This window comes from Hyalella azteca, unplaced genomic scaffold, assembly GCF_000764305.2.
Source record: "Hyalella azteca isolate HAZT.00-mixed unplaced genomic scaffold, Hazt_2.0.2 contig14037, whole genome shotgun sequence".
NCBI lineage: Eukaryota > Metazoa > Arthropoda > Malacostraca > Amphipoda > Hyalellidae > Hyalella > Hyalella azteca.
This window is the reverse complement of record NW_025943937.1, coordinates 129,647-201,735: the sequence shown is the minus strand read 5'-3', so window position 1 is coordinate 201,735 and position 72,089 is coordinate 129,647. Positions and strand designations below refer to the sequence as shown.

The window sequence follows — 72,089 nt, the reverse complement described above, 5'->3', positions numbered from 1 at the left end:
AAGGCCCCACAGATAACGAGCATTAATAAGCGGTCGACTTATCGAGCTCCAAATCAGAGCTTGGAGGAGACCGACCGTCAAGCTTCGAAGTTCCTAGTAAGATCTGCGCTGAAGATACATTTCAGGTCCAATGAATTGTTTCTAGGACAACCATCAGGTTTCATCTTTCCAGCAAAGCAAGCGCTTTGCATTAACGACAGTTACCCAGCGATAAGAGCCAACGCAAATCATTTGATCTGCATGAATAAGACGAAACGTTTCACTTAAGTTACAGGTTAGCATTGCATCTTGTCATGGAAACAGAATAATTTTACGAATTGCATGAATAAAATGACTTTACTGAGTATTAAAGAATTGTGTTGTGGACACATAATGAATGAGGTTTGCGCTTAGCTTTTAAGGTAATTGTGGTGATTGCGAAACAAGTGTCTCGTATGCTAACTGATCAAGTCTTTGATTTCAGTTCCAAAACACGAGTTCTCGTAGGAGTAAAAGATGTCGTATCAGTGCATCTCACGCTACGAATTCTTTGTTGAGTCCAAATCATGTATCAGTAATCAATTCAGAACTTAGTATTTGTCGAAGATGTCCTCAAAAATATAATCATGTCTAATACGGATGATTTTTTTTAAACGTTAGTAAAATTCCGTTTAAAAGCTAAAAAACTTTCAATTGATCAAAATAAAAAATAAATCCATTCTATTAATTGTCAGACATTCAAATAACATACATTACGAATACATGACATTAATTTTAGGCACCCAAATTAGCATGCTTGTTGAAAACATGACAATGGTAGATACTCAGAATGCATCATATCACAATTGCGGTGAAAAATATAACGGTCTCCGGACACTATAAAATTGAAATTTACCGAAGACTGTTCCTATATACAATGCAACTAATACAGATTGAGGCTCATTATGTGGAAAACACAAAAAATTGCATTTAGCAAAAAGAATATACCGTCGCTCGCAGGAGCACGAGAATTTATTTGCTTAAGTGCACAGAATTCGAAAAGACGAAACATAACATCTGTTCAGAATTTCCTCTGATATCATTAACCATCGTTTATTGAAACATAACGAAGATTTTAAATTGCATTGAAATGATTTTCTTCTATAATCTTAATGTATTCATTTTCAATGTAATGATTACTCGGGTTGAAAAATAATGAACTAATTAAAGGGATTTATCTTAAGGGTAGAATTTCGTTCCAGTGTTCAGCACTGAATTTCCAACAGCCCAATTCGGAGCAATACAGAGCTAATTAATGGAACTAAATGGTCTCATTTTACCGCGTTTACATTAAATGTAGCTTCACGTTAAATCGATATGATCACGACCATATTTTGTACAACAAAGAATAAGACTTATTACCGAATTATTTATAAAGCGATACACGGAAATTTTGTTATACGCGAGCAAATTCATTTTCCTTGTAAAAGGACTATAAAATAGATAACGACGAATTTTTCGTTCAAGGGCACAAATTTTAAGTATTGGTAAAACTGCATCGATGAAGTCACTCAAAAAATCTTCTTGGAATGTACTGTACTTGAAATTAATAATTACCTCTAAACAATAATTAAGCAATATATTGAGCACTTCAATTTAGTTTATATCAAAATATACAAGACATACATTAATTAGCGTCTTAATTGTTAGTAGCAGCATGCACGCAGAGTATTGAATAATAAAATATGATATAATAATAAAATTACGTTTGATAAGGAGATGGAATTGAAAAAGTGTTTTAATAGGAATAACTTTTGCATCACTTGGAAATGCTCATAGAAACAACTTTTCTTTATGGCGGTTTATGCTAATCTATAGCAAATGATATATAATATAGCACAGTGATGTCGGCACTGAAGAATAAGCCTGATATGGCCCTGATTTTTTTCCGACAGGTTTCCCCCGACTTTTCGTCTTTAGTCATTACCAGCAGACTAAACAAGCTCAATCCAAAATGAAAATTATTGTTGGAGCATCGATAATTATTATCGGTGGCTATAGGTGGAAAATATAGCTTTAGCATCGATGGCGTGACCGGCCTATGTTCCATTTTTAAACTGCCCATGGCCACAAAACACGAAAAACTCTTATTCCACTAATAACTACCCATCGGCACCGGTTGTGCATCGATGAGCCACTGATGGCCACCTTTAAAATGAAGTCGGTAATATTTTATCTATACATTCTAAATCCGATGCGTTTGCATTTACTGATATTGCTTTATACGATCATACATTCTGACATCTATACGTACCAAATATAGACTCATCCACCAGGGCATTACTAGTAACAATGTCAGAAATGTAGCAGGAACAAATTTACACACTACCAGACACGTAAGCACCTTAATTGTGAGGAATCGACTTGAATTACAGTCCCTGCCAGCAAGATTCGACCTCCCTCGTGCGAAGTCAAGCCTCTAGCTGTGTACCGCTGAGCCATCAGAGAGGACATGGCACTCCTTTCAATTTATGAGACTTAATTGAAGTATTGCAAGAATTAATTGCACCAAATGACAGATGTTAATGCTACCACCGTGATGATGAGATGGTTCCATTAGCCATTTTATTCAGACATGTTGCTGTATTCGAGTAAACGGCCACTGAAAGAAACTTCGTATAAAAATAACGAACGATGGTTCAGCTCAGAGTGAAGGCGCCTGGAAAATCCTTGATGAGCATCGAAGTTTCATCATGGGAACATTAAAACAATTTCGACAGAAGTTCGATTCGAAATTTTTCGAAGAGGTTCGAAGAGTTTCGAAAAGAGGTTCGAAGAATTGTTCATCAGACAATTTACATCAAGAGCAGACCGATACATACCCAGTGGCTTAACTTTGGCTTGAAAAATATGTGAACACCTTGCTTCTGTCTGTTAGTTTTACTAGTGCCTACCGAATTCAAGCTAAATTTTCGCTATATATACTTGAATCAAAAACTTACAAGCAACGCAAACAGACCGAAGTCATGGTTTTGGATAATTTGGATAATTTCCAGTAGCAAATTGCTTCGTGAACTACGCAGTTTGTGCAAAAGATTATCGGTGGCTTCCAAGAGATTTGCCTGCAATTCACCATCGATGATCCAGACCCTATAAATCATTGATGATTCATCGATGACCGCTACCTATACTCACCACCCTCTCGATTTTATGGTATTTTAATGTCGATTTTTTGGCAGATGTAGCCATCCACCGTTGCGGCCCCTTTAATCTGCCATCGCCACCTACAATCATCGATACGGATCACCCTTAATTTTTATTTGTGATCCATCCTCTTTTCCTGAAGACAATTACCTGCACCTTAGTATTCTATTTATATATATGAACTCATTGTTTGTTGAACATCTGAGCTCTTAATAAAGTTGAACATCTGAACCCTTTATTAAGTAAACATCTAAAATCTATGTTATTTAAACACCAGCGCCTTTTGTATCGCGACACGAATGAAGGATGGTGTTTCTTTTGTTGAACCTTGGCTTAAAAGAATGACTAATGAAGCTGGAGGTGACAAATGCTATGTGCAGACTTTGTTAACGGTTTGGTAAATGATTGCAATATTCCTTGATTGATCGTAAACGAGAAAATATAATTCATTTCTTGTCCATCGCCGAAAAACTCGACTTCTAACGCAGGAAATTCATTTGTGTTTCCTTTTGATGAAAATAATATAGAATTTATTTTAGCTTAAGACGCAAAGAAATGGATGAATTATATTGCCTAATTCTAGGTCAGATTTATGCGAAAATTTTCTGGAAGATTTTATCCGTTTTCACTTTAATGCTTATCGAGAATCATTTATAACATTGGTTTATCGCAGAACGCCAAGTTTTAGAAGGGAGGATGGTCTGAGTGCGTTGTGCAATAATTTCCTTCGGCCTTAATGCAGGATAAACTTATTTTGTTATCAATTCCGATTTAGCGATTGAATTTATTAACGAATATTAATTATTAGGAATTAGCGATTAACAGGAATTTCTGTAAACATTTACAATGATGCTATATTGACCTATATCCACACACAGTAGGATTCACATGGGCATCACTTATCTACAACGATGTTATGAATATTATCATACATTAACCACCAAGGATGTGTAGAAGAGTTTTCAAATATTAGTATTAATTGCATCACATATCTACAATGACTTTATATGAAAATTCACAAGATTAACCACCAAGGAAATGCATTGAGTAGATTTTCTTAGTGTTAATATTAAGGGTATCACACACATATCTACATATGGTATATGAATATTCACCTATATTAATAATATTTACCAATGATGCTACATGAATATTCACCTATATTAACCACCAAGGAAGTGTAGTAGATTTTCTAAGTGTTAATATTATGGGAATCGCATGCCTACAAAGATGGTATATGAATATTCCCCAATATTAAGCACCAAGGTAGTATGGTAGATTTTCTAAGTATTAAGATTAAGGGCATCACATATCTACAATGATGGTATACGAATATTCACCAATATTAACCACCAAGAAAGTGTAGTAGATTTTTTAAGTCATGGCAGGGGATACATTCAATCATTTTAGCAGCAGCGGCGCATGTGAAGCTGCTCTATAATTGGAGCGCAGCAAATCACGCCGAGTGATGAGCAGTCCGAGCTTCCGTTCCGTCGTGTGCCAGCATCGATCCCAGCTCACGCTACGACCGACGACTCGGCAAGGCATTTACATTGATTTTGGTGCCTGGGAATGTGCGTGGACTGTTAAAAGATACGACCTTGTCTTTATAGTCTTATTTTTTTAGCTGAGGTAATAAAATCACTGGTTGATTAAGAAGGAGCCCGAATTTAGCAGTATTTCAATCACAGGAAAGTGAAAATTCATAACTCGCCGAAACAAATTTTGCAAACAAAAATTTAGTGTTTAGAATCGTTAATGGGTGCTGGACATCCTCAGTAAAAAAATGCTGTGGAATGCGTTGTCACACGCTCGGATGACAAGGGTCCGTGAGTGATGATCACTCCGTGATGTACTGCACGCATGATGTGATGTGATGACGACGATGCACTGTAATGTCTTCAAGTAGATAATCAGAAGTAGGCTAACTTACAATGTATTCAATTGCTACATGAAAATATATATGAATGGCAATCGCATAAAATGGAGAATTTTATTTGCCGTCATTGTTCTTCGAAGTTATTTTATAATGGCAAATTTCCATCATTTTTATCGTGGCAGACCTTTTGCTTAAAAAATGAATAAATCTGCAAATCTCTTGCCAAAAATTGTCATCTTACATATGCCTATTTTGGATCTTTGTTCAACGCTGATCAAGCAGAAAAAATAATTTCAGCGTAACCTTTTCGCATTGTGATCAATACATTTATCTCTCTTAACTTATTACAAAAATGTGAATAATTTCATAGATTTATTATATCTGCAAATTTAGTGATGCGTTTGGTACTTATAAACTCTCATTATACTGCAGGTATCAAAAACTTTATAAATTTTCGTTATGGAACTATCTGGAACTATTTGCTAAAAAATCTTTAAAAACTTCAATTTTCGGCTCTCGATTTTCCCGTTAAGAAAAAGGCGGTACAGCCTGCAGTGACGAACTAAACTGGACGCCTGAAAAGAAAATTTCTCTTCGAAGCGTCCAGTGTCTTTGTTGTTCTCGGCGAGATCGAGAGGTCCCATTTGTACACAAAATTCCTTTCCTAGCTTTACTGGGCTTTAAGTATTCAATTTTCTAACCCTTAAAGAACATGGATAATTTTTAGATCCAAAAGTTCTATTCCCAGTCAAATTTAGATTAAATATTATGATGGTTGAACCCCGTTCATTATATAAAATATAATTGATGATATGGATCAATAAAACTGTATTTTGATTGGAATTAATATTTAGCAACCAAGTATTAATACCAATAGACCTAATTAATTAAAATATGATTGTGTGTGTCGAAAATACAAACATTATCACTAGGAATCAAAGCTCAATTACGAATTATGGACCGTCATTCAGTGGCCAACAAATCAGCCATTCAGCGTTGCAGCGCCCATAGTGCGGCTAAAATTTAGCGTATGCTACCATCTTTGTCCAGCCTGCAGCCTAGGCTCCCCCACATAACGGAACTCAGCAACGGTCAATTAAAGCTGTGTTAATTGCCTTTACGAGCGACGCGAATTAGACGCGCCAGTAACGTGCTGCTCGTCACCAGTGCTTGCTCGTCCTCGTAACGACGTCTCATCGTCATTATCGTTAAGCTGATGGTTATCTATTTACGTTGCGGCAGCGATTACGACATGCAGTGGGTAAATACCGAGCCATAATTCCGCCCCTTTGCCTATAGGCTTGTCAATATGCAGTCTTTATGAAGCTACAGAGGAGCTATGAGTTATCAGTCTGCGGTACACAATTCGTAATGTTGTGCAGTGAAATGTAATTCATAATCCATGCTGAAATTGCTAACTTTATGTGTTGCCTACTTAAAACGTCAACTTCATTCAAAACTGTTACATACATAAACATTAACTGAACTTAAACTGTTACATTTTTTAACTGCTCATGCTCGGACAGCTGCGTCCGAATTAGCATTTCAACATAATGTAATTGAAAAATAGACTATGATAATCATCGAGCCACTCTAATACAATGAGGAGCAATGATTGCCAAATTGTATATCCATTATTATAACAAATATAATGCCTGCTGTTTTGGAAAAATGTTTTGTCCTAGCAATGAAATGAAAATACAGTGAAATATTATTACCACATATTGTTTTATACGATTATTGTTGATTTCTACACCATGCGGATTCCGGTTTTTATGACGTTGACTGAAATAAAAACATAATATTTTTCGTATATGAGTTGCTCATTATTAATTACGCATTTTAATTTAATTTATTTTAGTCATTTCTTGTCTTGAACGGGAACTGAAGCCGATCAAATAGCAAATTGTTCACAATGGAAGTGGTGTACAATTGATCAATAAAGAGTGGAAGAAGATTTTTCCATCGATTACATTTTAGTAAACCTAAATGGCATTTAGTTTTGTTCTCATGTGACTTCCATAAAAAGGAAACTGGTCCTAGAGTTCAGGGTTAACGAAATCAATTGAATAATTAATCGTCTCATATGATTACGAGGTGGATAATATTTCACTATCCAATCAGTCAACACGTATAAAACAAATCTAACAGAATAGCGTGTCATGTAGCTCAATTGTTAATTGGAATGTATATAAAGAACTTCTCGCCCGATCAATGGCACAATTAGAGGCTGTACTCACGCTTGTTCCTCACTATTACCCTCAGTATGAGAGCATCGATATTTCTCATGCACCATCTCATATACTCACTATCTTGATGCGTACTAAAGTATACTCGCTGATTACATGAGTCTTCATCGTTGCGAATTTTAATGAAAATAACTCTACGTTTTGCCTTGGGATAACATAATTGTTATATTGTTCAAGCAGATTCATAATAGGTATTCTTTTCATACAGTATTCTAACATTAATAATTAATACTGTTTTAGTAATTGAATCGAGTTTAACTTAAATAATTACGATAACTGGATCGTAGTAACAGCACAATTAAGAGAACGAACTATAAAATATAACTTTATTGTAAAGAATCAGTAAAGCTAAAATATTCCTACAATAAAACTGTAATTTATCACAGTACCATAGACATAGCTTTAATTAGCACTAGTTGCACTACTGGACACGGGACATTAATGCAAAAAATTATAAAATATTTAATTTGACTTTTAAATTGACAATCTTCCTTCAATATACGATAACCTTCAAAATGCGCTAATTTTTTTTGTTTATTGTTTTACTAGGATAACAAACCTATCAGAATTATTAATCGTGTAGTTACGAAATTTCCTATTTTTTTTTATGTGAACGAAATCCCAAGTCCAGCTAGACGGCATTACCGAGCTTCCCGCGGGTAGCCCAGCGGTTGCCATACCTGCGGTTTTAGTGGGGGACTCACCCCTTGTTGTCACGTGGCAAAATCGCTGATTGGCGCTATCCTTTGCAAATCAGCGAATCACGTTACATCATGTCATAGGATTTAGCTCCGTCTAATTGGTAGTACTGCGTGATCCCTAATTAGTGGCTTCGACATGCTCTAAAAAGTGCGGATTTTAGTGCACACTTGGGGAGATTATAGGTGGCTGGGGATTGCCACTTTGCGATTTTTTTCCTTGAGTTTCATATAATTGCGTCTGTGCACTGACAGTGCAATAGTGTTTCGGATGCGGCACACATCTAATTGTGAGATGTATAGGATTAGACAATAAAATAAATAATTTATCTTTAAAGTTTCGTAGGAACGTAACGTCGTACGTTCTCACAATTATAAGTGGAGATGGAATAAAAGAAATTAAGTGATCTGAAAACATCTATTCGAAGCTAAAACTTCGTGAACTTTTAAAAAAAATAATTTCTGTTTAAAATTTAAAAACTTAATTAATTTTCCATATAGATTGAATTTATGAGCCTGGACACAACTCATTCTAATCAAGGCAGATTTTAAGAATATATCATTTAATTGTTCAAAACATCCCTTTGGATTTAATTCATCAAACACCTAAATTGCGAAAAGAAAGCTTCTATTTCCACCTGAACGGCAGGAGGACAATCCATTTCGCCATTTGATTTTCCGTTAATTTAGCCAACGCATGTGCCAGTATTGAGTCAAAACATATATATAGACCGCTGTGATTTTCATCAAGAATTAGCCATCAAAAGCGATTGTCTGAAATATTTTTTGTTTTAAAATTTCGAACATTTTCAATAAGTCAAAGAATACCCATTCCGTCTGTTAATTTTCTTTCTAATTAATTAGCCAGAAGGTAAGTTCTGTCGGAGGCAGCAGGTCTTACGAAAGTCTCGTTAATAAAGAAAGTTTTTAATTGGGAGGAGTGCAAGAAGTTCGCTATGTTCCTTGTTCTATTTCCTGCTGAAATTTTGCTCTATCCTCATTCCCAGCTCTTGCCTGTGAACTCTGTTAGAAATATTCCAACACAAATTCTTGGTAAATTCTATACATTGTCCATGAAATAAATAGTTTTGGTTATTTGCTGTAGTATTTTTAACGCATTTTATCATTTTTGAAAAAATGCACTATTGTGCTTGCCATATCCGTCTGTCCGTCCGTCTGTCCGTCCGTCTGTCTGTCTGTCTGTCTGTCCGTCCGTGACTTCACGTTATCGTCGACGAGAAAATGCGCTCTCTGTCACTCACTGCAGTGAGTACTGAGATATATTTTTTTATAATTAGCATCTTGTATCATGTGCGTTAAATGTGTTTCGTAAATGATAAATAATGTCGAAGAAAGTATCTTTTCTGCAAACGAATTTGGTCAAAACAAAACAATGTAGTTGATTACACAAAATAATCATTAATTAAGCAACGTGTTCCTCCGTTTCGCAGTAATTCAGTTATACATGCCCTCACTTTTATATCACCTACAACATACACTCCTAACAAAACATTTTTACCCAATGAGGCGCGTTACACTGAACAAATAAACCAATATTTGTGAAGTAGATTCCTAGAACATAATCCTCAATGAGTGTGAATTAATAATGTAAGCAATGAATAGTGGAATCTTCTCCAACTCATCATGCTCTTCTTCCATGTATGCAGTAGCATTAATATTTGTGAAGTTGATTCCTAGAACATGATCCTCAATGAGTGTGAATTAATAATGTAAGCAATGAATAGTGGAATCTTCTCCGACTCATCATGCTCTTCTTCCATGTATGCAGTAGCGAGGAGGGCGAGGGCCAGCCCAGCCGACTGCTATTAACTAATTGCGCTTCCATACAACGCGCCACGCAATAATCGATTGTTCAAAATAAAGACCGACTTTTGGCAGAGTTCCTATATTATTTTCTTTGGAAGTACATATGGATAAACCGACAGGCTGCGAACCGTTGCAGGAATTTTTTCCTTGCATGCTATAAATTAAAATACGAATAAAAATAAAGACCGACTTTTGGCAGAGTTCCTATATTATTTTCTTTGGAAATACATATGGATAAACCGACAGACTGCGAAACGTTGTTGGAATTTTTTCCTGACATGCTATAAATTAAAGTACGAATCTTTAGAAAAGTGCGTTTGCATTCGGTAGCTGTGGTTTCGATGACTGAAATGTAGAAATTTTTTAACTGAAAACCATGTTTCTGAAGGAATATATGTAGTGAAAATTAAATTCCATGAGAGCTTTTTCAAGATTTTTTCCAGCTTTGAGATGCTGCAGATACAAACTAATGAACTTTGGTAATTTATTAAAAAATTTTGAGGGAAACCCCTAAAGATATAAAATTTATGGCTAGAGTAGATTCAAGAATTCTATAGGCGAGGTATCTCTATAAATATTTTTATTGACAAAGAATTTAATATTACAATTATTTCATATTGCTGTGTGTAATTCAGGTTTTCCTTTGCTTCCGAAAATGAACGGCGGCGCGTAAGTCCACTGGCATCCAAAAATTGATAACAAATTTTTAGCTCCCCGAGCTTTGTTCCTCGGAAAAATCTATGCTAAAAAATAACGAAAATATCAAGATTTTTAAATGTAAAGGTATCATATTTTTACATGGAACCACATTTGGGTTAATCAAGTATGAGTTCAGACATTCTGTATAAACGAAGCTTGCTTGGATATTTTTAATACCTTCTCATTAAAAAAAGCAGTAGGGACAGGAATCATTTGACTTCGTCTCCCAAGAATGATTTTTCAGAAACCCCATCTTAGAGGTGGTTCACGGGAGAAGAAAGAATGCTTTGAATTAAGCAAAAATGTGGCCATCGTTCGTTATGAGCGGTGCGGGTAATAGCGAGACTATATGAGTTGCGTGAGGCATTGTTGCGGCCGGCTGAAGCGTCTTATATTGCTCGCACGAGAGGATATTGCAAGTAAGACTATCCCTTTGTGTCATCCTTTGTCCTATGTGCCTCTTATTGCTCATACTGAACCTTATTAACTGCTGCAGTAATATAGAACACTCACACAAACTGGCCGTATATTGCACCAATTTATTGGATGATTGCAGGTGCCAAGGATGTTGGAGTTGGACGAGCTGAACATTTAATTGAATTTCAGGTGCATCGTATTTGTCCAATCTCTCACGTACAGTCAATCGTGATCACCGACATAATTTGAATGATAATAACTGGACGATAGTGACGGTTTCAAAAATTTATGGCAAGTCAATCACAATTAAGTAAAGGCTCTCACACAATTCCCATTTGATAAAATATATTTCCAATTAATCTATTACAGTGACATTTAATATTCCTAGAGCCGCTCAATCATATATTCATCGATTAATTAACTTATTTAATACAACTAAATTAATCTTACATTAATTAACAACATTAATTAACTTAATTAACTCAACAATTTCATTTTTCTTGTTTTTGTCAATACTGACGAATAACTAACTTATTGTTAAGTGTGAAAGCTCGGTCAAGTATTACACACCACATAATCGAAGCCTTGAACTATAAATTTATTATAACTTGATTCATTAAAGCATGAGCTACCAGAGCTTAATCGAATAGCTTGGACATCGCTAGGCAGAGCTAGGATCGAGCAGCCTGCAACAGCAACTCTGCGGGCCTGTCGAGAGGTTACCATGCAGAGCTCGATCTGTTAGATCGAGAAAGCCGGGCTTCGTGATCGATTGTGTAACTACCCGAGCTCGATCAGTTGGATCGTGTGATCGAGCAACACGAGCGTTGTTCCTGACAGATCGAGCATTGACCAAAGCTCGCGGTCAGGTGGATTGAGCGACAGGAGCGTTATTGTTTCTCCCTGATCGAGCTACAACCCAAGCTCGATCTAGTGCATCGAACGATCGAGTGACCGGAGCGTTGTACAGATCGATTGAAGAATGATCCGAGCTCGATCTACTGTATCGTACGATCGAAAAATCCCAGCGTAGTACAGATCGATCGAGGAATGACCCGAGCTCGATTAATTGGAACGTAAGATCTGAATGGTCTACAGAATGATCAAAGACCAATCATAGCTCGATCAGTATATAGGATCGAGAGACACCATGCAGCTCGATCATTTGAATCGAGGGACCCAATGGGTCTACAGATCGACCGAGGACTGACCCTGACTCGATCAGTTGGAGCGAGGAAGCAGCGTTTTGCATGACCGAGGCATGACCTCACACTGTAACCTGAACTGCCCTAATTGTGGCGTCATCGATCAAGCCCACATGGTCGTTAGGGCTGCGCTTCAACAGCTTTCCTTGATCCCGCTGGTACAATTCATACCCATCTTTTCAATACTAAATTTCATTATTTATGCGCCGAATTAATAAGTTGAAAAATTCCCATTAGGAATTCGAAAGAAATATTATATATATTTATTCGATTTACGGACATTTTATACTCCAAGTCACCATGAGGAGCTCGAATCCTTTCCATGTTTGAGTTCGAAATATACCTATATATATATATTGAATTGAATTCATGAGATGTCTCATCAAAATTATATTAATTTTTTGCGTTCATATTTTTATTAAACTTATTTGCTAATTTCTTAATACACCCAAATTGATTTAATAAATTTTCTTAAAGTAGGACATGATTCTCTGCGTAGCTTTTCTGAGCAAAGTAATATTAGCGAGAAAATCTTTTAAAGACATGCAAGTTAGATTTTACCTTGGTCGTCCCGAAACCTTATAGGTCAATTCAGTGATGCTATTTACTACATATTTTCCGCAACGTGAATTCGTACTTGGCTGGATGTTATTCAGGCGAAATGGCTTCCAAATTTCAGGCTTACAATAAAATGATTCGATTGTAGTTAATCTACAATATAGACTCTGTCAGCTAGTTCCTCAATTTATTTATGTAAATTAAATTGTAAAAAGAAACTTTTTTTACATCATACATAAATCTACTGATTTCAAAAGAGGTTATAATTTTTTAAATTTGCAATTTCTTTTATATTTTGTTATTTATAATGTTTTAAAGTTTTTGTTTTTACAGTCACCTGGGCTCGATGTTTAGGTTCCGAAATGTAATGACATTTTTCCGTAGACTAATTATGCCGCTGAACCAGACTGCGAGCGGTGCATTGATCTAATAAGCACATTGCGGAGTTTGTAGTGGACAGGTCGATCTAAATATATAGGACTGAGTGAACTGGATAGTTTGATATTTTTTACCTTATATTGCTAATACTTCCCTTCGAACCTTCGGATGGAAATAAGATGATATATTTTCAAATTACAATTGTTTCTCAAATTTCATAAAAGGAAGCGGGAAAATAGAAATAATTCCAGAAGGTACGAACGGTTGGTCTCTCTCCGTTGATTGCACGATAATATGAAATAAAGTAAAATATTCATCAGACGTAATTTTTTATGCATTTTACAGAATTGTCTTCCTGAATCTTCCAAACTCAAATCGCTGCTAACAAAACGTTGCAAATTCTGTAATTAATTGCAGAGAGACATCCGGCCTAATCATAAATATTATTCACGAAGTCTCGGCCCGCGAGACCGACACAATTTTCTATAAAGGTAAACATAATTTGCATCGAAACCCCGACGGAATATTGTCATCGAGTGCGGCAAATATTTCACGAGATTCTTCATGTGTGCGGCCATCAATTATGGGGAGGACCGCCTGCCATTTATGGCTTGCATTAAAGCTTCAGGAATTTTACCGCCCACGCACCACATGCAGAACCGAGTCCGCTCCGTGCCTTAAATCCTGCCTATACTGCGGCTGTCGAGTCTGGGCACGCAGGGTTCTGGCAGCATTCTTGTCTGCAGAGTCTGGGCACGCAGGGTTCTGGCAGCATTCTTGTCTGCAGGGTCTGGGCACGCAGGGTTCTGGTACGCAGGGTTTTGGCAGCATTTTTGTCTGCAGAGTCTGCAGGGCACGCAGGGTTCTGGTCGCATTCTTGTCTGCAGAGTCTGGGCACGCAGGGTTCTGGCAGCATTCTTGTCTGCAGAGTCTGCAGGGCACGCAGGGATCTGACAGCATTTACAGCTGCACAGTCTGCCTAAAGTTTTCTTCTGTTCCGTGCTAATATTAAGATGTATGAGCAAGCGAGTCATTTTTGTAGAAATTACATTCGTCACTGATCATTATCACTCTATGTGTGAACATCGTGTTTGTTCGCTCAAGCATGTATTTCCCACTTCATTCTTATTTCCCGCGCTTAAGGACACTTTATTTTTCTGTATTAATTGGAGCATTAACAAAAAACTCAATATTTTATATATATACATACTGTCCATATAATGGGGATCACGAGTTTGCATGCATTGCAAGCGTTTCTGCTATACAATGAATTACGATCCCAACTCTCTGTATATGTCCAGACCTTTATTCATGCTATTATAAGCGCGCTTGCGCCGCTGTCGCGTGCTTCCTTTTTTCGTTGAAATGTTTCGTTTAAATGTTGTTGAAAATGTTTCGAAAACAGTTGTTTCGTTGAAATGTTGAAAATTTGCAACTGTTTCTTCTACTAAGCTATTTAAGTTCTAATCCTGACACGGCTGGTTTGCAATTTTCTTCCCCCTTTTTAACCTGCGTACTGCTTATTATTTTGGCTAAAGTTATACGCATCTGTCCATTGGTTCACTATTTATTTTGCCTTTTATATTACACCGCTCCTAGGATTATTGCCTATTATTCCTACTATTCGAGCCTCTCTGTTCGTCCCACTCCGTTGCTTTTGCCTGTTTCAGCTGAGCTTCTGTTGCTGCCTCTGCTGTTGCTGGCTCGAGCTCAAAAAGTATGACTTAGGTCGCCGGTCTCTCGGTATTTATTATGAATTTCTGTCTGGAAGTTCCGACAAACATTTGTAGGAACTTCGAGCCGCGAAAACCATGAAGCTTTGCGCTAACGCTGCTACTTATTTGTTTCGAAGAATATGATCATATTTTGACTGACTTTAACAAAATTATCATGAAATTTGGTTCTTATAATAGTTATATCCATATTATTTGCATCGTCATATGGGCACCTGAAATAAATGAGAGAACTTTTTAGAGATTCAATTTTGAAAATCTATACGTAAAAAAGAGAACGCTGCTAATAAATCATGTTACAGACCATTTCAAGCGCCAAATTTTTGGCGAATATATTCGCAGTGGTGCTTTTTATATAAAAAGCTGACGCAATCATAGTCTGGAAATCAAAATGATCTTATATTGAAAGACTCGAATTAATGGTATTTCTTTCTCTTAAAAATTACTAGACGATGCTTGTTTGTAGAATGAACAACTTGCATCACTGCCGCTGTCATTCTTGCCTAACCTGTCTCGTCTGAAAGTCCATTAATTCAAGAACTTTTTGTGGGTATAATTCCTGCATGAGCCTCGAAGTTGTAGCAATCGTTGTAGAAAATATTCAAGAAAAAATCGTCTTCATAATGCGCGGAGACAAATGCCATTTGTCCGCATTTCAGCGGCCAATGAACGCATGCGATCGAGCAACGCTCGTTAAGTCAAGTATGGAAATGGGGGCTAATGCCATAAACATAAAACTGCCTAAAATGCAACGGTAGGAATTTTTCAAGTCAAAGTGGATATATAGCATCGTTGATGTAAATTCTGCTGAAGTGTTCAGCTGGGTGTATCTTGGCAAGGTTCACGTCTCGTCTGCCGTTGTGATATTTTGTTCAAGTACTTCTCGTACAGTGGAAAAATTCGCAGTTCCCGCCTAGCAGTTGGACGGTGTCGCGCTCCGACCAACATTGGCAGCGTGGCCGAGGAAGGAGGAACTTGAAGCGTTCGGCCAGCCAGTGGTTGGAGCAGCAGCAGTGGGGCGGGTTCTCGCTCAATCGATAACGCAGCACTAGCTTGAGCCAAATTAAAGGTAAATAATAGACGGCTTTCACAGTGAACGGACGTGCATAGAGCCTGCTCTGTTATGCCATTATAGTGACCTGGCTGCCCCGATTCACTATTCAGTCAATAGTGTAGTAGTGAAGAAACAAGTGCTCTCGCGCGAGGTATCTGATGGTAGTGAACAACCATTAGTGAAGTGTATTAACTGTGATATTCGTAGCAATCGGTCAAAAGTGTGAATTTATCCCTCGAAAATTTGTTCTCCAAATCTCCTTCTCAAATTGCGTCGCATTGAGCCATGAAACAGCCAAGTTGTAGATTTTGTCCTGAGTTTTGCCCGAGTGCATGAGCCGAGAGGTGTAGCCATAGCCATCGGGCGCTCGCAAGGAGACGCCGAGTGATACCCCGCGTCGGCCGCGGCAGTTGATATATTTTCTCGAGCCGCGTAGAACTGCCCGACACGGCAGCTCGCCTAAACAACCGGCAAGCTGGATTACTACAGCAGTGCAGCTCTTAAACCTGCAGCCATGCTTACGCTGGATCCTTCAGACCTGAAGCAGAGTGCCTTGCACTCTTCTCACTTACCTCCACACTCCTCTCACTCACTGTCTCACAATCACCACTCGTCCATAACTCACAATCATTCACACGCTCACAACCACTCATTGTCACACCATGTGACGCACCAGTCCCTCTCTGCCCTCAATTCTTCCCTCACATCGGCATTACATTCGCCGCCACCATCCCTGGGCAGCGTAGGAAGTATGAGTTCCCACTCTCCTCCTCAAACTCATGTCCCCAGCTCGAATAACAACAACAATAATAGTACTAACAATAATAACTCTAACAATAATAACAACGGAACTCCCAACAACACGTCCACCAACTCGAATAGCAAGAGCGCGGCCGCGAACGCTGCTGCAGAACGCGTCAAGCGACCCATGAACGCCTTTATGGTTTGGTCCAGAGGGCAAAGACGTAAAATGGCCCAAGAAAATCCCAAGATGCACAATTCAGAAATTTCTAAGCGCCTTGGAGCGGAGTGGAAGTTATTAACAGAGTCAGAAAAACGACCTTTCATCGATGAAGCGAAGAGACTGCGCGCTGTGCACATGAAGGAACATCCAGACTACAAGTACAGGTAGAGCCCTAACCCTAGCCATGAGACACCCCTCCGTGGCAAGCAACCCTTCTCATCTCCTCAGTCACAATTGGGCTCATATTATGAATAGTGACGATAGATTCAATTCTGATTTTTGGTCATAAAATACGAGAACTAATTTCTCTCCAGACGTGACTAGTAAAGGACTCAAATCTCTTACTTGTGAGATACCTTCAATAATTTTCAAAATGATAATGCGTAATCTCTTATGTTTATTATACCTGTTATCTTTATTTTCTTCTCAAGACAGACCTCCTTTGTGGAAGTGTGAGACAGATCAGCTCCCACTGAAGGGGTTTTTCACGGTTATCGTTGGGCTAAGTCGTTACCAAAATATGTTATTTGCGTTTCTTGGTGTGCCTATTTTAACTATCACTTTTATTTTTTATTTGGTGTGGCGATTTTAACGCTTTTGCATCAGCTACTTGTCTGTATCCTGAATTGATTATTGACTCTCAAGTGTTCGGGCGTGCCGTTTGTCTCGCACTTCCCGCAATGGGAACAGGAAGGCAATGAGATGGTAATCCAATATAGCTTTAGCTGCCTGGTTGCGAGTAACGCTAATTTGGACTTTCCATAAATTGCACTTACTTTACTAGCTCTTATATTAATTACTATTGACCTTGTAGAGTCAATGCTCTCCTAGCTCCCTTTCCTTTAATTTTGTTTCCTACAATTTTTTGCCCAAGTCAATTTGCTTGCTTTCCTGAACTTTAATAAATGTTTTTAAGTGTGCTGTCACATTTTTCTTGATGGTATTCGAGGCACCAGATATAATTCAAATTGTTTGTATGTGTGTGTTCTATCTTATATTTATTATATTGTGTGTTTGGAATGCTAGAATTAAGCGTGTCGAGAAGCATTTCTACATATCGAGGGAATTGAATACGTGTCAAAAATGGCGTTCTCCGTGAAAAATTACCAATTATTTACATAACTTCAACCTAATTTTTCGAGTTAGGTGGAATATTTCACGCCTGAACCAAATTAACTGAAAAAATTGTTGACAATATTTAGAGATCAGCTGTATTTTCATACTAACACAAATGGATGCAAGAGAAGTTTGGACAATTAAGTTACAAGCAAAACACGAGAGCTACGACAAGAAGTCGTTCATACAGGAATTGTGAATGTCATTTTATTGCATATTAGGAAAGTTGGTTTACAATTCAAATAAACGTTGAAATTCAATTTGAAAGCCATCATCATGCTACATTTGATATTCTTTCTAATTATTATTGGTTGTTGTGCCAAAAAGCTAAAACGCAATTTCAACCCATTTCTAAGACATTGTGTGCTCATATTGTGTCGTATAACTTGAATTTGTCTAGGTGACACATATATGCACATATTTTTTAGAAATGAATTGCTTGGATTTTCTGTATATCAGCAGCTACTAGGGAAATGGGAATGTATGATGAAAAATCCCAAGTATAGAGTTTCTACTAACTTGTTGAAAGTAAATTCGGACCTTATCACTGGTAATGATCAACTAATGATCGACCTAAAATTCTAGTTTTACCGTTCTAAATAACCAATTAAATAAATTTCCCTAAAAAAACGGCAATTCAAAATCGTTGTTATTTCATGTACTGAAAAATTATGGGATTTGTGACTAAATTCTAGCACTCATTAAAATTAACTTCCAATATGCCGAAAATTTCGCCGCATGTTTTCACAGCGTAAAAACACTTTTTTTACTTTTATGGTACATCGGATATAAAATGAAAAGTCCTATATAGATTAATAATTCACGGACAATTTTACAAAATTCAACGGCTTTCATTATTCGGGATCAAAATAATCATTGTTATGTGGGCTCAAGCTGGCTTAAAAAATCGACGAAACTTCGGTAGCTGAGACTCGAGATTACGGCGCCTCCTCGAGCGATGTTTTCGTCGGCCGTGGCGCGCGGTAGCGGCAGAGTTGAAGTCCCTCAAGACGCGGCTACCGAGCTATGGCGGCGACAAACCTCGCTGAAATGTGCACTGCTTTCCCGGACTATAATCTAACCTGACTTTGCTTACGATTTACGGATACTTTCGAAGTGATAGAGGATTAGTCCGGTCTGGATTTATGTGAGAAAGTTTACTAAGAGTTTGCATATTTAACATTTGGGAATGATTGTCATGTTTGCTATTTGTTTCCTCCTGTAAAATTGGAGAGCCGAAAAGTATATATTCTCAGATAGCGAAATTTTGCGCTACATATCGTTTGACAAATCTCAATTCAAATTGCTTAGTTCACCCCTCAATAATTTGATAATTATTTGCCTTCATCGAGCTCGTATGAACATTATATCGACCTACAGCCGCGAGAAAAAATAATTTTCGGTATAGTGGACAGCTCTCAGCGCGCCTAACAACGTAGTTTTTTCTATGGAATTTTTTAGACCGTTTTCGCCCATAAAAGTTAAAATTGGCAGGAACCTTTTTCCGACTTTATCGTTGAAATTTCCGCAGAAAATTACATGATGATATATGATATTAGAACTATATTGAAAACCACGTACGTTTAGTGTTTCGTGTCATTTCAGTTCAACTGTAAACTGTTCATGACAAACTCGTCCCAACCTCGGGCTAGTCTATTGATTAGATATTTAGACATTTACGTATTTATTTACGGGAAATGTTCCATTTAGTAGAGCCATAATAGCATTTCTCTTTTTTCATAGAATTTATGTAATTGTTATTACAATGATTTCTAAGTTATAAAGACGTAATAATTTATAACATGAAGTCATGTGGAACACACGGAGATAATTCGATCGAATTAGAGAAAAAAGTTTGGACAGTATAAGCTTCAAAATGTACACTGAGAACTTACTTTTTTCCATCACACATTTTAACTAATTACCACCGAACGCTCTTCATTCAACTTGCACACACAGTATATTAGGCACATTATTCACAATTATTGCACATATTGCATATTGTGCACATTATTCACAATTATTGCACATATTGCATATTGTGCACATTATTCACAATTATTGCACATTGTATATTGTGCACATTATTCATAATTACACATTATTCAGGCCCTTTTGCAATTGTTTGGTACTATCAAAGATGCATTTTATCTCAAACATGTCCACCATATGAGCTGCTTTTAATACATGTCTTCGACAGTAAATTTATTTATTTGAGTAACCACAGTACGATTTGTAGTAAGAGACAAATAAAAAAACGAAATAATGACTCGCAAATACCAGACGGTATACAAGCAAGCGAAAATTCTTCAAATTTTTATCAAACTCCGAATCATGTTCAGAACTAAGTTCTGGAAATTCAATTTTCAATTTTAACTGAAATATAATTTTTCACGATAATTCCTACTTGCATGCGGTTTTTTTCACCGGGTTCATTTGATGCGTCACTAATTAGCCGACAATTCGAATGTCATTAAAAAAAGGCCAGAGAAGCTAATCATTATCATATCCAACATCAAAGTTAAACACTTGCAATTCAAGATAAAGCGCTTGGTCTCTATCTAAAAATGCATTTCAGTTTAATGAATAGAAACTTTTCACGCGAATGTGAGAATAAATTACTTGTGATCCGAGCAAAAGGTTACATTTTTATATATTAAAATATATACAAAACTTCCTATTACTTTCGACGCAATCTTTTTTAATCGAACGGTTTATTAAAACTGAACATATGAAATAATCATTCGGTACTACGAATAGTCTCGCCATTTACCAATCAAAATATAGAATGCCTATGCAAAGTGCATGCATATGCCTTCTTCCCGTGGTTAATCCACCTCCATCTGCCCTATGTATGCAAAGTTTGTTTCCAGTGATATCAAACGACACGCAAAGTCTTTAAAACTAATATTGTAGTAGAGGCAGCAAAATTGATCCGCTCCCAAAGCTGATGCCTAGCGGAGTACATTCCAATTCAAAGCCTGAACCAACGCACCATCGGCTGCTGGACGGCCGGAGCTAAGCTGCTTTCCAGCCGCCAATAATTTCCAGTCAGGGTGTGATGATGAGCGGAGATGGTGAGACGCGGGGACAGCTGACAGCTGATGGTGAGCCAGGGGACTATGATGGAGATGGATGAGGCGCTTGCCTAAGAGAAGGGCCCAAATCGTTCACTTTCCTAGTGTGAACTACTCGATTGATAGTCCGACAAAGAGCTGCCGTGACGTGCTGAATTTTAGATGCGCTTGCCGCCTGCTTGCCTAAACCATCACTGAAATAACCACGCGCTGCTAATATTTTTATTTTCTTCAAGGTTGTATTTATTCTAGAATTTATGTTTAAAATTTCTTAAATGAAAATAAAGCAAGCTCTTAGTCGTCATCATATAGAACCTATATCGGTGAAAATTATGTTCAAAATAATTCCGAGGTACAGCAATTGTCCTAAATAGTCCATTAAGTTTTTACTGCTCTAAAGCTTTAATTGAACTATAGCTTGCTTCATTATTAACGACGAGTTTCACTGTTATTTATGAGTCGAAGAGTGCGTTTTCGTTGAAAGCATTTGTTGAAGAATAATGGTTGTTATCTGATGACCCACATGCGTAATTGCTTGCTACTGTATTTCCTGGTACTGAAGTTATATACTGAAGTAACTTATATACATATGCTTGACTGAGTAAACAGAATGCACGAAATTGTATTAACTGACATAAGAATGATCGACGAGCTCGTGTCTGTATATTTGATGTAAGATGAAACGTAAATGTTCTTCACGTAAGCACTATACTACAAACTAACAGAATTACATTCGAAAAGTATATCATTCTGTTATTATTATATTCACTCCAGATGAAATAATTGAAAGCTCCTCAGTTTTTTTACGTTTTTTATTCCCTTCAAATATTTTACAGAGAGACAAAAATTAATTGAAAATTTCTAATTCATTTCTCACACATGATAAGGCATAAAAAGATTTCTTGACTCGCGTTCATAGGATATTAGAACATTAGAACCATTTGACATAATTTATATTGCATCATCAGAGCAATAACAATATTCCCCTCATATTTCTAAAGGCATTCAAATCTTCTTAGCGCGCATCCATGTACCTCCACGCCGTTTTATTAAAGCAATAAAAAATGATGACTGTTTTTTTAAGGCCCCCAAGCCCTCGACCCCAAAGTCAAAATGCCGGCCGTGATTTTTCGACCGCAAAGACAAGGGAAGTTGGGGGGATTGGACACGGTGACATGATGCTGGACTGGCAATCCCTGCTCTCCCACACGGCAATCATTGATTTAAACGCGCACCTCCATGTTGACTGGAGCACGCCTCGAGGCTGTTGTTTTCAGTTGTTACAGTTAATCGAACACCTCGTATAGGCAGGAGGAGCCAGCATCTCCCTAGTGGGTGTTTTCCTCAGTTGTTACAGTTAATCGAACACCTCGTGTAGGCAGGAGCCAGCACCTCCCTAGTGGGTGTTTTCTTCAGTTGTTACTGATAATCGAACACCTCGTGTAGGCAGGAGCCAGCACCTCCCTAGTGGGTGTTTTCTTCAGTTGTTACAGTTAATCGAACACCTCGTGTAGGCAGGAGCCAGCATCTCCCTAGTGGGTGTTTTCCTCAGTTGTTACTGTTAATCAAACACCTCGTATAAGCAGGAGCCAGCATCTCCCTAGTGGGTGTTTTCCTTAATGTAGGAAAAAATAACTGGAGTCAGCGTTCAACTCTATAAGTACTATTTTTTAAGGGCATTGTAAAATCATACACCGTCCGATTTCTAGATTATATGAGCACAGGTTCACTCAGTAATGCCATTCTTAGTGTTACGGTACAGTAATCGTTTTCGTACTATTTGCGTCGGTACTGGTCAGCACATATTTCACCAGTTAGTATCAGGCAAAAGTTTTAACACTTCTTAATGTTAAAACGATGATCATCCATTGTCTAGGCATTTACAATTCATAATTGTTTCAGACTCGTGTTTTGCTCTCTCCGTGCCTCGATGATTACTTACACAGAAAATTGTGCGCAAATGACGAAAGTGTGTTTCGGTGATTAAACCACCTATATTAATGCCAATGATTATTTAATCATGCAATAGAATAATTTAAATTTGGTTACGTCGGATATTTTAATTTTATAGCTGTAACATATTGCTCTCATTACATCAAATTACGCACTATTTCATTGCACATTTCAAATAAATCTGTCTGTAGAATTCATTTAATAAAGAAATGACGTTAAATTTTTTCATCTCGAGAAAATTCGATCCAAATGACCAGAAATACCTTAAGGCACAATAATAAGGTACCTCATATATAGCACGGTTCTTTTTTATTGATTAATATATATTATTATTAGGGAATTTCAACAATTAAGCTAGGTTCTAATTACCCGATGAAAGATTTCAATGTAAATATGGGAAATTCGCTTTGCATTCTCATTACTTTTTAATTCGTAGTCAATGTGCGGTTCAGGCAATCAAATGACAAAAATGACAGCAATCATTTGCTGCTGGAAAGAAGCTGTCGTCTAATTCTAAATTTGTTCCCGTTCAAATTATTATGAGCAAGAAAAATTCTTCAATTTAAATGCACAAGCCTATCAATAGATATCATAAGTAACCCGAAAAGGTTTATCAGAACATATCACGAACTTTGAATTCCAGCACCCATCATTTCTGAAGTTCACTTCCCATGGCTGTTTGTTTTTTGTGGGCGAAACGCGCGTCATATGCAATGTTTTCGCCGTCACCGCACGACGCTGCGCCAGAAGTGCTCTCGAGAGGCCGCTGTGACGCCTCCACGGTTTTCCACTCGATGTCTCGTTTATTTGAGAACGCCCTTCTAACTTAGCACATTAATTTAATAATAAGTCTTGGGAGGGGACTCGAGGGTAAACAGCTCCACTGCCGAGGGTAACCTGAGGATAATTGAGACGAGGGGCGCTACAAATTGCCCAGAAAAGTCAACAGCTTTCGCGGTATGTGAACAAATGGATAATTGAAGACCGTACAGAGTCATGATTTCGACTGCGATAAAAACTGCTGTGAGCGAATGGATAGAGTGGACATTATGTTGCAACGTTCGAGAATATTTGTTACGTAAATTTTCATTTACCTTTAGCAAGTGCGATAAATAATATCTGCGATTCTGGTGCGATAAGTTCTAATTTGAATTTGTTAGCTTCTATCGACAATCGATTTTAATTGGATTTTTAATTCACCAAATCATTCACCAAATCGTTAATCGAGATTAAATAGAGGATAAAAATGTTGCTCGAATTTCGATCAACCTGTATGATGAGTAACGTACATAAAAAAATTGTGTGGATTCATTTCTCTAATTGGAGTCTAAATGAAGAAAATGTCCTCACTATTGCTATTAATTTCAATAATGCCTTCCAAAATTTTATCTTCCGATTTAATCCATTTTAATGCGTGACGAGTTCAGCCATTTTGGAGCCCTCGCAGAAATTGAGACACAGCTTCAATTTTTAATTTTATTAATTCAAAATTATTCCACCTTAAATAATAGTTGGTTCCATGTTAGATGGTTTCGATCACTTTGATATTTATGACAGGACGCAACCAACATTTGTCACATATGGTGGAAGCTAAAAATAAAACACGCAAATACAGAGCTCCAGCCGATCATCAATACGAAACATTAATCAATAGTTTCCTGTTCTCAGGTCTGGTAAAAATTCATTGAAATTTTCTTAAACTGTCGCTATAATTACTGATGTTTCCGTTAATACTTTTTATCAGAACGGAAATATATTAACCAATGAAGGATCCATTTTCGACGACAAAGAACGTATTTTCTACTGTCTAACCATTTTTCAATCACTAAAGGACGCAGTTAAGAGCAATTCTGCTAACAACATAGTTCAGTTATCATAGACCGCAAACGATCACATTTACTTTCAACACATGTAAAACTATATCGTATGAATTCAAATAAATTCAAAATCTGCAGAATAAAATGATTTATTTTTTTCATTTATATATATCAGAATATCTGCAAGTGGCTGCAGTCATGGAGGAACAAAAATTGCAGAATAAAATGATTTATTTTTTTTATTTAGATATCAGAATATGTACAAGTTGGCTGTAGTCGTGGAGGAGCCCGCACCTGTGTCTGACTTATGTCATTCAAACTGCAATTCAGTGCAATAATTCGGTGTTATCGTCTCGATCGTCCAATATACGATTTCATTTTGGTTAGCAGCGACTGTGAAGCCAGAAATAGGAAATAAAATATCATTATTTTGCATTCACTTGCATTATTCGGTATGGAATTCAACCAACCATCCGAAGAAAATATTTTGTGGAATTTTCAAATTAATAGGGGCTCCATAAAATCTTTATTTTTTGAAATAAATTCGTATTATGTGTTTATTTAATCAAACACTTGAACGTATAGATAAAATGATCAACAGATAATTTCTTCTTAATTAGCTGGATATGAATATAGCCTTGTATTGTTTTTTAACATTATTAGTTCTTTTAGTGAGTAATTTTTCTGACGTGATCACTCAACCGATGGATATCAACGCACGAAGAGGACAAATATCGAGGGACTATTCCCTTGTGAAGAAAAATCACATCAGGCCTTCCATAAAAAATAAATAAAAGCCTTCTATGCTTCTGAATTTACCTCGTGAAGTTTTGTCCGAATCATTTTATGAAATACTTCGGTGCACCGAGTGTACCAATCATCCAAAATGCTCCAAATGTGGATGGGTGCTTACTACGCATCTCATTTGTATAAAACACTCGACACAAGCTTCCGCATGGGAATATTTTATACGCATGCGAACGATGCACTCTACAAATCATTATTTCATGTACAACTTGGCCATCATTTGTGCAACAAGGAAGCTTGCCATCGACTTCCGCGAACTACGAACGGATGTGCACCGCTATTTCTAACTCCTAATTCCATGTAAACTTCACAAGAAGCAAGCAAAGCTCAGCTTGTATGCGGTTGCTCTCTTTCTCTTCTCTATGTCCTCCCTTTTATTGTGAATCTCACCATGGCAGTTGCCTACCTCGCCCCCTCTGCCCCTTGACAGCTATTGAGGGTTTCTATTGAAGCAGCCCTTGCCCCCTCATGCCTGCTCCTTGGCTCTATTGAACGCTCCCCCTCCTTTTCCATATCAGCCTGCGATACTCGGCGCTGCGGCATGCCTCTGCTCCTGCGATGTCTTACTACGCTGCTTCGTCGCTCCATGTCGAGGCTTGTTTAATAAACGCAGAATATTAATGTTCATGCTACTGAACCCGCCAGTCATTTTGAATTCATAGTATTTATGTAATGGTAAACTATATTAAAATAATTGATGATGCTTGTTCCGTTACGTTCTTCATTGCAGGAATTAAACGCTACATATTCTCCCGCAGCATCGTTCCGGTGTGTGTCAAAGGAAAAAACTCTATTTAATTAGATCTTGCTAGTAATAAATTCACTTGGGAGCGCAATATGAGCATATATTCCTCATTTTGTCATCACGAAATTATATGCAATTTCATGCTGTCGTACAAAGTAGCAATGGTTTGAAAATAATCCTCAAATTCATGGAGCAGCAAGTTTTCGTTCGTCAGTCATATCCTAATTAAACTCTATGTTTAATTAGGATATGACTAGGAATTAATGATTAGGAATTATGATATGATTAGGAATTAAAATTAATAATTTAAATTATATAAATGCGCTCGTCATTGCAAAATATAAAATTTCGAATCAATGATAAGTAAATTATTTGCGTTTCGTCTGATGTTGAAGTGATGAATCCAATTCTGAAACTTATCAATCAACGGCAATAATTAGCCTTTGCAGATCGAAGTTATTTCTAAATTCCCAATTACTCCACGTCAATAGAAATTAATTAGATTGAAATCTACAAGCTAAAAAGAATAATCTGGTGCCTTCCTTGCATTTCAAAAATGTGTAGCAATTATCACGCATTCTTATTGATCTGCAAGTCAAAGCATGGACTTTTTTCCCCAACATAATAGAGATGGAAAAAATTCCTGCACGTAACTTACAATTATATTCTTTGAATTAAAAAAGTGTAATCGTTCAGAATACCAGCGTTTCTTATACGAGCGAGTCCATGAACGTCTATCAACTTTAAGTTACGTTGCATTTACATGCGTTATGTGCCACTCGCATCCAACAGATAGTATGGGAATAATGTTCAGGTGAGATCGTTTTTTGAGCTTCATTTTTCATTCAGATTCGACTCAAAATACTTTAATCGAATAATCTACGTGAAAACATCATTAATGGATACCAATAATGACATCCATTTCATTATTCTAGGTATATATTGCGAGTTGAGTAACTCAAAGTGCTAAAAATTGTCAGCAATATCGCAAATGAAATATTCGAACTTATTTCGCTACTTCAAAGCGACGCGTCAAGTAACGGGATTTCAAGCCACTCATATAATTTCTCACGCAGTAAAAATTATTTATTGTGTTTCGTTAATTAGGAGACGGTATACAAAATTTTTTAACTATAAATTAAATGTGTGTTACCGACACTCAAGTCCTGGAACTGATGGATAATATTGAAGGAAACACACATTAATTCTTTCGGCGCAAACGATGTAAATCTGCAATTAAACCGATATAATCATACGGTAATTGGCAATACCTCTTATTTTTCATGAGCCTAAAATTAATCAGTTATACTAATTGTTATTGCAACGAACGGTAGCATAAAATTCATAATCGCATATATTCGGAGCAAAAGTGCATGTGCCAAAAGGTTTAGATGTTAGCAATGTCTGTATTTCAGACATTTAAAATAATGAATGCATTCAATCACAGCTGTGGAAAGATTTATCTAAGACGTATCTTGTTCGCAGCTTTTAATTGATAACGAATGAATTTTATGCATGGATATGAGATCAATTAATTTTGAAATACTTTTGAATTCAAAACTTTTTTCAGATTATCCCATATAAAATTTTAATTTGATGTTTTATTATAATCTAGCTTATATCTCTAGCGTAGAGACATTGAATTTAAAATGAATATTCTCTATTTAATTATTGAAATATGAATTCATTCACAGCATTCTACGCGTTAAAATAACATGCGCTTAACGCACGTTATAATAATTATTAATCGTTGTTGAACTGTCAACGATTGTAGACTTCTGAGACACTCCGTAAACAGGGATGTAAACATAACCAAGATTTTATTAAAAGTCAATCAAATTGAGAATTCAAACAGAAAAAATTTTACTTTGATCCTTGTCGGGTTTAGTGCTTTTAAAGTGTGAATTTAAAAAAATACAATTTATGTTCAAAACGCAACTCCAGTTGATATATGTATAGTTTAAATCATTCACTCGGCTAACAGTTACCGGAGAATGTGCTCTTCTATACCACGTTAAACCACATTTCTCTATAAATGAGGATATAAAGACGGTTTTATTCTCTATCTATATCTTTATTTATCTTTCTTTATCTTAATTGTCTATTAAGAATCGATATATTTCGGCGTACTCTAGCTGTCATCAAATTAAACAATTCGGTGAAACGAGAAAAATTAAAAATTTATTTCAGTATCCAAAAATGAAGCTCATGAGCAAGTTCAAAAGCTGCAAGGCTTTATAAATTTAAATTTCGTAATCTCATTTTTTTTTTGCTTCTAGAAAATCGTTGCAATTTACGTCATTCTTATTCTGCTCACTAACATATCTAATTTTGCTTTCATGCTCCACAAAATGGATGTGGATGAGATTGCATGCATACCTGAAAACCTCCACTCAACCGATGACTGGAAGATCAGATACACTCTTTGTAACTGAATTAAAATTTTTCTCGGATCTTAAAGTAAATTGAACGTAGAGCACACTCAGGTTCCCGGGCGGAGAACACATCTTCCCCAAGCAACGTCAGATTTTCTATCGAACGCGCGTCATGCGTGAGACTTTTGTTCTCGATCGCAATGCACATCATACTGGGCCCCAGCACATCATCAGACATTGTACGCACGCGCGTATGAGCGAACACATCATGTGTGGGACATCATATACTGGCCCCAGCACCTCATCACCCAGGGAACACACGCGCGTATGAACGAACACATCATGTGTGGGACAGCGTATACGGGGCCCCAGCACATCATCACCCATGGAACGCACACGCGTATGAGCGAACACATCATGTGCGGGACTCGCGGCAAGAAGCAGCACCTTATCTCCCCCTGTGCGCTTCTGGACAGTTCTTTTCTTCTGCTCAGAGCATTTTTGCTGACGAGCGAACGCGAGGGGAGAGATTAAGAAATGCCGTCGCCGCAGCGTTGACTGGGGAGCCCAACAAATCGTGGGGAGGCTTTGGTACGCTAGCCAACATCGCAAAGTGAAATTTTCTGAAATTCTAAGAAACAACTAAGAAAATTTTGTACGACCTTGATAGGTGAATTAAAGTCGGATTTTTAGTGTGGTTGTATGTAATGTAGTTGTGAGAAAATGGTGATTAATTTTTTACGTAATGTTGTATGTAGAGTAGTTATAAGAAAAGATTTTATTTTTTTACAATTTTTATTATTTATTTAAACCTGGAAAACTGCCATAAATTATTCACAAGTACATGAATGCATGTGAGGCAGAGTACAGCATCATAATGCTGTACTTACGCGGCTTACAATATTACATTTTTATATATAGGTAGTGTAAAAAGTTATGCAGAGGGATGAAGAGTGAAAACTCATACACTGGTGCGATAAAGTTTTAATATGAATGGTGTTTACCTGAAATTGTGGGTGAACTGAATTGAAAAACCTGAATTTAGGTGAAATAAATAACCAGTTCGTTTATTGAATATGTGTCACTATCGCATTTATTAATATAAAGAATTGAATGTTTTAAATTCATTTTTTTTAATATCGAAAATCTCGAAAAATTAGAAAATCTTGACACAAAATCATTCTCAATTTTTAGTAGTTATAATCGTAAAAAAGGAGCGTTGTGAAATACAAAGGAAAACAAGCTGACTTTTGATAGCTGTAAACATTGAAATAAATTAGTATCGCGGCCTTAATATCATTATTATAATTATCATTATTATATTATCATTATCATTGGTTAGAGTTATGAATTTTGAAACTCAGCCTGACAAGCTATTCTAAAGCGACTTTGTATCAATGCAGTGTGAAGAGGTCCCATCCAGGCAAGGTAATGTCAGTTTGAATATTGAATGAGTTTTTAAATGTTTATATGGAAAATAATGTCAATTTTATGTTACGAGACCAGCTGAGTTGTAAACAATTTCATGCTGAAAACTTTTAACCTCGAACGATGGAAACTATGGCTTAGATAGAAATTTGTTACCTAAAGCATTACCTGCATGGGAAAAAATTAATACAATTTCAAAGCTTACAAATTTTTTGCGGGAGATTTTTAAAATAACCGAAAAAAGTTTAACTGGAACAAATGACCAGTAATGATAATTATTTTTAGTAATAAATATAGGCACCAGTTTTTTCTCTCGAACTTGTCCATTGATTACAAAAAAAAGCGAGCAAAACAAAATGCAATGCAACATTAAATCAGAAATGTCAGCCCTAATGTATTATTCATTATATTATTCTCAGTGCATATTGATAGAAGAAAAATTAATGAAAATGTTTCATTGTTATTCAATGGACAACCTCAAACCCTGCACAGCTGCCTTCCATTGACTGCTGCAGGCGAGTGGCGTGAGAGACGCCGCGCTGTCCTTATTCCGAAAAACTGTCGAATTATTGTTGATTTTGAGTTATAATTAACGTCTAGGTCTTAAATATAAATTTAATTGTGCATAAAATGTAAACCAGGGTTAATTAATTTTTAATTACGATTTATGAACTTGAGAGGGTGATCCATCCATTTTATTTAAGCACGATATATCAGGATAATCAAACATTCTGCCAGGTCAAACTATTCCAAGAGACTAGGTCAATTGCCGGACATCAAACCGAATAATTAAGATTTTGTAAAATCCGAACCAAGTCGCACTATATGCATACCGGCGCGAATTGGTGTTGACAAAATAAATGCGATATTTAAGTGACGACAAGCAGCGACGTATTTATAGGCAAAACGTAAAGTCTCCCGGGCACGATAATCTGTGGAGTGATTTATCAAAGTTCAGCACATTACAGGGAAATCTCCGCGTGATTGATAGGAAGGGGCCCGCCAGCTGCCTTGGGTGCAGCTGCCGCCGCCCGCAGACCTTTGCTTTGAAACCGCGACCGATGACGGGATATGTGGCGACCGAGGTGCGGTGGAGGGATGTGCGGCGGCCGAGGTGCGGTGGAGGGATGTGTGGCGACCGAGGTGCGGTGGAGGGATGTGTGGCGACCGAGGTGCGGTGGAGGGATGTGCGGCGACCGAGGTGCGGTGGAGGGATGTGCGGCGACCGAGGTGCGGTGGAGGGATGTGTGGCGACCGAGGTGCGGTGGAGGGATGTGCTGCGACCGAGGTGCGGTGGAGGGATGTGCTGCGACCGAGGTGCGGTGGAGGGATGTGCTGCGACCGAGGTGCTGTGGAGGGATGTGCGGCGACCGAGGTGCGGTGGAGGGATGTGCAGCGACCGAGGTGCGGTGGAGGGATGTGCGGCGACCGAGGTGCGGTGGAGGGATGTGCAGCGACCGAGGTGCAGTGGAGGGATGTGCGGCGACATTAGAGAAATGGCGGATGTAAGTTTGCCAAATATATATGAGATGGTAGTATGTGCGCTAAACGAGCAAACGTTTTTTATTGGGTTTTCAACAGGAAGACAGAGAAAATATCCCATGTATTGAAGTATAAAAATGAGTTGTAGAAACATGCGTCGTAATTGTAAGGCAAAGAGTTGTGTTTCAACGGAATCACATTAATAAATAAATGCCATCAGGAGATACGACTGCAATGTTTACCTTACGATTTATACAAAGTTTGTCGTTTGCATTACAATTGTGTCATGATAACTATCTATTTAACTGCGTGTTTCAGTAATATTATGACTGATGCTCCTCAATCGAAAGCGGCGGAGTTTGGCTCAAGTCCCACAGTTGAGTCACAGTTTGCGCAATGGAGAAGAGAACCATTGAGCAGCCCCATGAAGAATGAAGTGAGGTGAAGCAAAAGGCTATTGCGCTTTTTTAGCTGTTTTTCTGTTTCATCATTCTGATTAAAGTAGATCACGAGCACAGAAAAAAAGCGAAATTTGGACGTAACGAAATGATATACAAGTAAAACGAAACAGGTATAGAAGTGGAATGAGTCTTTTGACTTCAAAGCTGAGTAAACTGGAGACAACGGCATACTGCACGCGCCTGCGACCCGAACCAAATTTAAAAGCCTTACTCAGGCGCGGAATAATTGAAATCATTAAAATTACAAATGGTTGAGCTATGAAGATTTATAATGTCTTAATGTATTTCAAACGCATGCATAAAACGAGCAAGACTCCTGAGCCTCACAACCCATCAGCAATGTCACAATGAACGACTATGCATTTACTTTGCACAAAGTTTTAATATACCAAGGTAACACCAGAGCAAACAACATGGGCAAACGAAAATGAGAATATTACATGGAAGCAACGAAGTATCAAGGTTGTGTGAGCAAAAAAACATGTAAGCATTCGGTGGATTTAGAGGCCTTCTGATATGCAGCTGCAATGTGCCTGAACTGACACTTGGATCGTCACGTACAGGCATCCAACCTTGCCGATTTCGGCCGCCTCATGTTTGCTTAGCTGTTTGGCGTGTTTGCAACGCTCACGTGTCAACCGCAACTCAAGTGTCAACACTGTTTGCTTGACTGTGGTATCAACGTATTGCGGCAGGACTGTGTTTACATCGGTTTCAAAACCCTTATCCTGCTTCTGGCATTTATGTTGAAAATATTTAAGAATATGCGTACGATTGATTATTTAACATTGCAAACAGACATTAACTGTCATAGCACTTGTACTGAATTAGTAGCATCGTAGGTTGTAAGTCAAATCAATTGTACAAATACTATTTTCTCTAATTTAAGGAAAAGAGCGTTGTGTAAAAAAAGAGACATGATGATAAGATTATGTATAATGAAACCTATATTTTCATCGATGATTGCGTTAAAGCTCGAAAACTTATTGGACGATCTAAATCATTCATTTACAATTTCACGTGAATTTTGCGTCTCAATTTTTTATGCCATGTTTTAGGAATGAGCTGGTTGCGCCGCGTATGCAGCATGGATCGTGTTATATAATAATGTATTTGCGAAGTTAATCATAGTACTCCAATTCATCGTTAGTGTATACTTATTAATATTTGTGTGGTCCTGTCATCAGAGTGAAGTCAAAATGACCATAAATAATAAAAAAAGTAATATGCCGTTAACATCCAAATTCCTTTAACGAGGATAATACTCCTCTATTTAAAAAAACAAGTCCTTATAGCCTCCACTCGATGTCCGTGGCTTGGCCATCTCACTGATTTCGAAATTCCTCCCTCGAAAGTCCCGCATGTCAGACGCCGCTCCCCTCGGACTGAAGGCTTGAGGGTCGGTAGCGGACCATCAGAAAAACCACAAGAAATGGAGTGAGAACTCCGAGCAAAATGATCCCGTTACTCCTAATTGCCCCCATGCTCTATTCATTGCCGGGCTTTCAGCCACCAGCGGGATGGGGTTCTCTACGAAGACATAATTGTGTTTAACTGCTTGAATTATTAAATAATGAAGGCGTTTTTCGAAGCACATTTCGTAAGAATTCGATGTTTTTGAGAGCATTAAGGAGATAGGTTCAATAAAATTTGAATCTGTAATTGAACGTGTGAAATATAAGATATCATCTATATTTCGGACAGCTTTCATAATTAGCCGGTTAGCTTGTATGATTTTAGCAAATCCGAAATGGTTGAATTCAATTTCGACAGTTGAAAAAAAATACAGAAGGCGAATCATGATCGCTGTAGCCTTGGCTTTAATAAATAAAATACGGGAAATAAGTACAAATAGACCATATTATTTATACGGAAAAATATTAGCATTTTGGAGACAGAAGCTGTATTTTAATGGTGGCACCATACAAAAATCTGAGGTTTGAATGGTCACAAAAATGCAATCGGATCCACACTTGCTTCGTTTTGAATCCGTTGGTTCTCAGCAGTAGCCCAGTGCATTGCCATATCACGTCGTAATCGCGCAGTAGACATGAGGTTTAAAATTTCACGGCTCCTTTTAAGGCTTTTACTGCCTCACCCATTCTTAAGAGAGGAATGAAAACCTCCGCTGATTCCCGAATGAAACACTTTTCTAGCCCAATGATTGTTTTTATCAGCGCAGTTTCCTCAAGGAATTCACCGGAATTTGGACCGCACTCCGCCTCAGAAATTTGCAACGGTGCGTGATCCTCAAACGTTAACATTATGAACGTTGAATGGATTGCGTACGTTTGCACGCAGGTTCAGGTGGCGTACCGAACAAGTTTGCGTGGCGCCCGGAAACTGGGCTTATGGATCGCAGCAATTACATCACACCGAGGCATAAGTGCGAGCATAAGGACGTACTTCTGAGCAGTCCGATAATCCTAGGTTGAGCTTATCAAGGATCACCGCAGTGGCTAAATTATGCAAAGTCCTCTAAGAGGCTTTCGATCGGGACCTGCTTGAGTCACCATTGAAATTACGGGTGCGAGAGAGTGGGTGCTACGCTGATTGCTGTACGGATGGATGTCAGCAGCATATGGCCGACCTGGCACGTCCAAGTTAAGAACACCTGTGCCACATTGTACGAAATTACTCTTCAGCGCCATGCATCTGTTATCGCACGACACATGTGCTGCAACGCTACATGAAAGGCCTCATGTGTCGTGTCACGAACATATTTTCCAGGCTTAAAATTGATCGGGGCTTCTTCACTAAAACTGAACTGCAGAAATGTTTTTATTTTTTTGCCGAGCTTTAAGCTATGCATAATTTTTGCTGAATTTTTGAACGATGAATAGATTTCATGGTGTCCCACCTTATTCAGGAAAATCAGAAAAAAGCTTTCTAGCCTTTATTTTCATCTGATTCAGGAATCAATTTAGAAAGTTACAAAATTTATGATTATTATATATATATTTTTATCTCTGAATATATTCTTTCAGTAGAATTCACTATTAAAACTTGTTTCTGGCCTCATGGAAAAAAATTTATCCACAATTTATGTGTCGTCTGTATGATTAATTCAGCTTCTTTGCCCTCTAAATTGATAGCTACGTTACAAACATCTGCCTGTTCATAAACCTGCACTCAAATTTTGTTTGAATTCAGAACAAAGTTTGAAATATATCAATCATAAATCCGGCGATGTATGGGATACATTTTAATACATGTTCATACATTCATATACATTTTCATTGAATTTTAATTTGAAAATGAAGCAGTGAAATAATTGTTTTCAGATAATCGGCAATATGTGGCTTCACCTCATCATTCATCATCCGTCTCTATACTCTACACATACATGCACATTACCTTTGCTTCCAAGCATATACAAACATATTTTATACTATTCCCGTTACAACAAAAATTTATAAATATATATTGCATGGGAAACATCAGTTCTATTGACGAATAGTTTGATGGCTCAGCCGCCGAGGATGAGAGGATATTCATCAAGTGAAGTGCATCTGAAACTCCAACGCATTTATTTTTTCACCTAATAAAGACATGACCAGATTTTTGTTCTGACCTTGCAGAAAATTATTCGATACCAAATGCGCTTTTGCATGCGTCAGCTTTTCCATCATTTTGATTTATATAGGTCCTCATATTATTCGTCAGAGACAAACACGCATTCTTTTTTGGATTCATGATGGAAAATACGGATTAATTAACGAATTTTTAAATATTAGCCGACGTTGAGTAGGAACTGAGTAACACTAAGATCAAAAATTCATCAGTGCTCCATTTCTAGATCAATTGATGAAGGCTCGATGAAATTTTCAATAGTTCCCCAATCCAAGTTCAGAAAAATACCAGACAAAAAATCTGAGCGAAAGATTATAATTCACGATTTACAGATAACTAAAACGAATTTAAAATGAGCTCATAAAGTTTATCGAGTACTGATAATTAGAAAAAACGAGCGCGATCTATTAGAATATTCGCCACACAGTCATACGGTGCAAGTGTTCGTTAACGGGGGAATAAGTTGTTCAAGCCAAAACCAAATGTAATGAAGTTTTTCTCGTTCCATGGACCAGTATTGTTCGGAGATTCTAAATTTTGTCTTGATTGAAGCGAAGAAAAAAGTATTCTGGGCCTAACTGGAACTATTTCCCTGATTTTATTCTTAAAAAGTGAGCACAAATTAGTCTAGGAGATATTTTATCGATGATGGATTGAACGTGATGGTCGAGTAAATATTAAATTTTGAAAACATTTTGAATCGAGGCTCAATCCGATCATTGAGCAGCTCTTTCATGGATCTTAAATAATATAATTTAATTACCGAATTTAAAATTCAATTTTAAATAAATTTTAGCCGACTATAAGAAAATTTTAGGCTTATTCAAATTTAACCAAGGCTCAAATTGGCAATTTAACAAGATAGATCGGTTGCAGATTGACGACCAATTTCAACCGTTTTCAGATCACTGAAATCTGTCCAGACATTAGCACTTTTTTTATTTCGTGACTCATTACTGCCATGATAATTTGAAATTTCGAACGTTTATTAAACTTTTTAAAATTTCAAGCGACTGTGAGCTCGTTAAAAAAAATGCATGTAAAAAGTCACTTCATTCAAGCGTTGTTCCAGAATCTGATTTTAGAATATGTCTGGAGGGATGATTGGAATGTTAACAAGTTATGTCGCATGTAATGCCTTAATTAAGTGGATACAGAGGCGAATGGATGTATTTTTAAAGATATAGTTTCAACTGAATTTGTCGAAATTAACTGCATACAAGATTTTTAAGATTTATCCTGAAGGAATCTTGTTAATTTGAGCCTTGATTGCGTGCGGAAGTTATTCAAAGTTGTGTTCTAAGAGATTCCGCCGGATAAAAATCATCATTAAATTCGCGATCACATAGCATGTCCAATGAAGAGAAAAAAAACGTGCAGTAGCATAATGGAAAATTTTTTAACTATACATAAACCGACAGATGTTTCAAATACAAATGAATTGATTTTCTTTCGACTCAGTGAGCTCGTTTAATTACAATACGGCAGGTTTAATTTCATTTTTTCGATTTAATGGTCCAAGTTCTAACAATTTCTTAGATGTGGCTGTAAATATAATTAAAAATTTCTTGAAAGTCACATGTTTTACTAGCAAATAGATCAGTTCGCACTTCAAATACCGTTGAGTGATGAACTTGGTGATTGCTCATATAGGTTTAATGCTCTCACTCTCATCCAAACTCGACTCGTCCCTAAATCATTGGAAGTATTACACTTAGATTACATTCATTTAAGATAACAAATTTACAGCTTAGTGCGTTTAGTAAAAAAGTACAGCTTCGAAAAACAAAAGATATTCATTTGAGTGAGACTAATTCTTATGATACTGTTTATTTTCGGTAAAATATAAATGCCACCAATGCGACAGCTCAATATTTTGGAAAAATGGCGGCAAAAGATACAACACTTAATTTTTTTAGTTTTTTTTGGCTATATATATATTTTTTAGAATTTAATTCGCTACATAGGACCCTGCTAAACTTTTTACAGTATTTAATTCATCAGAAAACAGATTTTGAACCTCGAAAAAAATGTCCGTAGACGAGAACAGTGTGAAATTAAATTTATTAATCCTTCACAATATTTCAACGAAAACAATATCTGTAATAATTTTAAAATAAATAAATCCAAAGCTCGTAATTACTTATTGTAAAATACTCTAGTATTTACACTTTCTCATTTTAATTAAATCATTTAAATGCTACTTAATCTGTCTTTACTGAAGATTTGTTCCCTTCAGTCGATTCGATCGTTGATTGTATAGCTAATGTTGATTCCCCTTTGAGAACGAAATCAGCAAAAATAATTCGCCTCTTAAAAAAATTACTAAACTATTTTCGATTCTTTTCAATTAATAATTTCCGATAATACCGATAATAATGTGCAGCAGTGTCTTAAATACTTAATTATTCAATTTGTCGTTTTCCTTAAGCAAAATCACGTTATAATCCCAAAATTATTTGGTTGCAGCTGATTGAGATTTATTTCGGCATGCTTATCAAATAATTTTTACTATACAAGTTCATCAAAAATAATTTAATCTTCTCCCTGCATTTGATTAAGCAACAAACTCGGTCTACACGACGACTCACCCCTCTATAACGCGCGTGTTTTATCTTCCTCTTGCGCAGACCGCGAAGGAAAACCAAGACCCTGATGAAGAAAGACAAGTACCCCCTAGCCCCCGGTCTACTGCCCTCAGACCCCTCACGTCCTCCTGTTCAGCAAGTTACTAGAGATATGTACAACATGACCAATGGATACATGCCCAACGGAGACTACTCTGACTATGGTGAGTTACTCACTCTTAATATTAAATATAATATAATATGTCACCTATAACATGTTACATATATATAATATACATATTATAACATATTATAGGTGATATCACCTATAATATGTTACATTCGTCATCATAATGAATAAATAATAAGTTATTGTAAGTAATGATGTATAAAATACCAGGGGAAGTTGTTCAAAGGAAGGAAAATAACTGTCAACGTCTGTGATAACGAAGAAATTGTAGGAAGGAAATTAAAATTGGTTCACTCGGGAATCGGGCTAGATTTTTTAATTACTTTTTAATGAATATTAAATGTTTATATAAATGTATAGTTTTTTAGAGTGTCTTATGTAAAATCGATCTGAGCAACCTATTCTCCAGTTATTTAATAATTGATAAGTTTTTTAATTCTTTAATGACTTTACCGCATTCAGCCTCTTAAATTTGAAACTTTAGTTCGTCATCGTTGCATGCCAATCAAATCTGAACAAAATATTTTCATTCCTTTTGTAAACAAAAATTTTATGAGGTTTCAGTAAAGACACAGACTATAATATTTTATAAATTTCAATAAATAAATAGTCTTAAAGCAGTTTTCCAGAATGACGAGATATCCCATTAATTATAATTATATGCACCGTCATCTTAGAATAAAAATATTCTAAATTGCAAGTGCTGCCAATAAAATGAACACAATTTTTCACAAATTCAGTAATATTCTGGTTCGATTTAATATTTTTCGGATCAAAATGAAGAATTATCTCTCATTGTTTATGTTTATCACTTTATTATATATATTATAATTTTTTATCCGTACTGCTCCAAAAAATACGATACCGCGGCTGTGTCTGGCTTATATTTGGATAAAGAATCAGTAAAAATTTTCTGTATTCTGGAGAATTTATCGATGCTTTTTATTATAAATAAGGCTAAATAACTTCAAACGAAACCTATTGACAAAGTCTGTATTCCGCGGGAATGGTCGATGCCTTCGTGGTTGACACCGCCACTGATGGCATGGTCTGGGAGGGCATCGATCGGGCATTCATATTGATGAATAAATGTATTGATGGTGACGTGCGCACATACATCTAAATACATTACTGTTCTACGTGATACTGTAATGTTAGTCAAAGTCGTAATCTCAAATGGAACAAATATGTGATGATATTTGCAGGAAAAAGTGTCTCTCGGGGACCGTTTCTCTGCATTTATTTAAAAAAAAATTTAACTGTAAACTGTTCATGTAGCAAAATATTTCGACTTCTTCCGATACATTCTAAATTTGCTAGGACTCGTTGATTAGCTCGATTAAGAGAAATTATTCCCCTTATCTGCATTAAAGAAACATGTAAAATTGGATCAAACAAGCTGAGTCGTGTCGTTCGGTATAAAAAGGTTTGCAGCGTTCGAGTTACGTCGTCGCTAGAAAATCTGAAACGCTGTACCTATGTTCTGAACATCTATATGACACAAAAAAACGTTAATGAAACGTACTTTCGACACCGATATTTCTAATCTGTAAAAATTCGTCCACATCATTGTTACGAAAAATAAATGATTGGGAACAGAATAGCGAATTATGAGAATAATCTTCCGTAAATTATTTTCATGCGTATGTAAATTTCTCCATGGTAACCTAAGGACGCTGCATTATTCACGATCTCACTTTCTGCGTCAAAAATGTAAAAAAAAATTCTGTCTGACCATAGCTTAATATTAATCATCCGAAAAAGGCAGAAATAAAGTTTGTGCGGAAATAGGAATGCCATTCAGATGTTAAATTATGAGTGGAGTTTTATTATTTACAAACGAGAACGCAGTTAATACTCTGAAGCAGAAATGTCTAGATTTTCATATTTTGGATTATGCCTCATATATACATTGCTTAATGAAATTACCCGAAAAAGTATAGAATTTTTTTTAGCGTATCGAAGACAATTTTCACTTAAACGTAACACCGTTTAAAAAGTAGAAAGATTCAAACGTGAAGAGGAATAATCTGCTTAAAAATTGATCAGATTCCCACAACGAAATTATTCAAAACAAATTGATCAGACTCCCACAACTAATTATTTAATACAAATTAATCAGACTCTTATATCGGAATTATTGAATAAAAATTGATCAGATTCCCACACCGGAATTATTTATCGACCAAAACTTTGTAACTATCCCCATGGCAGATCACGTGGTGCGGTACTACTCGCCTTGGAAAGACGGTGAGCTTTTTTTCAATTGTCCGTTTGATTAGTACTTTCTCTTTGCATTAATTAATTCACATCACTTTCCTGTCACTTGATCGTTTTGGCTTTTCACACGATTTCGAACTATGCTTTCTAACCATACTAATTCTAACGCTCAACGCTCTTAATGCTTATTATCTCCCGGCTTTCTTCTTGCGGTCTATTAAACAATGTGATCAAACAAAGTAGTTACCAGAAACTTTCAATCCTGAATATAAAATATTTCTTAAAAGCGTCAATGAAACCTTTAAATTGTCAATGATATTTGTAGGTCATAGATCAACGTATAATTTCCAACTTCAAATTAAGTTCATAACAAACGGCAGCATGCCTGGATAATTTTTAAAATTGTAACAAATTTTTCGTAATTTATAAAAAAAAACAGTCAGAACGCAGTCTACGTTTCAGTTACAACATCAAATTCGAAGAAGATTTTGGAGGAACCTCATAGATTTCCTTCACCATTGTGAGCTTGACGTAATTTATGAAAAAAATCATGCTATTCATCTCTGTGATTTCAATAGTGAACAAAGATGAACGTATTCCTCCAAGGAATTCGGTAACGAGTTTTGTTAGAGCGTATGGCCCAGGTAAACGTTACATGAGCTTGTCGAGATGGGACATTCTCTCACCGCTTTCATGACCAGCGATCTAGGGTCTTCGGGAAAAATTGGATTTGCAGGCATCCATTATAGATTTCTCGTAGCTCAGAAACTGTGCAGGTGTTACACTTCGCGTCAGATATCGACGATGTGTCGGTATACACATAAAGCCCTACCGACAATGTAAGACCACCTCTGCTGGGCTGTCCCGATCCATCGATCCTTCTATCTGAAAACCATCAATCCGCCTCCTCGTTAATCAATTAAACTGTGCGAGGTACATCGAAGCGTATCTCTTCATTAACGCTCGCAACATGTGATTCAGACTAATCGACCGGGCACCTCGAGATCGAATAATTTTTCTGACGTAAATGTAGCCGTGCCGTGGCGCTCAGCACCCGCTATCTTAGGGAGGTTTTTCGCTCAGCACCCGCTATCTTAGGGAGGCGTTGCGCTCAGCACCCGCTATCTTATAGGGAGGCGTTGCGCTCAGCACCCGCTATCTTATAGGGAGGCGTTGCGCTCAGCACCCGCTATCTTAGGGAGGCGTTGCGCTCAGCACCCACTATCTTAGGGAGGCGTTGCGCTCAGCACCCACTATCTTAGGGAGGCGTTGCGCTCAGCGCCCGGTAGGCTGAATTAGAGCACCAAAGGTGCCGCCTGTCGTGTATGGTCGTAGCTCCACAGGAGTCTGGCGCCGCAGCCTTCGATGTTTTGAGTAATGAATGTCAGGCCAAATTTGCCTACTCATGCTCGGTATCCAGCCGCTGCTTCGCGCGGTCCTATACCTCGACCAAAACATTGCGCGGGTTTCTTACATTTTTCCCCGTTATCATCAGATCGTTCTTAGTTATTCCACCAAAGGGGAATTGATGAAATCCATATATTGATATTAAAATTCAGAGCTCATAACAAATCGGATATTCTTGGGCATGTCAAACAACAGCATTAAAATATAAAGGTTGTTGGCTTATCCCCATAAACCACGTAATTTCCTAATAACATTTTAACATTTACTCCTGCGTTCTACTTGAAAATGATCCCATCTGTCAATGTTGTACCTATTTTTGGGCATAAAAACGTGGTACTATGTAACACATCTGATTAATTATTAACTATGTTTAATTGAATTATTTGACCGTTATATTTTCTACTTCTACAAATGGGCTAACTGAAACTAATAAAAATCAAGTTTCCTTCTTTCTTCACGATTTTGTTCATCTCTGATGATGCACTACGAAATATAGTTGCTTTTTCACTAACAATAAATGTGATAACTTTGTGTATGCGTGCAAATATGCGAGCCAATTTTATGCATGATTACGAGGATTTTTTCTTACATTTTCACTATTTCTCTAAAAGTGTACGAATATGTGTTGTGTTCCTAAGTTGGTACAATCTATTTATGTCTCCTGAATTCCTAAATTTGTTTTGCCTGATAATTCGTGTATAGTTTATCACCTAATCAAATTTAGTACTGAACGAAGCACGTGAGTTTTACTGAACTGAGCGACTTACAGTGCAATGAATATATCAGAAATTTATTACAATTTAGAGGGTGAAAAATACCTGAGCAACCGCTACTCTAGTGTGCAGGCTCACTAAATTAACAATATCAAATTTCATTCTTAAATAATACTTTGGAAGTTATAATAGGCATCAAGCGCGGCTATTTAAACTAACTTATAAAGTTATCATTCAACGTAAACCCAAATAAAAAGGATAATTTTCATTTCTGATGCAAAAAATTAATGTTTGTTATGCTTAAAAAGGGATACCGTTCCAATCTACTGCAAGATATTCGCACCAAAAAAATCTCCCAATAAATTTATTGAATTCAGTTTAAGTTGGATGAACAAATATGGACTAATCTCGATATGTAATGATTTATCAGCTAGTGATTCTTTAATTAATGAGCATAAAAACATTACAGTGCCATTTATGGAAAAAATACCGATTGTGGCATTTTATTTCAACAGATCGGGAAACAAATACACATAAGAGAATGCAGAGGGATATTTCGCCGTAAATAATACATGATTACAAACTTTATGCCACAGTATAATTATAACCAATTATCAATAACACGAGACGTCTCTTTGACATCAGGTTACGGATACGACAGCGCAGCGGCATACGGCAGCCAAACCTACCCCTACATGACCGGTCAAGTGTACGGAGGATATGACATGTCCCGAGGCTACTCACCAACCGCAGCCAGCCCTCCATCCTACATGAACGGCACCTACAGTAGTTCCATGTATGCATCAACACCTTCACCTTATTCAATGTCCCAGGTGAGTCCATTTAATATTACAATAGTTTCTTATCTGTATTACGTCAGGGTTGAACTTCCAATTTTCTAATCTCATATACCTTAGGATAAAAGGAAGTGATTTATCACATCGTTTAGGCATTACATTTGTCTTATGTTAGTTTACTTGCTCAATATTCTTTATGACACTATAGTCATTTCAAAAGCAAATAAATATTTTCTCTATAGTCCTATCTCTGCATAATTACATAACATAAATCCATTGCTCTTTCAAATCATAAACATTCTCACTGAGGATTTGCGTTGAATAAATGAGATCAGATAATTACATCAAATGGACAATATTCCCGAGTCTGAACAACACGCTGCTGTTTCTTTCAGATGGCATCGATGACATCAGTGGGTTCGCTGGGCTCTTCAGCCTCCCACTCGCCCACTCCCATCAAGTCTGAGACTCCCACTCTACCCGTCTCGTCCCCGGGCGCCACGATGCCTGCTAACGTCCCTACTTCGGTGCACCACTCCTCCGCTGCCGCTGCTGCCGCGGCAGCGGACTACCAGTGTGAGTCTCCAGTGATGATACCGCAGGCTTGGCACGGTGGGAACTCTGCAACTTCCTGGAACGAAATTTTTCAGAATTTGCACAAAAACCCTGAGTAAAATGATGAAAATTTATTTATCTGTCAATATCTTGATCAGATATACTTCCTGGGACGCAGTTTTCTCGTATTTGCACAAAAATTTTGAGTAAAATGATGAAAATTTATTTATGTGTCAATATCTTGATCAGACATACTTCCTAGATCAAAGTTTATCTGACTCTCCACAAAAACCCTGAAAATATTAGGATCATTTCATTAGCTGTTAATATCTTTGTGATAGAATATAACAATTAGGAAATTTGGAATCATTTTCCAGTAAAATATAATCTCGATTAATCAAGTTCAAGATTGATTTTATGATGAAGAATTGCATATTTGAAATTTTCTGTAAATGCGCAATTCTTGTAAGCGTTCTCCTGCTTCGAATTTCGATATAGACTGCGAAGAGTGGCAATTAAGTGATTTCCAAGTCGATTATAAATTCAAGATTCATTATTCATGAGTGATGAAAAAGATAACGAATTAAGTTCAACTTGGAAATTTTGTTGCCAGGATATGATTATTATTTACCTTGATGCTTAATCGTAAAAATTTCTTTGGTAAGGAAAACTAATAAGTGTGTCAGTCCGAACTTGTGCTATTTTACTTACTTAATTGAACATTCTCTATCTTAATTTCTATTCAAAATTCAAGTGTGCATTTGTAAATAATTTTAGAATGTCTATGTTTTCACTTCTATCGGATTTGATTGAACAGCTATTTTATTATAATGACTTGAAATGCCATTAGAATTTTGTCTTTTTTCAATTGTTGAACTCTGAAACAGTATCTTTAAATGTTTATTCGGATGAAACAACTTAAAGGTTTTGTGTTCAAAGAGGGCATAATTTGTGGCACGAATGCAAGGATATGTTTTTTTCAACGAGTTGTTATGCAAGTGTTGTTCACCAATTTATAACTGAACTGTTGAATTTGGGGTTCAAGTTCTTCATATGTTCTTCATATAACCACTATGTAATATATATTTTATAAACAAATTCTGCTACACTTCATAAATACTAGCCTGGTTAAAGCAAACTTTATAGAAAAGAATACACTGAGGGACAGTTAAGAGTAACAGTATACTGCTGTCTCGCACAGCTGCCGTCGTGAAGCGGGAAATCAACAGTTCCTGCAGTGACGGAACAGGAGGATTAACACAACATCAAGATCTCTCACAGATGATCTCTATGTATCTACCAGGGTCTCAAGAACGTCAGGAGCAACAGCAAAAGGCAGCAGCAGCGGCAGCCTACATGAGTCACGCTCAATATCACGCGCACGCTGCAGCGGTCACATCCTCCCACGATCCTATGAGCGCGGCGGCGCCCATGTCTTTAGCGCACATGTAACGGAGGATACTAGGACTTCTCTACAATAGCTTCTCCTACTCCTACCGCTACAATCACACATTTTTCTCTGGTAATAATAATCATTCTATTTCTTTGGTGCCACATTTGTTCTGAAAGTATTTTTGGTGGAAAATTCTTAATTTGTTTGCAATGTTACCGTGTGAGCTAGTTGATTGTTATCCCTACACCAGATGATTTTTTTGTTGTTGTGAACAATATTCACGGGCTTCTTATTATATTGATTCCGATATGAAGAGCTAGAACTCTTTGCCTAATAATTGAAAATTATTCTAGATTATTATATTGGTGCTCTAACACCAGCGAAAATTCACCAGGAAAAAGTAAAAATTTATGATTGGTTTATTGTAATTCATTGTTTCGAATGTAAACTTTCGCCTCTCATTGCAACATTTTGCAACGAGTAAGGCCTTTTTTTCGGAATGTAAGTACCATTTGAATAGTGAGGTAATTATTGCTAATATTATTAAAAATTTCGTTGATTTTATCCGTTGATAACAAAATCTGTAATACATTGCTCATTTACCAAGGACGTAAGTGTTTGGTTGGTATAAGGCATGGGATAATTTGAAGAAAACATTATCCCACATGTGATACCTGGATTAGCTATATTTACCATTTGTTTCTTGTCTGCTACGATCATATTTTTCACATTGGAAAAACTCCGATCGTGGCTGAAAATTTAGGACTGCGTGCGGATGATTGTGTGGGGGTGAATGTGTCTGTGATTTCCTATATGCCTGAATATATTGTGCTGAGACCGTGGAATGCAAGGGATGAGTTATTTATGCTTTAATATTGTGTGAATAACACTCTAAATGTAGAGTGGAGACCTTGGTGAGAGTGTGTGTAAATTCTTGCTATGTTCAGTGTTTTGAGAGGATGCGGTCTCCCATGTACAGATAATGTTTGTAAATATAGACCACTCGGCTCCGACATAGGCGCCATCTATCCTTTAATACCCTGTGTAATTATATGATTAAAATCAGTTAGATTTGTTGTCTTGTAATTTTGAATGAAATACCTATTTTTACCTATCATTTCCGACTGTCGAGTTGCGTGATGTCAAGCCTGACTATCTTGATTGAGTTTCCATGTCATCCGTCCCTACACACAGCATCAAAAATGATCAAAGTTGTTGTTAGGATTTTGAATCCAAGCCAACCCCCGGCCTAACATAGCCTTTTACGGACGATTTTTGTACGATTTTCAGCCCTCTAATATTCCTATTGTGTAACGAAGAAAAACTATTATATCTGCCGACATGCTCTGAGTTGATTTGATTTTGATAGACGCGTATACTAATTTCTAATTAGATTGTTTTAGTCTCATTTTGAGTAATTAAAAAAATATCCCACTTGGTTGTAAAAAGTCTTCAATTTTTTCATGATTTGCTCATAGTTTGAACGCTCTACTTCAGGCTCCTTTAGGATCTATTCTGCTATTTTTGAGACAATATTCAAGCATATATATCAATGGTTCACAAATACCAAGTATAAATCTTTGCATGATTTTATTTCATTTTTAAAGAATTTGTCCTGTTTCCAGTGTTTCTATGGTCGTGGATCACTGACTGATCTTCATTGATAGCTCAATTCTGTCATTTTATGCGAAGAATTTGGTATCGTGGAAAAGGGCCAATCCCAGCGCTATTTCTCTCTAACTCTTGACTCGATGTTGGCATTCGTTACCGAAATAAATAATCGTGTGGCAGTTCGTTGTTTTGTTGGATTTCTTTCATGTTAAAATTAGATATTAACGCCAGTATCATACCCTCTGGCCCGATGTTAAAGCAAATGAAGCTGCTATAAAAAACTGTTGTTATGTTTAGAAGTTCGCATTTCTTGACATTAGCAACTTTTGTTGATTTTTCAAAGTAACTAGAATTGTTTTACTGATATCGGCGGCCGCGCTCACGATTTCATCACAATTGGACGAGGAATGTGATAATGTGAGAAACGTGATAAGTGAAACGTATTGTGTTTTATTGGTCGAAAACGTATTTCTTTAGTTATTTTATTGTCATTGTATAAAAGTTGCTTTAGCTAATAACTACAACAAACGTATTGAGCACCAAATTTGAAGAGGATTATTATTGCCAATTGTTTCTATTTAATATGGCATGCCTACAGTTTGGAACCTAACCATACGACCACTTCATGTTGTCGCTGAAATTAATTGTTCACAATAGCATTATAACCCCTTAATTGCTTTATTTATGTCATTGTTACACTTTCAGCCTTATTTATCTCCTGAATTGTCATCATTATCAAGTAAATGTTATTATCAAATACTTTGTTATTAAATTGAGCTCCAGGCTTTTTCCTTGAGTTATACTGCGTGCCGAATAGTCAACCTCTCCCATTATTTTCCGACCGCTCAGTGGATTTTCGTTCGAGTCATACCCTTGCACAAACATCAAAGTATCAATATCAAAATAATTCGGAGATAGGAACTGTGCTGATGTATCAACTGATTTTCGATGCCCCCAGTCAGGCGTTGTCGTTGATTATTCTGCAGTTATATATGAATATCCTGACTGCTGCATTTCATCAATGGTACGTACATCTTATGTAAATATAACTGCACTAATGATTGTCTTGTTATACGACACAAAAATCAACCAACGGTGTTTTGCGTTGGTTTTTAAAACAATAAAACACTAAATGGATGAGAATTCTTTTGCTTCCCTTTCTGCTGAAAATTATAGTCGACTTGGAATTGAAAACGTGGTAGCTTCGACACGGCTCTGGTCAGCAATCGATACCATCTGGAATAAATAAGTACACACTGACAGATTATTAGTGCTTTTGATACGAAATTTCTAAGTGTTTAGATGACATAAATGTCACGAAATTGTATTGAAGGCAGAGATGACACACAACTAGAGCTAAAAATATATGAAATATTTTTCACTGAAAGATTCGGAAGATTTAACCACAGCTGTAAGAGATGTTAAAACGTGGTTCAGGCTAATTTTAATGCACCACACATTTGGGTAAACGGCATGCAATCAAGTGAGACGCTGCTGGTGCGTGAGTGTCGCCCTCAAAATCATGTGCTGAAAAATTCCATTGCCCGCTGGTGTTGACACCGGGCAAAAAAATGAGTTAGGAATTATTGAAAAATTAATAATAATGATGAAAAAATAAGCCACTTTAGCATTAACTTTTTACTCTTCTCAATAAGAGATATATTCAGTTAAATAGAATTATCTTCACGTCCGATGCTTGATTTAAAAAGAAGCTTGAAGAAGACTATGTTGAACTACATACTGTATATTAGTCAATTGGACATTGACAGCCTGAACGGTACATGATAACTAATTGCATCTTAAACAGTTTTCGAGGAGAATTTTATTTCGCTTCAATTTTCGGTGAACGCATTATCAAGAGACAATCACTATTTTATCAAGAATTACAAACTTTGAGAAGAAATATATATTTTTTATTTGTATTTATCACTCATCAAGAACTATTTTTCATTTGTAGCACAAATCGAAATGAAAGTTTATTTGTATTTTTGAAAATAAGACCACCCGAATATGATATTTATTGGTGACGAGAGCAAACTGCTCGACTACCCCGTGAAAATGTAATCTTTTTAATACATTTTATGATACATTTGAAAACAACTTGCAAATCTGTAATAATAACACCGTACAGCTGTACTCACATCAGTAGAGAAGCGACGCATGTATTTAGGGAGAATTATGAAATGTGAATTAATAATAAATCATAAATGAAAAACTTAGAAAAAATTCAAATGATAAGTAGCGGAAATCTGTCATACGTGCTTATGTTTAGCGTGACCTAGAGACCAAGACTCCCATGCTTAATTGGCCGGTGAGCATAAATTGCTTAGTGTAGGAAGTTCATTATAGGAGCGACCATACGTGCGCCTGAGACAATAGATGCCACAGTGACACGCTCAACTAACCAGGTTACTGGGATCGTGCATGCGTTGCTGTGGCCCTGGTAACCGTAAACCTATTTAGACATGCTTATATTAGTAACAAAATGTTTAAATTAAAGTAGGAATCGCGTACAAGAATAACAACACGCTTATACTAGTAACAAAATGTTTAAATTAAAGTAGGAATCGCGTACAAGAATAACAATACGCTTATATTAGTAACAAAATGTTTAAATTAAAGTAAGAAATGCCTATAAGAATCACAGCACACTTATATTAGTAAGAAAATATTTAAATTAAAGTAAGAATCGCGTTTCAGAATCAGAACACGCTTATATTAGAAAGAAAGTATTTAAATGAGAATAAGAATCGCGTTTAAGTTTGACAATTTTGATATTGTACTGACCTCTGATTTCAAGATGAAACATCGGTATTTTAATTCGTTAGCAAAATAATTGCGTGGTTGGCATGTAAAGTTTAATATATTAGAGGAGGAAATTATTCATGAATGCTGACGTACAAATTACAATATATAAACAGACCAGCAGATAAGAGAGCTGTTGGCTTCTCTTAAGCGGGTTGTTTGTATGAACAACTGATGAAATATATCTCCAGTTGAAGTAATATTCGTGTATTCAGGTGATACGCATTCATCATACACCGCACCTTATTACCATTAAGTGTAAGCCATACCAGCATTACTATTTCAAGCGCCAAGACCTGAGTACACAAGTATGAACTGTTGGCAAATACTTCAACTGAATTGCCTTTCAGAATGACGTAGGGCGATTCTTTGTTCATCATAAGCTAACTGATTATAAGATCTTATAGTGACCTGTTGAAGCGATTTATTGCCCGTCATTCCTCGTTGATTAATGCAAATCGTGTGTTACAGGGAACGTTTTATTATTTTTCAATGGGATTTAGAGTAGTCAGATTTTTATCTGATCAATAATTTAGCCATTAAACATTACAGCTTGCTAACGTAACTTTTATGTTTGATAAATATAGAATTATTACGAGACGACAGTTCATCATTGAATGAAGCCTGCAAATCAATCACGCATAATTGCATTAGTCAAGTGGAGGTACAGTTCATGGTTGTAACGGAGCCTATATAGAAGCTATTATATTATATGATACATTTTTCGTTTAATTTAATGAGTAAATTATTCAAATTTACGATTTATAATATCTAAAATAGTTGTCGTATTCCCGAAATGTTCGGGTTATCCAGTTCGGAGCTTTTCGAACTGTATTGCATTCAATATAAATTTTTAATCAAAATTGTATATAATATGGACTGAAAAATTATTTTCAATTTGACCTCTGTTTTTGAATAATTTAGAACATTTTTACACGAGTGTTTCGAGTAGCGTTAATCACTACTTAATTTTATTCATGTGCTTCACATTGAACCATAATTATAGAAAAGGCGCACTATGTTATCCAACGTAAATATGGCGAGTATCAACGTGGTTGAACCCTTGTTCTTGGATAACTTGAACAGCTTTCACTTGAGTGTTTCGGTTAGTATTAATCGCACAATCTAATAGATAATAATTGTTTTTTATTTAAACACACCATGGTGCTAGAGAAGCGTTTTAATTTTCTTTATTATCGAGCTGATGAAAAGTATCAACGTGGTTAAACCTTTCTTTTTAAATAATGTCAAAAATTGCCACAGTTAGCGTTTGAAAAAGTTGTTATTAATATGTTTCAAAATCTACTATCGTTTTAGAAAAGATGTTTACCTTTCAATTATCTTTTAAGCAGGTTTCATTGAAGACTAGAGAATTCGTTTTATTTCAATAAAACGAATTCTCTGGTCTTCAATGAAATCTGCTTAAAGGAACAAATTTTGCCAACATATACTAATACTTTCAATAATCATAGATGGAGCGTATCAACGTAGTTTTGATACTAGATTTACCACTCAACTGCACTGGATTTAGCCCGCGGTGCTGGAAGCTGCGGTCTCTTTCTATTAGCCGCACTCGGCTGGCCGGCGACCACATGCAAGGGTGGCATCCCTCTCTCTCGACTCTGGAATCTCGGCTCATCATTTGAGCCATTGATAATCGAGCAGAACGTGACCGAGCAGCGCTGAGGGGACAGCGCTCGATAAAACACCAACTTATGTGATGCATTCTTGTCGGCATCGAGTAGCCGTGTCTCATTATTGATTGGCTTCGCGGTGCATTTGTCTTTGTAGGGGAGATACAATATCGCTTTAATCTTATCCTTCTGTTTTTTTTTATTATGATGATGGTCTTTTTGATGGTTGAAGCCTCTAAATATTCATGATAATGCATGATTCAGAGTGTAAAAAATAATTGCCGCCCATTAGGAAGAAGCCCTACAAAATGATGAATTCTTGATCTGTGGATTACTCAAATCAATTATACGTACAAAACAAACAATGTTAGATCTTGGAACAGCTCAGCCATTGAGGCGATGAGTTCATAGAGAAATTAATTAGAGTTGCGTGCAATATGAGCTCCAGACAGATGGCTGTGTTATAAACACAAATGGGATCACGCAAGTTAATTTTCATTACTGAGACGATAAGTCTATTTGCCTATGTGGCACTATTATTCTAAAATGGAAATACACTCGCTCAAGATGCCTAATAATTTAATTTTTTTTAATTCTTCTATGTTAAACATAATCTGAATTTTTTATCAACTGAATTCTCTATTATTTGATTTTATTTGTCTATTTTTGGATTCTCTATTCTATTCTCTATTTGTCAAATTTCTTTAATTATCTATTTCCTGGTTAGTTGTCGTTTTAGCTATTAGCCAAAACACTTTCACTGATCGTTAAATTTTTCTACATCTCATGCTTATAACTGATATCTTCTCAGTTCTCTTCTTTTTCGATTTTTAATTGTCAATTGCTTCTATTGCCAGTCTAAATAATTCAGCTATTTGGTATAGAAATAATCATTACCTCTCCCTATAAAGAATAGGAAGAATAATACTGACGAAATTAAGTGCACTGACTGAAAGACAAACGAATTGAGTTCCTATATACTCAATTTCTAATTCAATAAAACCTAAATGCACATGAACTATAGCAAGTTGAAATAATAAGAAAATTTTATGCCAAAGTATCTTTTTGTTGCGAAGTATTTCAATGCAATATACTTTAAGTTTATTCTGATAAAAAAAATTTTTTACCTATGTTTTTTGCCTAACAGTTAAAACAAAGAAATTAAAGTTGACGGTCTAACGAGAAGGTAAAGGAGTACCAACCAAGAGGCCTTCGGATATATTAAAAGGATTAAGAAGAGAAAATATTTTACAATATATTCGAGTCATAGAAGACACGTGTGGGAAAGAACAGTGACACTACATAGAGGACGGGATTAGACTTGGTTTGGAAAAAGCAGTAGCTTGGATAAGTGATATAGAAAGTAGATGGAAAAAAAGAGGCAGGATGAAGAATGAGGTGAAAAATGCAGCTTCCTGGAAGATTGTGTGAAGAAAAGCGTCATAGGTTAGAATTCCTAATGAAAATTATGAGATTTAATGATGAGAGAATTTGTTTAGAGAGGGCACTGGGAAAGAGCGTCGGATTAAAGAGGGCTGTGGGAAAGAGCGTTGGTTTAGAGAGGGCTCTTAAAAATATTGTTGGGTCTTAGAGGGCTGTAAGAAAGAGCGTCTGTTTAGAAAGGGATGTGATGTTGGAAAGAACGTCGATTGAGAGAACGCTGCGGGTTTGAGCGTCGGTATAGAGATTGCGTTAGGAAAGAGCATCGGTTTAGAGAGGGCTGTTTGAAAGAGCGGGTTTAGAGAGGGTTGTTTGATAGAGCGGGTTTAGAGAGGGCTGTTTGAAAGAGCGGGTTTAGAGAAGGCTGTGGGAAATAGTTCAGAGAGGGCTTAAGGCAAGAGTGTCGGTTTAGAGAGGGCTGTGGGAAAGTGCGTCAGTTTAGAGAGGGTTGCGGAAAAAAGCGTCGGTTTAGAGAGGGCTGTAGGAAAGAGCATCTGTTTAGAGAGGGCGGGCTGTAGGAAAGAGCATCTGTTTAGAGAGGGCTGTGTGAAAAAAGAGACGGTTTAGAGAGGGCTTCGGAAAAGAGCGTCGGTTTAGAGAGGGCTGTGGGAAAGAACGTCGGTTTAGAGAGGGCTGTAGAAATAAGCATCTGTTTAGAGAGGGCTGTAGGAAAGAGCGTCGGTTTAGAGAGGGCTGTAGAAAAGAGCATCTGTTTAGAGAGGGCTGTAGGAAAGAGCGTCGGTTTAGAGAGGGCTGTAGAAAAGAGCATCTGTTTAGAGAGGGCTGTAGGAAAGAGCGTGGGTTCAGAGAGGGCTGTAGGAAAGAGCGTGGGTTTAGAGAGGGCTGTAGGAAAGAGCGTCGGTTTAGAGAAGGCTGAGGAAAGAGCGTGGGTTTAGAGAGGGCTGTAGGAAAGAGCGTGGGTTTAGAGAGGGCTGTAGGAAAGATCGTCGGTTTAGAGAGGGCAGAGCCGGCAAGTCGCGATGCGCACTCCCATCCATCATCGTGTAAGGGCAATGAAGCGGAACCAATTAATGGCGCCAGAACTCTGTGAAATATGACGGTCGAGCCTAACCTAGTGTGAATAATAACCATCTCAGCGCCTAACATTAAATCCCAGCCACTGTTTTCTTTTTAGCCATTCAATTTTGCCGGGTCAACTGACTGCGCATTTTAAAATCATTAATGCATGCCGGCTGAAGCGCTCGCATTTGCGCCCTCGAAAGATCTGCGTGAGTTTCACCGACGCGTTTTTAAGGTTAAATCTGACCTGTTATATGAGGCTGATTAGCCGTTATCTTGCTTGTCACAGATGTTGTGGTAATTTGTGCCTGTTTAAGCTTGTATCAAACCTGTTTGGTTCCGGTATGTCTAATCAGACCGTTATCTTGTCACAGAGTTTGCGGCAATTTGTGCCGGTCTATTACATTTGTGTCTGTTTTTTACATTTGTGCCGGTCTATTACATTTGTGCCTGTTTTTTTTACATTTGTGCCGGTCTATTACATTTGTGCCTGTTTTTTTACATTTGCGCCTGTCTATTACATTTCATCGAGAATTGAGAATGAAGAAAGGGGGCATGTGGCATAGAGATCAAAGAGGTATTGAGTAAAATCTACGAATATTTAATTTGTGTTAAAACAGTTACATTTTTGCGGGAATATAGGATGCAATGTTCGTAAATAACCACAGACAGTGAAGCGAAGACAGTCGCTGCAATTAAAGGATTTGCATTGTGTACTAAAATGCACCAATTTATGTGGGAGAAAATTGCTTCATCTTGTTGCTAATTTTTTAAAAAATTGCTTCATCTTGTTGCTAAACCACTGTTTAAGTTTTCTCCAGTAATAGCCGCATATGAACTCTTGAACAGCTTTTAATCAAGGAGCAATAATAACGTCTTGATCAAAACAAGGAGCAATAATAACGTCATTGATCAAAGTCTCCTAATTTTCAAGCTCCGCTATATGTAAACGTAGAAGAATGTTATGTTATTGCCTGCAGTGACAAAATGCATCAATAATTTAATTAATTTACGTCCAAAACTATCTCAATTTCTCCTCCTCACTCACTTAGGAATATTTTCCTGCAAGTACGGGAAATTTCACCAGAGTTTTCCGATGTGAATTGCAGTGAGTGGTAGGGAATAGAGACGTTTCCTCTCGCTGCCGTGTGTAATTTCTTTATTTGATACCAGAAATTTGTTTTCAACCTAATTATGAATCCATGCAAATACAATTAGATAAGTTTAATGGGGTTTCAATTCAAATTCAGCATGTCTTTGCTGCATGGATTTTGATATAAATCCAAATAAATCGAGAGTAGATACGTATGGATGCTAATGAATCCATTACAATTCATTACAATCAACGTCATTGGCGAGGATTTAGTTGTTTCCAGATGTCCTTGCAAACGGCGCATGAGGAACCCATTCACCGACCTAATCCTTATAAACAATTTGTTTGGGAGTAATCAAGTTAGCCGCGATGATCACTTAAATGGGTGATGACCCATCGCCAGCGTCTTCATAAGCAATCATTGTCAGAGTAGTGGCCATTAATATCGGTTCCACCCTTACAGGAGATGACAAATCTCTTTTGCTGCTCGTCTCGTAGAGTCATTGTGAATCGCTGCGTCTCTCGGTCGTCTGCAACCAACACTTTCAGTAGCAGTGATACGTAACCGGCTGAGTCGGTCATCTTCAAAATACCAAAATTACGTCAATAACTTATTGTCACATTTACTTCGTTTTAATGAATTACGATTTCCAATCATCTTCGTTTGTCTTTATTTGAGGATAAAATTTTACGGTAACGTTGAAATATATTCAAAACTTCTTTTACATCTTGAATTATATAGGTTTACAGCTCTGATTTGAAATTTATTCATAACGTTTTGTTGGTTCTCCGATCCACAAGATCACTAAATGCTGTTAATATTAATAAAGTTATTCGATTTTATTGAAGAAAAACTTATTCAAACCCACATTTCATATGGAACAAAAAGCTTTCATTCACCTTTCGTTTTGAAATAAGAAAAACTATTTCTTACATGTAAATTTAATTCTTATAGTCTGATAAGAAAAATTAATCTTTCCTCCCAGTTTTACAATGCCGTATTTCTCACACTAAGAATAAATTTTCCAGTACAGGTAGTCGGCCGCTACAATAATTAACGTAGATGCGCCTTATAATACATGCCCCTACATATTTTCGATACAACCAAAGTTTGTATGAGGGTTTGTTTGTTTGTTTGTTTGTTTGTTTGTTTGTTTGTTTGTTTGTTTGTTTGTTTGTTTGTTTGTTTGTTTGTTTGTTTGTTTGTTTGTTTGTTTGGTGCCTGGCGTTGGAATTATATGGGGCCCGATTGAGCGAATATTCATGATACTTTTCATCCCTCAATATTGTCTTGTTATCTTTTTGAATTATGTGGCATGAAAAATAAAGAGGAGAAAATTTTGAGAAATGGAATGAGATTTTTATCATGGTAAGTGTAAATCATATATATTTTAACTGATTTTTCGTTAATGAGACTTTAGACATTTTATTTTGAGACTTTAGTTTCAAAATAAATAAGTAAATTCAATGGCGGGATTCAAAATGACGGAATTTGCAATCACAAGATTCTCAATCGTAATGATTATGTATGCATGGCACAGGAAGTCTTACCTGATTAATCATGAAAGAATAAATCGGATTAAACTTACTATTTCCTATAATTAAGATTGTAATTCTCAATGTGATTATCGGCTCAATTTGGTTTTTAGTCTCGTGGTTTTTGCTTCAGTTTGAAAAATCGCAGTTTTTGTATTTTCATCTAGTGTATTTGACTGAATTCAGTTCTTTTTTCTCATGTTGGCATTCATGCGAAAGATAGAACCGACATTCTAGTGCAAATTTTCAAATAGAACCAACGTTTTAGTTCAATCAGCCAATATTTTTAATAATTGTTGCGACATCACATTTTTTTGTCTTATATTTTGCCTCATTGTTGCTTCGATAATTACTATCTTCAATCGTAACCATTCTGTGGCTCTATATATATTAGACGTATTAACTCATTTTCCCAAAAATTTGTCGATGATTGCTGAAATTAACTTCTTAATTCTTTGTGTTTGTGCGTCATTTCACTCACGGTTTTAAAATTATTCATATCGTCATTCTTCACACTACCTAGGATGTGTTTGTTGTTTTTGCTGCCATTGCTCGTATTGCAATTGTGAGTGTAGTGAGGGCTGGGCTCATCGCTGTGGTAGACACGTTGCTAGGCAGTGCAGCGGCTGCCATGACAACGCATCGAGCTCCTGTGGTGAATCGCAGCCACAGCGATCCTAAATCCCGGATCCACGGCGCAGTTTGATGAAGTTAGATTGTGGAAGAATATGTGAAATAAAAATGAACATTTTTAATTTATTAAGCAAATAAAATATATTCGATCCTATTATATATGAAAACAAAATAAAAGATAGTCGTTAGTTTTACTAGACTATGGATAGACGGTATAGAAAAATACTAATTTTTACTGGCAAAGGACCCTGCTGTCATCTGAGAAAATGTAGTATAAATTCCATTCCGAAAGCCCCATCAGAACAGTCCAATACTTTATAATTTATTCTCTGTGTTAAATACTGCTAAAAAATTTTGTAAGCCATTCAAGTTCAATGAGATATTGAGGACATTATGAAATAAATTTTTTTATGACTCTGATAAGTACGTAAACTAAGCTTAGGTTTGCCATTCAATATGTGTCTCTAATTCCGAAAATTATTGCACAATTCCTGAAAATATTTCTTGATGTCTCAATACTATTTTTGCTCATTCTTTCACAAGATCCGACTAATAAAAGCACCGCTAAAGACACGTCCGATTTTTCCGTCTTGCGCAACGCTCACTCGACGCCTGAAGCATCAACGAAAGATTTTTCTCGGCCCGAAGTTCGAATTGAAAGGAGCTCAGCCAGGAGGGGAGCTACAGCCAGACGCTGGATTTCACAACTCCACTAGTCTTCATAATTCAAGAGTTTTGTCTGAACATTGGTACATCCTTCCTCGTGGGTGAAGAAAGAAATACTAGAGCGTCTTCAAAATGTGAGACTTTGACGAGAACATCCGCGCTTTGATCACGTTTTCTTGACATGAATTCGCACATGTCAATCATATATGGGTCAGTTTTATTTATTTTGAAATGAGCAAACGAGATGCCATGATTTTTTTTAATTATGTATTTCCATCACTTGACCCTTGTACATGTAACTATATTTGAATTGACAAATATACACATAGTGTATTGACGATTATGCAGTGCGCCCGCATTCTGTACAATATCTGCCTCTGACACCTCGCATAGTATATGTTGAGAATTAAACTCCGAAGAGATTAAAGATTTACCACAGCAGACTTGACAACATAAAAATGTTCATTTTTTTTAATTTAACAGAAATTTGATATTAATTGAACATTTTAACAAGAATTTAAAATTCTACTGAAAATTTCTCCCTGAGTGAGGAAATCCAATTTTTTCTGGAAGTGAAAAACTCTAATTTGACATTATCCATTACTTTTCTTATTAATTAATTAACTAGGCGGTATATCGTTTCATATTTTTCGTCATTAAGCTCGACATATTTGAGCAATTCGGGCAGCTGATGTGCCCTAGCACACCTCAGCTACGTACATTACATTACAGTGAAGAGCAGAAGCTTGGCACGCAGCTCTTCAGCATCGCCGCCGCGGTATTCCTTTGAACGGCGCCCTGGTTTTTTGTGGGGATTGAAAGCAGTGGAATGCGCAGTGGTGGAGTTGCCTGAACCAGACTTGATAATTCATGCGCACTTGAGGGGACTTCAATGGGTATTTTTGCAGCTCAAATTGCAATGAAAACCTCGTACGAAACAGGTACTGCCAGAAAATTAATTAGGCAGGGAAAAAAATCCGAATGCGCTATGTAGATTTAATTCGTCCCCTTGAACATAAAGTATGCATGCCTATCCTTGCTTTTGATTAGCATAAATCTCTTCCCTCTCTGATCTTCTTTTCATAGAAATAAAGAAGTCGTGCCCTGGTCTGGTGAACATTCAAGTTAGTTATGCGATGTAATTCATAATGTAATGTATTCATGTACTAAGCATGTAGCGATTATGCTGCCGCTCATACTTCACAGGTATACTTCAATAAATTTTAATAATTGATTCGCTGCGTTGAACTATTAAAGATTCTCCTATAAAAGTTTAGCGAGTTCTCTTTTGAATTCAAACTTTATTAATTTATGAGTGTATTTGTGTTTTGTATTTATCAAACTGACGATGTAGCTAGACTCCGAAACGTTTTCAATTGAGATATGCTGAATTTGTGTGGATTTTCTTCGCTTTTTAATTTCTAGTTCGTTGAACCATGCGGCGTGGTTAGGGGAATCGTTCCTTAATAAAGATAATGACGAGACCGCAATAACGCTGGACATTTCGATAATTTAAATTTTACTTATCTTCGTTGATGTTTGTAAAAGTTATACAGCCTGGCTAGAAGATACATGGACCTACTTATGCAAGAAAAAGTTTTTTTTTAAATAATTAGAAAATTGACAACCATATTAAAATTACCATTTTTACTTTTTTTCATTTGACTGGGGCAGTTAGCTTGATTTTAGCATGGGCGTATTAAATTCAAATTGTTTCCTGAGTACGAACTTTATAATATAACTTACTTCTCATTAGCAGCACTGAAACAATTTATTTAATTCGAACTAAATTGGAGCACTTGACATGTAAATCAAAAGTAAGTTGAAAGTTTTTAATAATATTTTGAGTCAGAATACAATATTTTGTGTTAGATTTTATAACTATTCGGCAATACTTGTCAAGGAAATAAGATCGTCATGAGAAATTCATTTCTGCCCTGCATACTACTATAGTAGTATAGTATACTACTACTATACATACTACTACAATACATAGTATATTACATTCTACTATAGTATCCCTGCATACTACTAAACATTACCCACATAAAACATGGAAATACTTTGTTTTTAATTTGTTCATATTTGATTATTCCATAACTCCATCTAGGAAATATTTCGAACATTTTTAAGGGTCTAAAAATATAGTACTCATGAGAATGTAAAATAAAAATAAAATATGTATTCAAATAAAGGAGTAAATATCTCTTCCATTAAAGACAAACGACACACAACGTATAATAGTTCACTCAATATAACATAACATAACATAACATAACATAACATAACATAACATAACATAACATAACATAACATAACATAACATAACATAACATAACATAACATAACATAGTGATGTCGGCTCTGAAGTGTAGGCCTGATGTGGCCTGTCGCCGATTCTTTTCCATTTTAGCCGTTTTTCTCACTATTCGCACAATTTTGATTGAACTGCACTAACATTGAACCTTTCACTGAAATCGTTTCGGTACAAAATTCGCGAGATAAGTCAAACCGGCATAGTAAGAAGTGAGAAAGTTGGGACCCGCAAACACTACGTGCGTCCTCGATCACTGCCAGAACTCAACTCAAATATAGAAAGAAATGAGAAAATTTTGTTGCTTCTACTCATCCTCAATTTTTGTATAATGAATTTGATACATTTGTTGTTACTTAAAATACTTATTACCTACAGTCTGGACTCAACAACAAATTAGTACTTGAGATATATTACTATTAAACATTTTATTGCTTAAATCTTGACAACGCCTCGTCTGATTTTCTTGTAAAATTTGTTCAAAACTAATTAAAATTCACATCTGCATGTGTTTCGAATAACTAAATAAAACGTAATATGAATCATTACTCATATAACCTAAAATAAAAAATTTTAACAAATTAATTTAATATCCTAAAAGTATAATGAAAAAATATTACACAATTGAGCTTTATCGTACGTCTATGAAGCATAATAAATATGTAATGGCTCTAAATTAATATAAATTTCGAAGAAACGTTTTATCGTAAATGTTTATCATGAATATCCACCAAAATTTTTGCTATGGATGCGTCAATTTGTATTCATTATTAGCCAGCAATTTCTACAATCTTAATTAGATCATTTTTAGTGCGAGAATAATATTTTAATTTCGGGTTACAGGGATATTGAATTTAATTATTTGTTAACATCAAATAATATCACAACAACTTCCGATGAACGTATCATAGGACTTATTGGCTAAGAAATATATTAAAATTGCCGCTATAATTTACGTGAAGATATGATATATTGCATCAGGGAAACATCTAGAACTCAGAAGGCGAAGCGATCAATAATTGAAAAACAATTGATTTTTATTTGAGTCTTTGCTGTTTCATATTAGAACTTAAAACTTATTAGAAGTGCAGAGAAGCAATCTAGTTTAAATCTCTGTAATGATGCATTATTGTGTTGGCTCAATAATAGTTTCATTATATTTTCCTGAAAGCCTTGCAATCTACATGGAAAAATTTTCTTCTAGCCATTCAGCAATTTGAAATACATGTCAAGCTGAAAATATTATAGCACTAAACTTTATACTCATTCGCGGAAAGTTTATTAGTTAAATTAAATGATGATTGATGTATAGAGTATAATTAATCAGGTATAGATTAAATCACAGGGATAAGTGGGAAATATATTTGTATCTACGACCTCATGAAAGTTCATACATCGATTAAAAGGATTCAGAAGCTATTAAAATCTCACGCGACGTGAAACTAACCGAGGTATTTTTTTTCTTATTTTTGAGAAGTATAACTTTGACATTATTCCATGCTACTAAGTAAGAAACTTTCTTAAGTACCAATGAGATAATATAAAGTATTTAAATAAATTCTAACATTGTATAGTTTTTAGTTGTATTCTCATTAATAAACATGTCGGTCATAACAACTGCCTTTCAATCACGAGGATATCTAAGAATATATGTATATATCTCGGAGTTTTTGGTATTATTAATTAAGTTAATTTAATTAGAATTAGAGAAAGATTAGAGTTAATTATGAAATGGTTTGAGATAAATAATTAAACATTAATTGAATATAGACTTATATTCTTGTCTTTAAAAACTCGTTATCGCGCAATAATGAAATGTAAGTCCTATTCTTATTATGAAGCCTGTTTTGAGACAATATTTAAAATTAATAATAAACAATCCGAAGGCTACATTAATCTGAATAATATCCACTTTTAATTAAAAATTGCTTGTAATTCTTAAAAATTTAATTTACTAATGGAGTTACTAGAGTTCACTGACATTCGTATAATTAGTTTCGACAAAACTCTCTTAAACAAGGAATTGTCTGTAACTTTTAAAAATGAACTTTAAAGGAAAAGAAAGTGTGAAATGACCGCGTTGAAGAGAACGTTCCATGGCAGCATTTCGTTGTCTCACATTTACGGTCGTCCATACGACCGACCATTGGCTTTAGTTTGTTGATGTGTTCCAGTTCTCCCTCGCCACCTGAGAGCAGCTATGCTGTCGAGCTACCAGTCTCTTTCATGGCCTCCTCCTCCCTAACCCTCCGTCCTCAGCTTTCCCCCCTCTTGCTATTCTTAGCAGGGAACGTGGTGTATGGAATAGCACAGCAGGGGACCTGAATCTGAAAACTCTCAATAGCGCGTCTGGACTGAAAGGCGCGTCTAGCGGCAGCTCGCCTTACAATTCGAACGGACGGCCGAGCAAGAACCGCATCGCAATCCTGCGCCAAACTGCGCTGTTGCGCACAACCTTGTCATCGCGCACAACGCTCTCGCACTCTCTCGTCGCTTTTAAAACACTAGGCTGCTTTATTTTGTCTCATTAAAATGCACTGACTCTACAGCCAACAATGGCCAGCGAGTGAAATGTCTTGATGTCGTTGTGGTGCAGCTCGACGTTGATGTAGTTGCAAATAGTCAAGGGCCTCCATATTGGAAAATGTGGCGCGATCAATTAAGAAAAATTTTCAGATTATGTTTATATTTTTTACCTAAATAAATTGAATTTTCTGTGCTCACGTTTTTTTATTTCCTGTTTTTCACGTAGTTAGCAAGGTTTTTTCGTCCAGACATTACAAACCATGAATATCTCGTGTTCCTATTAATTTCCATGTTTCTACATTTACATGCCAAATATTTTCATTACAACGTCACAATCTCCTAAGGCAAAGTTCTGATTTCATTAATCCCTTATTTTCTGAAAGGAGATGTAACATATTGGTGGGTGATAAATGGGACCAAATGCCGGAAGATAACTACTTGCTTGTCGTTGAAGTTCCCAGAGAGCTCCAGTGAAGTGCCTGAATCAGTGAGCTCCTGACAACGATTTCATACAACTGGATACTGAATACACTTGTGCATCGGTCAAATTATAAAGAATAAATTAAATTACACAAAAATTTCATCGCTTTCCCTAGAAAATTTTACTAGAAACCGACCATACATTCGGTAGCAAGAATTTCGACCTTCCAAGTCACCTCGCTCATCGGTCTATGACAAAATCACGGTACCTTGGCGCGATCATTAATTTCGTCCCAGCGAGTCTTTCATATCCGGTCTTTGAGAAAACGACCGTTGGAGCCTCGCCTAACGGAACTCCATTGATCAGCCTCTCAGGAAGAGGTGCCTTCGTCGTCGAGCGCTCTCCTGAGTCCACAAGAAATACCTCTGACCATATCACAAGCAATCCAAGAGACGTTATTACTTGAAGCCTGTCGTCTTCTTATTTGCGCTTCGTGTATACACAGATGTCCTAAGCAGTTGGACAAATGATCTTATCCTCAAAATATACAAGACCAGTAATCAAAACCCCAGGAACGCTTATGAAAATTAAACATGAATTAAGCGTTAGCAGAATTGCTCATGGATTAATCATATATTAAATTTAATCCTCTGTTAATCAGATACTTCTAACCTCAGATGAAACCTAAACACAGTGTTTCATTTTGCGGTTCCTTTAAAAGATAGCCTAGAAAAAGTATGCTCGGTAGATTATTTCAGGGGCAATCGTGTGCATATTATTGTGCGGCTGTCACTTTCTTAGGCTCTTCTGATACAGCTGGAACTCGAGGCCCATAGCAATGGGACTAATCTTTTGTTCTTCATTTTTCCTCGATTCGAGTTTCCAGGTAGCGTACCCGGGCCAAGAGGAAGTTTAAAGACGAGGAAACCATGCACAAGGGAATACGTGTGCTAATGACCTAGTTTTTTTTTTCATCCTAGTAGGCAGCGACAAAATGTTCAATTGCTTTCAATTAGCGCCGCAAGGCCAAATTTTCAAACCATAATTTCATAGAATAAGTTGAACTTCCAACTCTTGACAAATATTTATCGAGACCCCGGCATATGTGGTATTATGTCAAACGTTTTCTCACGACATTTGCGATGCAACTTTTTCCTTGCCTCTATGCAAGGATATTTTGTAAGCACCCCCTTTGGATCATTTGATGGAGGAAAATTAAATCATTAAATAAAAATTAATCATTTTTTTCCGAAACCATTGCCGTTGAGACATGCATGTAAGGTGAGTTCGACGCATGATATTGGTCGCAGAAAATCTGAGAGCTACGCCAGCCAAATGTTTGTGATATACTTGGTATATTGACATAGGCCTGCGATCTCAGAAAGCAGTATAAGAAATGAAGGTAAAGGTGGATGTCGTAGTTAACGTAGAGTATTTATTTTAGAGAGTTTATGTTGAGGAGCTTAGGTAGTGGCAGCGGTCCAACGTGTGAATAGCGGAGGCCGTAAAGGCGTGGCAAAGCCGCATGAACGGTTGCTCTGCTATTGTATGAACTCAGGAACGGTTTAAAGAAATGCCTTCAGACTCGCACGGTGGGTTCTCTTTTGTGAGAACCTTAGCAGCAGGGGTGTGGGAAGGAACCTGGCCAGGTTGTTTTGTACCGTACACAACCTTCATCCTTATTAACCATCACATGAAATATGGCACTTCGCCAAATATCGACCATATTCGATATGATTACCAGAACAGGAAATATCGAATTACATCGAGAGAAAAGATCAAATTATCCTGCTTGCTTCCTGTCATAGTTTTCTAAAATGTTTTTTTTTAATTTATTATAGAATAAAAAATTACTTCGTCCTGAAATCGTCACAAGAAACTTCTTCATCGTCACAAGACGATGAAAATAATATAATATTATTTTCAGTAAATGTATAATAAATTTTAGAAATTAATTTGTTTGTCTCATATCTAATCAGCAAGAAAATTAAAGCGTGTATAATTCAGCCCGAATACTGGGGTAAAATGGTACAGGATTCTGTGAGTTCGCATGTGAAAAGCCCGCGCTCGAACAGTTCCTATTGATGAAACAATCATTGTTATTTGTATTGTAATGCCTAGAAAGGCAAGTATAAAACCAAGCTCGTACAGGTGAACCTTTCAGGGGAGAATAGACCCATTTTACAATTACTATGGAACATTCAGCGGCACGTGATGCTCAGGAATATGCTTGTAAAAAATACTCTTCTAGGAGCTAGATCTCCCAATTTGTGTTACATCAATAGATCAATGGAGGTATCGCTACTGAGTTCGAATGGAACTGCTGAATGGATATGAGGCTGTCAATGGATATGATACTTTAACACGTCAAAGACGTGTTAAAGAGAAGAAGCGGGATGAAGCACAATTGATTTATAACAGGTAACTGGAGGTTAATAAACAATAGTGCTCAAAATGTGCTATAAGTTCAAAAGCCGGTCGTTTTAAAACCACGCGTCGATTGACTGAAATTTTACGTTTTACGATATCGAGCGATATGAGATATTAAAGTCATATTTATAAAGTGCGATCTGTTTCGTAGTGTTAGATGATTGTACTTTTGACTGTAAAGCTGCCTACCTCAGCGCCTTACATCTTGGTTACGGGACTGCTACTCAGCGCTGCCCATCTCGGTCTTGAGATTGTGATCAATGATCACGACAATCATTAGGCACCATATTCCGTGGCAGTATTTGGATTATGATCAAGCATCGCAACTATCGTAACTTATCGTCGTCATCACCATTCTAGAAAGGTGAACAACTATCATAACTAAGCGCCCTTTTTAATTGCGACCAGCTACCGTGAATCAGCGTTGCCATCACGATATTAAAAGTATGATCAACTACCGTAACTCAGCCGTAACACCGGAACATTTGGATAGCGTTCCACTAACGCGACTATCATTTGTTTTACTTGAGTGATTTTTCAATTTTAATTACCTTTTCGTATCTTTAATTTCCTTTGTCGTAAGATGAAATTATGAATGACTATCGAAACTCAGCGGCAGCCAGCTTAATTTTGAGACTGTGATCAACTATCGTAACTCTATGGCGTAATCGCGGTATTAACATAGAGATCAACTAATGTATCGAAGCGTCATCCGGCGTAACATTTCGATTATGTTCAACTATTAAAACTCAGCGGCAGCCATCTTAATTTTTGAACTGTGATCAACTATATCGTAACTCTGTGATACCATCGCGGTGTTAACATTGTGATCAACTTTCGTATCTAAGCGCCATCCATCGTAATATTTAGATTGCGGTCAACTATTAAAATTCAGCGGCAGCCATCTTAATTTTGGGACTGTGATCAACTATCGTAACTCTATGACGCCACTGCGCTGTTAACATTGCGATCAACTATCGTATCGAAGCGTCATCCGTCGTAACATTTCGATTGTGTTCAACTATTAAAACTCAGTAGCAGCCATCGTAATTTTGGGACTGTGATCAACTATCGTAACCACGTCACAACTCTGTTAACATTGTGATCAACTATCGTATCTAAGCGCCATCCATCGTAATATTTAGATTGCGATCAACTATCGTGTATAGGCCGGTCTGCTTCCCATAGTTTCCGCTTGCACGCTGCTCAGGAATTCTAACGACGTCTGGAGTACCACCGGAGAACCTATAAGCCGCTTTAGAAGAGCTATCGAGCAACGTGTTCTCTCGTACGGGATTCTAATTTCATTTGCCAGGCATTTGTTATTACTTATTATGTTATTACTTACTTTTCTAAAGACTACATTTCTTTTGCTTACATTCAGATGGCTTCAAGTTTTTTTTGTCAATTTGTTTCGAAAACAAGAATAAAATATTGTGAATAAAGTATATTTTATATATATATTTGATGTGAATTTAGTTTTCTAATTGATTCTGCTTTTCTTATAGGTTTTGAACTGGACTCCAAAACGTTTTCATTCTTAAGATATGGTTAATATTCTGGCTGTTTTCTTTGCTTTTAAATTCCTGATATTATTTATGAATTTATTTTTGTTATAGTTGAAAAATGGAAATTTTTTAATATTAATGAGTTAATATTAAAATGATTGTTCTCACCACATTTTTTCCTAATTCCATAATATATTCATTTCACCCGCTCTCTCAACTGAACATACGTTTTTGCAGATATCAATTCCAAAAAACATTCATCATCAAAAGCGTTTTTTTAGTAATAAAACTAATCAAGAACTAAGCTGACGCAGCTACAATACGTGAATTATTGAAACAAACTATCTCGTAAATGTCCAGAGTAACTTTGACATTACCTTCGCTCGCCAGCAAATGCCCAAACATCAATAAAACTATGTATTTCAACATGAAACTTTCATTTCAACATGAAACTTTCATTTCAACATGAAGCTTTCATTTCAACATAAAACTTTCATTTCAACATGAAACTTTCATTTCAACATGAAGCTTTCATTTCAACATAAAACTTTCATTTCAACATGAAACTTTCATTTCAACATGAAACTTTCATTTCAACATGAAACTTTCGAGAATAATCAGCAGACTGCCAAGCACTGCATCTTACAGCAAATCGAAAAATCGTTACTTACGACAAGTCACTCCATCTTAAATACGATCTGATAAATGTAGATACACTTGTTCAACTAAGGAAGCTTCTCATACTATAGAGTTAATCACCAGAGCGCACCTGAAATTACTGAAATAATTTTATTAAATTTTGCACATTTGAAATTAATTCAATTATCAGTATACATTTTCACGATATTTGGTATTTCCAGATATTTCGATGCATTATCTTGATTAATTGAACTTAAATTTGGATTTTATCGTCCCAAATAGTACATTAATGCATATGGGCAGCAGTAGTGCGGTGCTTTCAACAGACGGATTAATTAAAATGGTGTGAGTAAATTTAAGGTGAATAATTCATGCTACAATAATCGTGTGATATACTATGATCGTTTCTTTCTACCATTCAAAAAAATTATCTAATTTCGATATCCAAAAATGATCTAATATTTATTAATATAACATCGACCATGAAAATTGAACAGTGTTCTCTAATCCCGGATTGCTGATTCAATAATGGCTGAACGATATTACCGTTATTACATCACAATATTACTGTTATTTTCTCATAGCTAGCTTGATGGTAGCGGTACTTAGCAGCGCAGGTAGTAAGGAATACACGCAAAACAATATTACCATTATTACATCATAGTATTACTGTTATTTTCTCATAGCTGGCTAGATGGTAGCGGTACTTAGCAGCGCAGGTAGTAAGGAATACACGCAAAACGATATTACCGTTATTACATCACAATATTACTGTTATTTTCTCATAGCTAGCTTGATGGTAGCGGTACTTAGCAGCGCAGGTAGTAAGGAATACACGCAAAACAATATTACCGTTATTACATCACAGTATTACTGTTATTTTCTCATAGCTTGCCTGATGGTAGCGGTACTTAGCAGCGCAGGTAGCAAGGAATACACGCAAATATACCTGGCATCTCGGGACGGTCGTTTCCTTCTTCATTAAGGATGTTTACACGCAGGCAAGCACGTAATCGAGAGCGCCTCAGGCGCGGATCAGGGAAATGAGTTCTTCCGGAACTGCTAAATGAAGTGCATGAGATGGTGCTTCATGTAATGCTTCACTAGATCCATTATTATCACAGAGTATTTATTGTTGACCATTAACGTATTTGTGTATATTTAATGCCTAAATGTACTCAAAAATGCTATTTCTACACAAAATGAGGTTGTTTGTTCTGCCTGGTGTACTACTTACACAAAAATGATGCTAGTTTTTCAAAACTCACGGATTGGAGATGGTCGAAAATATTGACAGGAAGTATATCTCTTACATAAATACAAGTAAATTAGATTTTTACTTTTCGTTCAGTAAGTCTTGTAATGCTGGTTTGTGACTTGATTTAGAATTATCTCAGTACCAAGACATCACATGGTCTTACAAATCACCCACATCGTCGAACTCGCTATCTACATTCAGGTTTATCACTTCAGAGACGAAATGTACGTATTTTTTTCCTAAAGTAATTCAATTTCTTGAGATAAAGCAAAGTTTGAGAACACTTCACAAACATTTGACGTTTTGCGTTCTGCTATTCCCCTAACAGCCTTGCAAAATTTTTAACTGTTATGGGGTTGGGGTACATAAACTTTGTTTTCATTACCCAATGTTTAGTGAAACCGAAACCGGTTTCCGTGACTTTCTATTCATCGACGTGAATTTACAAATATCATTTATTGGTGAAAGTTCTGCTTTCAATAATATTTCATTCATTATTTTCCATAAATTATTTAAAAACGTGAGCTCTACTCAGGCAACGTTTCAATGAAATTCAACACCGATTAGCAACGTTCAAGTGAGGTTTGCCAGGTTGCCGTGAATTTCCAGCGTAACCAATAACATTTTTGATTACATTGATACTTATTTTGTAAATATTTCTTACTCTTGAGAACAATTATTGATGGTTCTATCCATAATTTAACTTTTTATACATATAATTAGATCCAAGGTATAATATGACCTTCTGAAAATCATACATGCTTACTACAGAGCATCCATATCTTGAAGTAAAACACACGGGCCTCAAATTTATCAAATATTTTCGATAATTTCATTCCCAACCCTCTAACTCGCGCGGAAGGTCAAGGTGTTTCACTCATCTTCAAACCAATGCAATTTCTCAACAATCAATTCATTTGCAGTTATACGTCCTCGGAACAGGTGAGTCCAGCTCGACAATGGCATGTAATCCTATTTCTTTTTATAGAAGCACCAGCTACTTCATGGCACAATAGCCAGCCAGCGAAGCTGTTGATAGCTTTGTTGTGCGGACGTTGGAGGTATGCATATCTCGTTCAATTGAAATCTATTGTGATGGGACAACTCTACGGAAATAACGCGCAGTGTTTAACTGTATAAAAATTTGTCTCAAAAATTGGGTTTGCAGTTTAACATGTTGCAGTCTTTTTGTCACAAGCGAAAATTTTTATTAATACTTTTTTTAATTGGTATATTTCATGCGCGGATGTTTTTATGAGGTTGATAATTACCCCAGAGAACAAATGGAATTTATTTTATGCATGAGCATGTTAAATTTTCCTGGTATCACACACAATTTACTTCACCTGAGCACGTCGAAAAATGCAAACAATGTGGATTTAAAACTGAATTATTATCTTTTGAATTTTCACACGATCAATGTAATAAATAATTATTTCCATAATAATAAAGTTATTATGTATTATGCAACTTTCCTCTCACTTTAGATATATGTTACGCTTGAAACATGCAAACAGTTCCATGATGGAAGATGTAACATCGAACGTGCGCAAAGATAATTCTTATTTATTTCTGAATTCATTTCTTGCGTTGTCGACTATCAATGATATGTTCATTAACATAGAAAATATGCTTACGATAGTTCTTTTTAATAACGAAAACAATCATAACTATTGCCCACACTTTTGTATGAAAGGTGGGGTAAAATAAGTAAAATATCAAACAATATAAAACCAGTAGTATAATAAAATATAGATACAATCTAACGATATAAAAATATTATTTGGTTTGTTGAAAAAAAAGATGAAAAATACATAAAAGATCATGAAGAAATATTAAGAGAAAAACTCTAAAAATGTTCACAATATTTTTAATCTCGTGTACATCTGAACCATTGAAGCAATTACTAATTTTACCCTTTTACACTTAAAATCAAAACGTATACTATCTGCAAGACTAATCTATGAAAACCACATATCTTGTGGAAATATCAACATTACTGACTTATAGGCAAATTACACAAGTATTATTTGTATTTGATGAATATTTATTGGAAAAAATCTGTCAATAACCTCTGAACAAAATACTACTACAAAATTACACCATAATTGAGGAGTCCAAGCTCTCGGCAGCACCAACGGCAACGTACACTTGCGTTGTACTTGTGTCCTCGAAGAAGCAGTGAAGCAATAGAAGTTTGAGCTCAGTTTTAGCATCCATATCGCACGGCCAGCTCCTCTGCCAAGGCTAGCCCATACAAAGCCCCATCGCTAAGCCGATAGCGCATCGCATGCCTCTGCCCTGACTTCACTCATTGCATCAGTGAGCAAGAACCTGCAAAAAAATACAGCAGGGACAGCAGATTAAAGAAACCCAACTTAACTCAGTGAAGGAAAACCTTGGATTAAATCTCGTCTGAAACCCAATTCCCATTCAAGCCTCATTCCATGTTTTTTATTATTTCCATTGAAACCAGATTAAAATGAGACATAAACTTGGGCTCTATGGTATAATTTATTGTGAAAAATTCCAATCTTTTCATTAGCCATCTGATCTATTTAGTTTTGTTAGTAAATCAATAAACCATTAACATGCTTCATGCACTCAAGCTGCAATATGAATGTCCATTGGACTGTTCGCTCTAGCCAAATATTCTAATTGAGCATCGCAAAATCATTCATGAAATAGAACTTGAGGCGGGGTTGGGAGCATGGCTCGAGTACTATGAAATTAATGATGTCCTTAATCAAACAACTGTGAGCTCAAGTTGTTGAAGAACCTTCATTTAGGAATCATAACACATTTCACGTATCATAATAATTCCTGGAATATTATTGAAAAATTTAGCGAAATAATGTTCAAGATAAACATGAATTGTGAAAAATATTGTGAGATAAAGTTCTTATTGGATTTTCAGAATAAAACGGCTATCTTGAAGAACCTCTTCTCTTGATAAGCTTTTCTTGTGCGCATCGGTTGCGCATTCATCTGCTGCCGAAGAGCTCTCAGGGCCCAATAACGATGGGAAACTCTAACTGGGGACATTCTAAAGCGAT

The 72,089-nt window shown here is 36.4% G+C and overlaps 1 protein-coding gene across 3 annotated transcripts; it reads left to right on the top strand.

Moving 5' to 3' along the window:
- Positions 1-15,860: 15,860 nt before the first annotated feature.
- On the top strand, positions 15,861-46,891 carry LOC108677599 (transcription factor Sox-2). Of its 3 annotated transcripts, none has more exons than XM_018165846.2 (6): positions 15,861-16,981; positions 38,288-38,448; positions 40,629-40,664; positions 43,400-43,587; positions 43,947-44,127; positions 45,410-46,891. In XM_018165846.2, the coding sequence occupies exons 1-6, from the start codon at positions 16,374-16,376 to the stop codon at positions 45,556-45,558; spliced, it is 1,323 nt and encodes a 440-aa protein (XP_018021335.1). In that variant the 5' UTR covers positions 15,861-16,373; the 3' UTR covers positions 45,559-46,891. The 3 variants fall into 3 exon arrangements, with proteins under 3 accessions (XP_018021335.1, XP_018021334.1, XP_018021336.1); XM_018165845.2 differs by having other exon boundaries at positions 15,861-16,987; XM_018165847.2 differs by lacking the exon at positions 40,629-40,664 and having other exon boundaries at positions 15,862-16,987.
- The last annotated feature ends 25,198 nt before the right edge of the window (positions 46,892-72,089 follow it).

Coding starts and splice junctions, on each gene's coding strand:
- LOC108677599 (XM_018165845.2), top strand. CDS start 16,374: ATGCTTACGCTGGATCCTTCAGACCTGAAGCAGAGTGCCTTGCACTCT. Junction 38,449..40,628: donor CGGAGACTACTCTGACTATG/GTGAGTTACTCA, acceptor TCCCCATGGCAG/ATCACGTGGTGCGGTACTAC. Junction 43,588..43,946: donor CACCTTATTCAATGTCCCAG/GTGAGTCCATTT, acceptor TGTTTCTTTCAG/ATGGCATCGATGACATCAGT.